Source organism: Podarcis liolepis (assembly GCF_965112155.1).
Source record: "Podarcis liolepis genome assembly, chromosome: 3".
Taxonomy (NCBI): domain Eukaryota; kingdom Metazoa; phylum Chordata; class Lepidosauria; order Squamata; family Lacertidae; genus Podarcis; species Podarcis liolepis.
The window spans coordinates 20,133,695-20,205,275 of record NC_139557.1 but is presented as its reverse complement, the minus strand read 5'-3'; the positions used below and the strand labels follow the sequence as shown (position 1 = coordinate 20,205,275).

Sequence of the window (71,581 nt, the reverse complement as noted above, 5' to 3'; positions counted from 1 at the left end):
GTGATTAGGTACTTAGTTCAGCCACCTCATCCAAATTAATCTCATTCAGTCTGATATCTCATTGGTATTTGACTCCATTTTCAGCTCTAAAATAATCCAGGACATTTTTGTTTTGTTTTTGCTGGACACGAACCATTTTCTCACTTGATTCATTATCGTCCTGCCGCTCTAATTAATGTTCCTCTCAGAGATATGAAGTTGTCCTTCTGAGGAATTTCTCTCAGTTTCTGAATTATCTTTATTACCTCACATTGGTGGGTGGGTGTCTTTCCCTTTCCCCGCCACCATTACAGCTCCCTGGAGAATCAGGGCTGTTACAAACATTTATAGCCTCTTCTTCTCAGAATCGAAAGAATTTGATTTAAGTAGACTTTGAATCAGAGACTCTCTGCGATCGCACTTCTTATAAACATAGTCCATACTGCAATATTTCCGTCACGAGATTACTCATGCTCAGACATTTCAGTCTTCATCCAGAAACTCCCAGACAGCTCCCACTTGTTCATGTTCCAAGCCAATGCTTTGAGTGTAAGTGTTGGCATTTAAAAACAAGACACATGATTTTAAGGAAGCACAAAGGCTACACACTATTAGTTTGTTAGCATAACTCGCTTGCCACGTCCCATTCCATGTCAGATATAATGCCTTTCAGATTTACAGCAATAAGTAGCCAATTGCTACTTGTTCAGCACCATTAATTGACAACTTTGATGATGATGACAATTAATAATAATAATAATAATAATAATAATAATAATAATAATAAATTTTTATTTACATCCCGCCCTCCCCAGCCAAAGCCGGGCTCAGAGCGGCTAACAACAGTAAAAATATCACAGTTTACATAAAATCACAGTCAATTAATTCTAGAATCAATTCAGAATCAAATTAATGGCAACCACTGGGCTAGAGTTCTATGAGGATTACAGAAGGAGAGAGGGGTCAGACTGTGCCTTGGCCAAAGGCCTGGTGGAACAGCTCTGTCTTGCAGGCCCTGCGGAAAGATGTCAAGTCCCGCAGGGCCCTAGTCTCTTGTGACAGAGCGTTCCACCAGATCGGATCTGCAGCCGAAAAAGCCCTGGCTCTGGTTGAGGCCAGCCTAACCTCCCTGTGGCCCGGGATCTCCAAGATGTTTTTATTCGAAGACCGTAAGGTCCCCCGTGGGACATACCAGGAGAGGCAATCCCATAGGTATGAGGGTTCTAGGGTTGTCAGACCTCTGGGACTAACCTGGAGTTTCTAGGTTTTCCTGGCCCCCTCCAGGTAGCAGGGAGAGGGCTTGCGAGGTGGGCTTGCAAGAAGACTATGTAGGCTTGCAAGCTTCAGTCTGGCAGGAAATGGCTGCAAATTACTGTATAGTTTATTGACATGGGGTGCCCTAGTCTGCTCCCACTTCCAGTTAACCTCCATTTCCTGGACTCAGTGGTGGGAGGGAGCTCAGAAGACTCACCAGGGTCTTCCATATCACCAGGGCATGACATCACCCCAACGTCTCATCACCCCAACGTCTAAATCTAAGGGTCTGGGATGTTTCTGACTTGGCAACCCTACTTTGATAAGGGCTACCTACAGAACACTTCTGATGTTATACATTTGAAAGTCTAGTGGGTGTTCTAATGTTACAACTTCAATTTGTAAAAAGCAACTACAGGCAGAGTCAATGCACAGGGTCCTTAGCACGGAAGCCACTCTGAGTGAGTTTATCCCTGCAGTTTTTGCATGATACACTTACCTTGTCTAAGGGCACCCTAAAATTAGTAGGAAGCCAGTGTTTCCCAGGGCAGGGTAGCTTGCGATCTTTCCACATGAGTATGGTCAAAGTAGTGATGCTTCAAGAATGTGATGCTTTCTGAATTTATGCGATCAGAAGCTGTTTGGCTAATGTGCAGGTGTGAATTCACCATCCATCTGATTCTACACTTCTCCAAATGTTGCAACACAGTTGTCAGCAGTTTAAACATACAGTGGAACCTTGGTTTTCGAACTTAATCCGTTCCGGAAGACCGTTTGGCTTCCAAAAAGTTCAAAAACCACAGGTCAATGGGCTGGCTGCAAAGTCCATGGGGGGGGGGGGAATGAAAAACGCACCTCATAAGCTATTCAGCTTCCAAAAATCATTCAAAAACAGAAGAATTCACTTCCAGGTTGTCAGCGTTTGGGTTCCAAATTGTTCGGCTTCCAAAGCGTTCAACAACCGAGGTTCCACTGTATCAAAATGCACATCTGAATGCTATTTGAGAGAAAGCACATATAAAATAGCCATTAAAGTCCACATTTACATATGTAACTTGTGGGAATTTTGAAAATTGCAGATTCATGCAGAAACAGATTTAAATGGAGTTTTGGGTACAAAACATGCAATTGTCGCATGGACCAATGATAGATTTGCTCATCTGGATGTAAAAGTCACCATGTGGGGAGCTGTTTCTTCTACTTTTGACTCATATCTCACAAGAAAGTGAATAAGGAGGTTACACCTTAAGGAAGGCGTATTCCAAATGTCAAGGAATCACTTCCATGGCAGCTTGAAGTATGCTCTGAAATGCAACAAATAGGATAGAGTTCAATCTATTGCAACCCATATCTGCACCACCAAGCCAAATGTAGCAATCAGAGGCAAGGATTATATCAGCCCATCAGGAGTGAGTGCTTGACAGTGCATGCACTCTCACAAACATTTTGCAGTCCCAGGCGGGTAGCAAAAATAGGGGGTGGTATCCAACATTTTTTCTCTGTTAACAGAAGGAGCCTCTATTTGTGTCATGAGAGCTGCATCCAAGAATGACTCCCTCCATAAGCTCAACTCTCCTTTCATGAATGGAAGCTCCCTCACGGAGCAAAAATGCGGGATACCACCCAGAGTTTTTATCAAGCCCTCCATCTACAGCTGATAAGTTGTGATAGGTTTGAGGAATTACAAGTCCTTCAGACTGTGTTTTGGGCATACAGAGGCCTACTGCCCATTGAAGCATTTGCAGGGGAGTACAATTTGCCGACGTTTATAAAATAAAATAATGGCTTTCATGGATAGGGAGAGACATTTGCTCAGAATGGGGGGGGGGGGGTTCAGAAAGTTTGTTAAAACGAAACCTTTGAATGGAATTCCTGAATAGCAATAGACAGCACTGACCTCTCCAGATTTCTTTCTGTGGGGTCTTCCCTGGCATATTTGTATCTTCCCAAGGGAGTCTCCCTTGAAAGCATTGCCCAGAAAGTATTTGGCTTTGAACTTTCCTTTTGATCTCTTGCAGATTACTTTTCTTATGCATTCAGCCAAAGGTAAAAACCAACACAAGTCCCTTATGACGGATATATGCAAAGAATGTGGACGGCTGAGAAAGCAGTGCTAATTACGGATGCATACTGACAGGATGGAGAGGGCTGGCTGCCACCCAACCCTCCCCAAAATGAAAGCTGGTTGAAAACCCGAGTCTTCTTTTGCATGGGCTACCTATGTGTTTTCAGTCTTTTATTCCCAGAAAACGCAGCACCATATTCTCACCTCGGACTCAGCACCAGCACTGCGCACTACTGGAATGCCAAGCAGAAATGTGATAACAGACAGGTGTCCTCTGTTGGATACTGGGAACGTTGCAAGTAGGAAATCTGGATGCTGTGATTTATGTGAGAAGCTTGGATTCTGGGATTTCGAAGTGTTCTCCATACTGCAAAGCTAAATAGCTTGGTATAATGCCAGTTTCTGGAAAACACGGCTGGGCAGGGGGCGGCAGAGGAAGTGCTGTTGTGCTCACATCATACTTGTGGGTTTCCCCACAGACATCTGGTTGGCCACTGTGAAAGTATGTTGCTGGCCTAGTTGGGCCATTGGCCTGATACAGCAGGCTCACAGCTGTCAACATTTCCCTTTTTTTTAAGGGAAATTCCCTTATTCTGAATAGGATTCCTCACAAGAAAAGGGAAAAGTTGACAGCTATGAGCAGGCTCTTCTTATTTTCTTATAATATTACACGCATGGTATAACTTAAGATTTTATTGGGGGGGGGAGGAATTGAAATCTGTCCAGCAGAATTTTCTGTTTTGCCGTTTCATTTTGCAATTTTGAATTTAAATGTTGCACTAAGCTAAACCATCAGAGGGTCAGAACTAGGCTTGCCATACGTCAGGAAAATTCCTGACATATCCTGTTTTCCGGGTGTAAAAATGATGCCACGAGGGAATTTTGCCACAGCAGGAAAACGTATGGGGAAACCCGGATATATGACAATGCGATAGAAAAAGCAGTGGAAACAGCTCCAAAAGCTCAACAATTTGGGTTTGTTCCCAAAAAAAGCTCAGCAATTTTGGTGGGCTTCTAAATAAGCTCAACAATTTTGTGGCTGTCAAGAACTAGTGGCTAGTTGCCATTATTCCAAAAAGTAAAATTATAACACCATCTCCTCATATAAAATATCAGGGTAGTATACAACAAAAGTGCAATAGAAAATATAATACCATCACCATATTTTTATGGATACTTTTGTTGCTTTTATTCCTACGTGTTATGTCCACTCTGCCATATCTCTATCAAACTGCAATTTTTAAATATACTTTTTTTTCATTTTTTCTTTGAATCACTTTATTTCATTATAATTGAAACCTTTTCAACAAAATATTAATACCAAAGAAGTTACCATGTTTGTAAAACAGTTTGTTAGAAAATCCAAAGATCAAAGGCCAGAATATTAAAAATTGAAATTGAAAAAGTGTGAATTATAAATTTGTAAATAAATAAAAACAGTGCAAAGATCACAACAGCAGAAGATCCCAGGTACAGTGGCTGGTTATATCTGTTTGTGTATGATACCGATATAGATGATACAGATATGTACCTTCCTTCCAAGGTGTTCTGTGTCATATGATATGAAATGGATGTGGGTCCTGAAATTACTTTTTTCTGGTAGGACCCATAGTTTGGTGGTAACATGCGCAATTCACGTGCAGAAGAGCCCAAGTTCCCTGATAGTTTTCAGATTCAGTGACACTGTCTGGCAGAAGAAAAGAGAGCACTGACTTTCTAGTTGTGGCATAGAGAAGACTTTACTATATCTATCCATCCAACCATCTATCCATCCATCCATCCAAATAGGTAGTTCCCAACATTCTCTTTGTTGGCCCGTTTCCTAACACTTTGTCCCAATGCTGCAATATGCCACGAAAGCTCTCCCCATTCTCTGCCATCACTCCTGTCCTAATTCCTCTACTGGCTTACCTGGCACTGCTGGAAAGTTCCTGGAAAGCCTATCCAAGTCAAAGTAGATTAAGGATGGGGAAACCTGTGACCCTCCAGGTATTGTTGCACACCAGGTTCCATCAGCCCCAGGTAGTGTGGCCCCTGGTCAGGAGTTGGCATCCAGCAACTTTTGGAGGACACCAGGCGCCCCATTCCTGGAGAAGAGAATACTAGAACAAAGACTGGACTCACTATAAGGCAGTTTAATGTGTACCTTTTTGGGCTGCACCCTTTATATCTCCATGCTTTGCACTGTGATGCAGCTTCTTGGCTTCAGTTCCCTGTCCAACCCCATGGAATGTGCACAACTATCCTTGAATCAATGTTCCCACAGCATCATGCAAGGCAGCTGTGTTTGTTGATACAAAAAAAGAAAAAGAAAAAAGATGAAGCGTTGCTACCAGTCATGTCTCTTCTACAACCTAAACACTTGAGCTTGGCAGGTCATAAAAATATGGAAACCAACACTCAATATTCCCCCCTCGCACTTGATTTGCTGCTCAGGGACAGGCCTTTCGGATCCAGCACAAACTTACAGATTGTGGCAAGTTATCAAAAAACCAGAATGAAATCTCATCTACGTGGTGTAATAAGAGAGGGCTATTTGTCAAGGACATGTACCGAAAAACTAGAGTCCCACTGTGGGAACAGGAGTCCTTGGCCTAACTAAAAATGCAATGAAATTGAATTCAGGCTCTGAAAAATATTTTTAAAAACTTTAATCAAGCTTCTTAATATGACAACCTAACCATTAATGCTGAAGAGAAAACTGTTTGCTCAAGAACAAGGATCTGCGGTGGCTGTAGAAATAAAATTCAAAGCTCTGTGTTGTTCCAATAGGCTTTGTTAAGCATGTCAGTGAAATTTTCAGATCACAGCAAGGTTTGTGTTTCTCCTGTCACTGATTTCAGACTGACTTTGCTCTTGCGAGATGGGGACCTTTGCTTTAAAAAGCATTGTGAGAAATTAAGTATATGCAGGCCACACAACAGTCAGGGAACACCCACCATAATTTAAGTTCTTCCTTCAGACAGGCTGTTCAGTAGAATTCAGTTCAGGGTTGGGTTGGGTTGAAGGGGAATTGATGACCAATGACCCTCTTACCTCTGTTGTTGTCATTTTAGATACAATGCACATATGCTGTCAAGGGCACTCCACAGCCAAAGGAATGCACACAGCAGATGGTTAACTCTTCATTGTCAAAGCTAACACTTACTGTCTTTTCTACAGCTCCCAAGGCACACCAGTCTAGCTTCTAGGCAGCTATTTCCAGGTCTGTGCTCTATGGAGCAGTTGCAGCAACAGAGGGCTATTCCCCCTCCACAAGTTTATATACGTTCTCCCAATGGGCTGCATTCATTCAACCAAAAACTACACCTGCATGGAAGTTTTATCTGCTCATCCCATTTCTTGTATAATTTTTATTAAGTTTTTCTATTTTACATTTTAGAATATTCACTTAAACAGCCTTAAAATATCAATGACTTCCCTTCTTCTCTTTCCATGGTTCAGTTTGCATGCCATAGATCCCTGCATATGTTACATAAACTAAACCATTCAGTATTCCATTTTTACATCCATTCCACGATTGAATTTATCTTAAAGCTGCCAATGTTTTCAAATGTACACAATTTTCATCCATATATTCAGTAAACATTTTTCAAACTTCTTTAAATGTACATTCTTCTTGTTCTCTTATTCTATAAGTTAAGTCTGCAAGCTGTGCATATTCCATCAGTTTAAGTTGCCATTCTTCTTTAGTTGGGACCTCGCTCATTTTTTATTTTGGGGCTAACAAAACACGGGCCGCAGTAGTGGCATACATAAATAGCGTTTTTTGGCACCTGGGAATTTCCATCTGAATTATCCCCAACAGAAAGGAAAAGTACAGTGGTACCTCGGGTTAAGTACTTAATTTGTTCCGGAGGTCCGTTCTTAACCTGAAATTGTTCTTAACCCGAAGCACCACTTTAGCTAATGGGGCACAATTTCTGTTCTCATCCTGAAGCAAAGTTCTTAACCTGAAGCACTATTTCTGGGTTAGCGGAGTCTGTAACCTAAAGCGTATGTAACCTGAAGTGTATGTAACCTGAGGTACCACTGTACTTTTAAACATTTTTTACAATTCATTATAAATTATTTCCCAATCCTCTTTTACCCTTTTACAAGTCTACCACATGTGATAGAACGTACCCTCAGCCTCTCTGTATCTCCAGCACTTAGCTGATTCAGTCTTACAATTTTTTGCAAATCTACTCAGAGCTACTCATCCCATTTCAATCCCCTCCTGGTCCTGGGAGACAGTGCTGCAGAAGAGGGTGAGGAAGCACCTGGCCCTTCGCTTGCCTGACCTACTTCTTCCTCTTCTTCCAATCCGCTCTGTGCTCCCCCCCCCCCCCAGCTCTGACGTTTCTCCTGCTTCTGATTCTTGTCTCCTGGCTGGTACTGTTGTTGTTGTTTAGTCGTGTCCGACTCTTTGTGACCCCATGGACCAGAGCATGCCAGGCACTCCTCTCTTCCACTGCCTCCCGCAGTTTGGGCAAATTCATGCTGGTCACTTCAAGAACACTATCCAACCATCTCGTCCTCTGTCGTCCCCTTCTCCTTGTGCCCTCCATCTTTCCCAACATCAGGGTCTTTTCCAGGGAGTCTTCTCTTCTCACGAGGTGACCAAAGTATTGGAGCCTCAGCTTCAGGATCTGTCCTTCCAGTGAGCACTCAGGGCTGATTTCCTTCAGAATGGATAGGTTTGATCTTCTTGCAGTCAATGGGACTCTCAAGAGTCTCCTCCAGCACCATAATTCAAAAGCATCAATTCTTCGGCGATCAGCCTTCTTTATGGTCCAACTCTCACTTCCATACATCACTACTGGGGAAACCGTAGCTTTAACTATTCGGACCTTTGTTGGCAAGGTGATGTCTCTGCTTTTTGAGATGCTGTCTAGGTTTGTCATTGACTGGCTGGTACAGTTCTCCACAAATCACTGGCTCCCTCTCCCGAGTCAGACTCCAGCTCCGCTTCCCCAATACACACTTGTCAGTGTCCTGCCAGGCCCTGACTTGTACATTACATATTGTTATGAGTTTGTTGGTGCCAGACCCCTCTAACTAATCCCTGGGTCCAGCAAGTGTTAAAATCTAATCTAGCTTCCCTAAATACCGCTGGCATGCAGACACACACGAGCTGACACAGTGACAACAGAGTGACACAGAGTGACAGCAGCTGCAGCTTCTTCTGAGCATTAATCATCAATATGTTTTATTGGCTTAATTTTATTTAAAAAATAGTTTGGCTACTTCATTGTTTGCTCTGTCCTGGGGTCCCAAGGCAAAAGCAAGAATGGTCTATTCTCTTCAATATTGAACATTACATGATTTATATATGTAGAACTTTCTTAGATATAAGTAATTCATTGCAATAGTTCATTGTTTCATATAAAAAAACCAGTCTCCCTCTTTGTTAAAGTTGTAATAAATTAATACTTTATACTGTTTATTTTAATTCTGCTATTTCCGTTATTTCCGTTTTGTTTTAATTCCATTAATTCCAGCCATGTGGCTCTCAAGACAACTTAAAATAAAACATTAAAAACTGCAATAAAACAAGAGCAAAGTTGAACAAAGCCACAAGGAAACATCCAAGCTATTAATAACAAAAACACAATCCAAAAAACTTAAACAGAAGATGATCAGCCGCACACAACAGCACATCATTTTCAAGTCTGTTCATCAGCTCTAAAGGCCTTATTCACTAGCAGAGGGTCTACTCAGAAGAAGGGAGAAGCCACAGAAGGATTGGGGAAGAATGTATGGAGAAGGTCCCAGTTAGAGCTGGGTGAGACTCCTGTCTCAAACCCTGGAGAATTACTGCCAACCAGTGTGGACAGTACTGTGCTAGATGGACCATTGGCGTTACTATTACTTGGTGTGCAGTTAAGGTAAAAGGTAAAGGACCTCTGGACAGTTAAGTCCAGTCAAAGGCGGACTATGGGGTTGCAGCACTCATCTCGCTTTCAGGCCAAGAAAGTCGGCGTTTGTCCACAGACAGCTTTCCGGGTCATGTGACCAGCATGACTAAACCGCTTCTGGTGCAACGGGACACCGTGACGGAAACCAGAGTGCACGGAAAAGCCATTTACCTTCCTGCTGCAGCTGTACCTATTTATCTACTTGCACTGGTGTGCTTTCGAACTGCTAGGTTGGCAGGAGCTAAGACAGAGCAATGGGAGATCACCCTGTTGTGGGGATTCAAACCACCGTCCTTCTGATCAGCAAGCCCAAGAAGCTCAGTTCTTTAGACCACAGCGCCAGGCAGGTGACCAGGCAGAGGGAGTTGCAGTTCCAGTGAGTCAAAGATTCCCCACACCTGACTTTCTTTTCCCCTTTTTTGTTCTCTCATTTCTTTTGAGAGCTCACAAAAAAAGCCAGACATTCTTGAAAGAATGAAACAGCCGTGCAGTCTCTGCAGGTATAGATCAACTTAGTGCTATCGTTATGTTTTTAATGAAATGCAGTTGTTTTGACACATGCAGCAACTATTTGGACGGTTGCCTCCTAACATCACATCTCTCAACTTGGACACCATGCTAATTCCCGTAAGTACCATTTTAGCAGCAGATTTATTTTCAAAATTGTTGTTAAAATGCTTTTCCACCAACATATTTAAAATAAAAAAATATTGGAGTAATGCTGCAACAAATAAGGAAGAAAGGAAAAGGCCTTTGAGTGCGTATTTAAACACTGATTTTTTTAAAAAAAAAATGTTGCTAAAATTGTATGATTAGGTGCACTGTTCCTCTGCACTCAGACAGAAGTGTTGTGTTCATTAATGCCAATAGGACACAGAAAGATGTGCATGCACAAAAAGCACAGAATCTACCAAAGTGTGTGGAATCTGTTGTAATTCTGCTTGCAGCTTGCAGCCTAAGAACAATAACCATGAAAAGCACACAGTCTGGAAGCACTCATAATCTGGTCCGAGCCCATTAGCGTGTTTCTATTTTGAACCATCGTATTGAATTGTGCTTAGAAACAGTTTGGGAACAAGTGGGAACCATAGGTGCTCCCGAGAGCTTGGCATCAGAAGCTGCTGCAGTTTGAATCAATCAGCATTTGACTCAATTGGACGGTCTTCAAAAGCAACCCAAAGAGGAGCAGTAATTTATCATCAAGAGCTATCTAATGCATGCATCCCAGACTGGGAAGAGGGAGGCACAATCCCCTAGGAGCGCGAAAACCAACCAACATTAAAAAACAACAACACAGTACTCGCATCCTTTTGCGCCCCCTTAAATGCTAGGAGAAACACTGGACTGGCTCCATTCTCCCTAGAGGGCAAAGAAGCTCAAAGCCTACCCATGGCTGCAGAGCCTCCAAGTGTCCCTATTTTCCAGGGACAGTCCTGGATTTACAGAAGCCGTCCTGGTTTCTGATTTGATCCTGCTTTCCCTTATGACATCCCTATTTGCGTCAGATAAATGTTGGAGGGTATGGAGTTATGTGACAGACACCCCCCGAGCCAAGGAGATAAGTACCGTATTTTTTGCACCATAACACTCACTTTTTTCCTCCTAAAAAGTAAGGGGAAATGTCTGTGCATGTTATGGAGGGAATGCCTACAGGTGGCATGCCTACGGATTTTCCTCCTCTAAAAACTACGTGCGTGTTATGGTCGGGTGCGTGTTATAGAGTGAAAAATACGGTAACTATACAATGTTTAGAAGACGTATGAAAGTAGCCCTGTGTAGGGAAGTTCTTTAATGTTTTATTATGTTTTTATACGTGTTGTAAGCTGCCCAGAATGGCTGGGGCAACCCAGTCAGATGGACAGAGTATAAATAATAACATCATCATCATCATCATCATTATTGAATAGGACATCCCTATTTTCATCAGACAAATGTTGGAGGGTATGAATACCTGATCTCAGAGTGACCCAGAGCAGCTGTGTTCTGAACGTCAATTTCCAAACAGTTTTCAAAGGCAGATTCACTTACAAGGCATTGCTAGTACAGTGGTACCTCAGGTTAAGAACTTAATTCGTTCTGGAGGCTCGTTCTTATCCTGAAACTGTTCTTAATCTGAGGCACCATTTTAGCTAATGGGGCCTCCCGCTGCCACTGCGCCGCCACCGCACAATTTCTGTTCTCATCCTGAAGCAAAGTTCTTAACCCGAGGTACTATTTCTGGGTTAGCGGAGTCTGTAACCTGAGCGTCTGTAACCTGAAGTGTCTGTAACCTGAAGTGTCTGTAACCCAAGGTACCACTGTAGTCTAATCTGGAGATTCCCTGGATATGGATAGCAGTGGCCAGTCTATCTTGGTCCAGTAGGGATCACAACTGGAGAGGCTATCTGAGGTGCAGGGGAGAACTGGATTTAGGAGCAAATCTCAAACAACAAGCTTATCTGAGCATAACCCCATTCAGAACAGGCTGGATCCACGTTCTCTGCATAAACTATGGGGTTTTTTTTAGAATTCTCCAGAATAAAATTTAATGGAGCCAACACTTCATCAAGACATCCAGGTTCTAACTACAGAGAATTTAATTGTCATGCAAGTTCCCGTGTGCCTCTTATCATCCGGTGCATCTTGACCCAAAAAGTACATTGATTTAAAAAAACGTATCGCAACCCAAAGTCACTCTGAAAAAGATACAAATTTCTCTCTGCAAATAATTGAATTATCTCCCCCATGAGTGTCGTGTTCTGCATAATATGACACATCAATCTGGAATTATTATTTCCTTTAATAATTCCCTCTCTTAGTGTTTCATTGATCTCTTTCTTGTGCCTGCATCACTCTCAAACATCTGTGTTTTCCTTCAACTCGCCATCAAGTCTTGTTTGAAAAGTCTGTAAATTTTGTGCTTCTCCAAAATATATAGATAATTGATTCCAGGAGTAAGAGCCCACAACAAATCATAGTGCTGTAGTTTCACTTGATTTAATGATGTACAGTGCTTTCTTAGGCAGAGATCAAAGACTATTGTATTATTAACATTTATATGCCAGATTCGACGGGGGAGGGATAGGTTGATTTGTACAGGGAGGGGATGTTTCTTTGGGAATGTAAAATAAAAAAGGGATGAAAATGAAAATCTTCAGGTGGATAAATATATACTGAAATGCTTCCTGATCAGTGAGCTCACTCAATGATATATTATTCAGAAACTTCCCCCATTCAAAACAGAAAAGGGAAAAAAATATATTTGCGAGATATGGGGTTGCAACTGAATGCTTCTTCATCTGATGATGATTCTGCCCATCTGATTGGGTTGCCACTCTGGGCAGCTCCCAACAAATTAAAAAAACCCACAGTAAAACATTGAACATTAAAAACTTCCCTATACAGGGCTGCCTTCAAATGTCTTCAAAAAGTCAGGTAGTTGTTTATTTCCTTGACATCCGATAGGAGGGCCTTCCACAGGGCGAGTGCCACTACCGAGACAGCCCTCTGCCTGGTTCCCTGTAACCTCATTTCTCACAGTGAGGGAACCGCCAGAAGGCCCTCGGAGCTGGACCTCAGTGTCCCGGCTGAACGATGGAGGTGGAGACGCTCCTTCAGGTATATAGGGCCAAAGCTGTTTCGGTAGTCTAAGCCAGGCTGTAGAAACTAGCAGACTGATTCCTATGTAAAAATAGTGAAGGCTAGAACATTCACCCTTGAAAAGTGGCAGAATAATTACAGTGGGACTGGAACAGCCATTGTAATCACATTAAAAACCTTTGCGTCTCTAGAAGGTTCTGTTGATTTTAATGGGGCTTACTCTCAGGTAAGCAGGTAGAGGACTGGAGCCCAACACACAAGTAATGGGGCTTCCAGGCTGCTGCTGCTGGTGGAATTCAGGGATATACAGTGGTACCTCGGTCTAAGAACAGTCCTGTTAATGAACGATTCGGGCAACACACTCTGCAAAACCGGAAGTAGGTGTTCCGGCTAGTGAACTTTGTCCCGGAAGATGAACGGAAGCTGAACGGTGGAAGGGCACCAGCAGCGGGAGGCCTCATTAGCGAAAGCACACTTCGGTTTAAGAACCCTTTCAGTGTAAGAATGAACTTCCAGAACGAATTAAGTTCGTAAATGGAGGTACCACTGTACCAGCAACAGTCTATTTGATGTTCTTGGGCATCATCATCTAAACTTTGTGCAAACAAATCAGATGGATACTCAATGAGCAGGTCATCTGGAAGAGATCTTAGATAGCTGCCTGATTTAATCCATGCAAGTTTCAGACCTAGCTCTAAAAAAGTCAAGTCATCATCTGACAACATTAATTTCCCACAGCATTTATGTTTGTTGATTAAATTAACTTAAATTATTTACAACTCACTCTCCTTTGTTCGCACAATTCCAGAGTGTGCGTCAGCAATAAAATATAATAACATTCTGCTTTCCCGACTGGAACAACCCATGTAAGTAACATCACAGGGCTAGAGTTCATTTTATTTTACATTTCCTGCATGTCTATCGTTTGGGCTAAACAGAAAAATAAGACACTTGATCACTCTGCAGACAACATGAAGTTTCAAAATTGTGAGTAAACATCACAAAAGGTATTTCTCCACCCCACTCTAAAAGCACTATCTATTATACATGGAAACATGTAATATTGTCCACAGAATGACTCTGGCAACAGGGTACTCTTGATTCTTGGAGTTATGCCTAGAATAAATATTTCTAACTCTACTTCACATAGGCATTTTTGGCTTAGATATAAAGGCTCTCAGAGAGCAATATATCCAGCTTCAATTTTGCTTATACATCCTGCAGACATCAATCTTTTATTTGAACTCTGTATCTGAAAGCGTCATGTAGCAATTTGATGTTTTGTGAATGTGCACTCCCCTCCACCATTTTCTTTTACTCTGTAGGTGTAAGAATTCTGTGTGTGTGAATCTATCATAAAATATGCTGTCCTATGAAGTAGTTGTTAAGTGTGTACATAATATAGAATGCGCATGAGAGCACAGAGCATTTAGCATCAGACATTTCAACATATTTACCATCCAAAGCCTTTCCATACCCTGTCAAAATCTCACAGATTGTCGCAACACCCTTACATAGAATTATTAGGCCCATAACATGAAATAAGAAAAATGAGGCGGATCTGCACTCATGAAGCAAGGGTTAAAAAATGCTTTTGATAACATAGATGGACACAAGATGTTCTACTTTTTACGTTCATAATGTGTTATTACCTTGTCTTTTTTAACGCTTAATTTCTAATCATTTTATGCAGCTATATTGGTGAAACACTGCTCATATATCCCATATATCCCTGTGAAGCATTTTACTTTTTTTACTACATTTAAATTCTGACACACACCCCTCCAATGGTACCCCGCCTTTTGCTTATTCCGTCCTAGAAGTTTGGGAGGAAGAAAGAATTAAAACGTGGCACCAGAAGGCAATCAAGAACCTAAAGCAGGGAAAGAAACAGCATTTTGGAAAATGGGGTGGCCGGGTATTACTTACATTTGACGGAGTAAAAAGCTTTTTAATTAACAAATATGCCCAGTGCTGTTTTAGACCGACATATCTAATATTGTTCTAATAGGGGGAAATAATGTTAAACAGGTCAGTGTAGATCCAGCTGTGGTCACCGGGCCTCCAAGCAGCTACAAACAAGCTGTGTTTCAAGACCTTTTCCACTCCGCTCTTACTCTCATGCTTCCAACAAAGAGAGAGCCACCACTGACCCACCTTCAATGCAGTATTGTGCCCACTGTTCTCTTGCAAGAAGGAACAAGGAAACTAGGTCAAGGATAATGCTTTGGCCACTATAGTAGGTGAGAAGTTGTTGCCCCCTCAGTGTGATGTCTTGTTAAGAGGTAAATATATTAAACAAGAGTCAAACTTGGAACAACCAGCTACCCTATAGCAATCCTTTCCAGAATGGAGCATGATGTATCAATGAAGAGAGCAGACCTGCTGAGCCTATTTCGATTTTCTTCCCAATCCTTTCTTTTCTGGAATTTGCCTATGGCTTCGTTGTTTGTTTGTTTTCCGCTCAGTTGCATCAGAAGCGTTCCAGATGGTTTACCTCGACCACATTTGGGATCCCTCCCAACCATTTTGACTAAATTAGGCTTCACAGGGTTTGGGGGAGGGGGCGGGTGTCCCAGGGCTCTTCCCACCCCAACACTTCCCCTCTTATCTTTTACAGACTATTGGAAGCGAGCCAGAGAATGGACAAGCAACTTGGCCAAAGCCATGTGGGAAGTCTGTGGTAGAGAATGAAATTGAACCCAGGTTTCTGGCAAACTCGCCGGCAAACTTGTGGTTTCCCTCCTTTCCTGATTTGCTGCAGTTAGACAGAAGTGACGGGTCTTGCTGCTGTGCCAAATAAACTGTTAAAACTATGGGTGCTCCCCCTACAAACAAAACAAAACAAAATCCCAAGTGAAGTGATAGAGTAGAATCTTTAGCAACCTGTGTCCTAAGCACACATTTACCTCAAAAGTCCTTGATGTGGCCAAAACAAGGAGGGATTTTCCACTCTCTGCACTTAGTTGGCAGTTCAATCACATGGCAAGGTGGTCAATACTTCCCTGTTGGTCTGTTCAGCTGTTCAGCACAGAAGTGGTGCATTGGCCATGTTCTTTCAGTTGAGAGAAAAGTACCCTTCTTTGGCTACCTGTACAAAGAGAAGTCTTTGAGATAGATCAATGTACTTTATAGACATGTGAGGACAGGGCCGAGCCCCTCCAATCTTGAGGGAGCCCACCAAACCTACCCTCTGTAGGGCAGACCGGCCTAAGTGGGGCTCCCCACAGAGGCAGCAGGCCTCCACCCGACGGGTGTGACATCACACATGTGTACGCAACTACTCTATTCTGAGGTGCCTTGCTGGCTACAGATATGAGGGGAAAAGGAGTTGCCTGTGTGTGTGATGTCACATGCCTGTGTTGCGGTGGCGGGTACCCACAATCCTGAGGACATGATAGCTCCTCGAATGTCCAATGCAACCATGTCCTGCTGTCATTTTCCTTACCTTAGCAGAGGCTCATAGACTAAGGCCGTGGTTCCCATTGTGGCACACACGCCCCACAGGGGGGCAATTTGATTTGGGGGGGCAATGCAAGAATGTGTTATTAACAGTGAATGTCCTTTTAGGCTTCCTCCACATGAATAGGAGTTTACTTTTTGAATAATAAGAATTATATGTCACGTGGGATGGAGCATCAGGATTTTAGAGATGCTTAGGTGGGGTGCGGCCAAAAAAAAAGGTTGGGAACCACTGCTCTAAAGATTTGGATACCTTGGGACGTAAAGCTGTTTATCTTAAACATTTAAGCTCATCACCTATCTTAACTAACTTCTTGGAATGGCTTACAACATTTATGGAACCAAAGAAAATAAACAGAGACCAACACATACACACACACACACACACACTCACACACTCACTCACACACACACACACACACACACTGTCTCAATCCAAGGGCTCTTGCAAACTCAACTTTTCTCTTCTTATCTTTTACTGGCTTTGAATGTGAGTCACAGAAAGAGTCAGTAACTTGGCTCAGAAGCAGTGTGGGGAATTGGTGGTAGAGAACAGAATTCAATCCAGGTTTCTGGCAAACTAACAACCAGATATGTGCTCTCCCTCCTGGTTGCTGCAATTAACCAGAAGCATGCATGCTTTACTAGTCCTTCCCCCCCCCCATTCCTTCAAAATCCCTTGAATGTTTTCCCAAGAAAGAATCCTCATATTCACTTCAGCTTTTCTGGAGATTTTGGTGGCAACCCTACTGGAAAACCAATTCATGTTGGCTTTTGCTAATCTCAACAGCTTTGCCTGAAAAACTAAAAGATTTTTTAAAAGAACTAACAGGAGGCTACTCCCCCTATAGACTTTACATATAAACTCATTTGAGATAAAATAAATATGTCCTACATAACTAATCCATCATAGTTCATTATTACTGCTTAATCATGTCACTTGAACTGTGGAGTTTATCATCATCATTAGCAATAGTATTGTTTAGTTTTGAATGTGGGGTTGGTAAGGTGAATTTATTCGTATCAAATTATGTAGAGATATGTTGAAATACAAAGAAAGATGCAAGTGAAATAAATAAATAACATTTATCTAGGCTAAATGAAATCCATTTAAAATACCAACAGCTAGGACACTAACAAAGGCTATTTGGGCTAAAGAGAGACTACAAAAATGCAGATATTACCACAGACCAAACTAGAGAAATGAGAGAGAAATGTTCCATAGCAGAAAATGTATCTAATGCAAAAACATGAAAGTTAGCAAAATGGAAGCTTATAACAAAGCAATCAATTCTGCCTTTTGTTCCATTTGTTAAAAAACTCTGGAGATCAGCTGCATGTACTACCCCACTGGTTGAACAATGCCAAAACAATGTTCCTTACATATCACACCTGCACATCACACACAGTCACAAACACAGACTCTCACGTATATTAATCTAAATACAGGAGGTGATTTTTTAAAATAATAATAAAAATCCCATACTAGTTTTTAGTGCTTACTTTTTTAAAGGAAGGAACATAGTCCATTTTGTCCACTTTTAATATCATCCCAATAAAACAACTGGGAAATTGCAATGCCAGAAGAAAAGACATTCAAAATCCACCATTTCCCCAATCATAATAACAGTCAGCTTGACACGCGTAAGATAGCCGAGTAGATTTGCATCGCTTGGGTTTTTAAAAAATATATATATTTAATATTGTTAAATTCTCCTTTGGAAAGCAATTAAAAAACAACGCTCTGTTCAAGATTGTAAAACTATCCACTTCTGATTTTGGCCTGACGTTTTTATTGGGAACCTGAGTTATAACATGTTCAGGTTCATTCCTCAGTGATTGGCTGCTGAGCCTTCTTGCCAGAGCTTTATGGCTTTATGGGAAAGTACAGTGTTTAAAACGCCTTTAAATCTACAGGCTACTCTGGCTTCTGAATTAAGAAAAAAAAGAGTTTCTCTTGACTTCTCAAAAATGCATAACAAGAGCCCATGTTTACTTAAAAACATCTGCTCCAACCTTTTTGGTCTGACATAAAAAAGAGGACTGATGTTTTCCATACTCTCCCTCTGCTCTTGTGTCAAACAATAAGAGAGTATAATTACTTTGGGCGAAACTCTGGCGCTCATCCAAGAACCACCAGTGCAGTCCCCACAGCTGGGAGGGAGGGGGGTGAGGTCTGGAGAGGGCCCAGTCTGCAAGGACCTGGGCCGACATGTCAAATTCTTTCTAAAGCTTCCAGCAACAAACTGTCTGTAGGAAGAAAAGGCGCACATTTGCAAGGCCTCTTGTTGTGCTCTTTTGCATACTTATTAGCGAAGTGGGAAAGGGAGTATGGAAATTATCTTAGCGGTCTGCGGTGGAAGAAAATGTCAGGGCTCACTTGGAAAAGTACTTATTAAAACACCCGAGCTCAACCCTAGCATATTACTATCCATATCTATAATTACAGCATATGCACACCCTTTGGCTTAATCCATCATGAGTATGTACATCCGGCGGGGCCGGCCCTACCATGAGACAGAGAGCAGAATCGTCCAGACACCCTGTTTACTGAGCATTCATCCTGATTTGCTTGCACAAAGGTTACATGGTGCCGCCCAACACCGTCGTTTTCCCACACTTTCAACTGAATTTTCCCAACACTTTCCTTAGCACAAAAATTCCACTTCTGAGGGGGAGCCAGTTTTTGGAACAACAGCACCAAACCCACTTTAATGGTGCGACTCAAATATGCTGGCAACTGAATCATGCTCACAAAATAGTGATAGAGTGTGAGTGGCCACCTCAGGCGGCTAGTTTTGGATGTCGTGAAAGGGCAGCAAATTGCTATTTAATAGATTATGGCTGTATTTTTATTGTCAGGGAGGAGAAGAAGCACTTTGGGGGTTTTCTTTCTCAGGAGCCAAAGGAACTCGCCTTTTTTTACTGGGTTTTGCCACGCACACATGCGCAGAAGCGGTCCTCAGGTTGTGGAAACCTTGGGATTCGACTGGACCTCCAGAAAGGATCCCGTCCACAACCGGAGGTACCACTGTACTTTGACATGGGAGGATGGGGTTGCCGTTTCCTACTCTGCCTCACTTCAATAATTCTCTGGGATGCAGGTGGCACTGTGGTCTAAACCACTGAGCCTCTTGGGCTTGCCGATCAGAAGGTCGGTGGTTCAAATCCCCGCGACAGGGTAAGCTCCCGTTGCTCAGTCCCTGCTTCTGCCAACCTAGCAATTTGAAAGCATGTCAAAGTGCAAGTAGATAAATAGGTACCACTCCGGCGGGAAGGTAAACGGTGTTTCTGTGAGCTGCTCTGGTTTCGCCAGAAGCGGCTTAGTCATGCTGCCTGCATGACCCGGAAAAACTGTCTGTGGACAAACGTTGGCACCCTCGGCCAGTAAAGCGAGATGAGCTCCACAACCCCAGAGTCATTTGCGACTGGACTTAACTGTCAGGGGTCTTTTACCTTTACCTTTTACTCTGCCTCACTTAAATAATTCTCTGGGAACTTCTGCCATATGAAGTGAAGTTATGAGAGGACAAGATTTGAAAGCTCCCTGAGTGATAATGGGCCAGTCATTGTCTCTCAGCCTAGCCTTCCAATCAGTTCAGGGGTCAGCAAAAATTTTTAGCAGGGTGCCGGTCCACTGTCCCTCAGACCTTGTGGGGGACCAGACTATATTTGGGAGGGGGGTGAACGAATTCCTATGCCCCACAAATAGCCCAGAGATGCGTTTTAAATAAAAGGACACATTCTACTCATGTAAAAACACGCTGGTTCCTGGACTGTGTGCGGGCTGGATTTAGAAGGCGATTGTGCTGGATCCGGCTCCCGGGCCTTGGATTGCCTACCCATGTATTAGTTGTTGAGAGGATAACTTAGGGTGGGAGGAGCTCATTGGAGGGAAGTTGGGATATGAATGCAGGAACAGCAGCAGGACCCCAACCTGGGGAAGTCCACAATGTCCACAAAGAGAGAAAATTGTCAATTGGGGGGAGGGTGTCAAGAGCAACACCCCAGCCATGCTGTGGTGTGTGACTCTTCTTGAGAAATGTCTGAACAGCAGCTATTTATACTGGCATTGCTAGAGATATTCAGCCCAAAAATATGTGAAGAGTTTCATCATGAAATCGACTCATCATGAGATCAACTGTCGGATTGCCCTTCTTGCTGGGTGCAGTTATAGCTTCTGTTAACTATGGCAGACAGAACTTTAGCAAGAGGATGGGATGGCGTTGGTCTCCTTTGCCACCACTGAAAAAGTGGAAAAACCTAATTTGCTGTGCCTAGGGAATGAGATACATCACTTGATGGCTGGCTAAGCTTTTTTAAAAAAATAAAAATCTTTATATGCAGTACTGAGTAATTTTTGCAGTACTCTGCTTAGATATAAATCCTTTAAGCAGCTTCTATATGAGACAAGCTTCTATTCATGCGCCCACATCAATATTAAACCTAACCTCTAAAGCCGTTCCTCTGCCACATAAATATGAGTTTGGTTTTATGGCACTTGCTAAGAAAGCAAAGAGTTTTTCACATTCAATCAACCTTTCCCAAACTTCACACTACACTTACTGCAGGATCAGTGCAAGCCTATATGAAAGTACAACAGTACAAAGCTGTTTATACCCTTTAATATTATAAGTCAGCTTTTGCCGTAAATCTTGCGTCTGGATTGCGCATAGCTCCGGCATGAGCTCATGCCCTTTCTGATTTCCCTCTTTCTTATTACCCTTCGCCAACTGAGTGATATGTGACTTCCTGTCATGGTGCTGACTCTATTACAAAGTGCAAAGGTAATTTACGTCCCTGCATTGGCTAAGCAGCTTATTTGGTACCAAGGTTGGGTAGAGGTGCAGCGCTCTGTTTAGCCGAAAGAAAAGAAAGACGAAAATCAAAACTGCAGATTTCATTAATACTGCCATTGGCACATTCTTAAGGGAGGCGTGAGAATTTGCCTCCCCTTTTGCCACTAGATTCATAGTAAGCCAGCGTCGCCTCCAGAACAAACAAACAAAATCGGGGTCAAAGAAAAAAGATTTCATCCCTGTTTGGTCTGACTCATATAACACCGGTCCTGAAAGATCTGTATTGACTCCCAGTATGTTTCCAAGCAGAATTCGAAGTGTTGGTGCTGACCTTTAAAGCCTTAAATGGCCTTGACCCAGTATACCTGAAGGAGCATCTCCACCCCCATAGTTCACTGAGGTCCAGCACTGAGGGCCTTCTGGCAGTTCCCTCACTATGGAAAGTGAGGTTACAGGGAACCAGGCAGAGGGCCTTCTCGGTAGTGGCGCCCCCACCCTATGGAACACCCTCCCATCAGATGTCAAGGAAATAAAAAACTATCTGACTTTGAGAAGACATCTGAAGGCACCCCTGTTTAGGGAAGTTTTTAATGTTTGGTGTTTTATTGTGTTATTAATATCCTGTTGGAAGCCGCCCAGAGTAGCTAGGGAGGCCTGGCCAGATGGGCAGGGTATAAGTAATAAATTATTATTATGGTTGTGGTTGTAAGCAAGGATCTAGGCCACTGATTTTCCCCCCACAATAGCAAGGAAGAACATGGCAAAAAAAACAACAACCCCAACCCTTGGCCCATTAATGGATATGGCAGATATCGTGACTCAGGGCATTTGAATACTTAATTACTTTTCCTTGGTTTCAAGTTTTGTAACCTTGCCTTGTTTAACCATTTTGCCTATATTAGAAATAGTTCTAGTTGCTATCTTCTACACGGTCTCCCTCGGGAATTTGTGGACTCTACTTCCTTGGAGATTGGACGTCCATCTATCATGGATGCTCTACATTTCAATCCAACTCTACAATTCTATGGTTCCATGATTCTGGAATTCATTCACATACCTGTGGTTTATTTATTTTGGTTTTATTTTCTGTCTGTATTTGTTCAATAGGGATCTATGGTTGTGTGTGGACTCTGAATATTGTCATCAGATCCTGTTTGATAACATTGTGTTTTGCAGGATCTCTTCTAACCATTTTTAAAAAATAAAATAAAAGAATGATAATGAAATTAAAAATCAGCATACAATATGCCTGACCTGTAGCATTCTCCTTTCACATACATATTTTTCAGACAATGAGAGCATCCGATTCTTGGGTATTTTGGTTGTCCTTGAACAGTAAAACATTGTCCCACTGCTCAATGTGGGCTCAGCCGTTGTCTCTTTGCACTGGCTTGAATTTTATATAAACCCCACAGCATGGCTTCTGGTGCCAATGGAGCTTCTTCAATCTCTCATACTACTCCCTATGGACATTTCTCCAAATTCTGTGATGCCGTTCTCTAACCAAATAATGTGCATATTAGTATTTATTAAATTTATATACCACCTTTCATCCAAGGATCAGAGGGCAGTTACAGTGTAAAAATACAAAAAAATGCCTAACATAATAACAAACAAAACAGTAAAACAAGCCCCCTCATACAGTCTAATTAGTCAAAAGCCTGGGAGAAGAGGAATGTTTTCACCTGGTGCTGAAAGGTATGTCATGAAGGTACCAGGCAAGCCTCCCCGGGACAGCATCATATAAGCGGGAAGCCACCACAGTCTTCATGTTTCCACCCTCTGGTCCTCTCACAGAAGAGGCACATGAAAACTATATTAGTAGGATATGCAACAACAGCAGCAAGAATACTTACTGCAAAGTATTGGAAGACACAAGATCTACCCACCCTGGAAGAATGGCAGATGAAGGTGATGGACTACATGGAATTGGCAGAAATGACTGGCAGAATCCGAGACCAGGGAGAAGAGTCGGTGAAAGAAGACTGGAAGAAATTCAAAGACTATTTACAGAAACATTGTAAAATTAATGAATGTTAGAAGGATGTTGGATAGAAACTAAGCAGTTTCCAGCTGTAATGCTTTAAGAGATATGGGGGGGGAAAAGGTTTCACAAATGGGTAAAAGTTTAATGGTAAGGATTTGCTGAACTAACAAATCGAACTGGAATACAAAGAAGGGAGGTATGAGGAGGTCCGAGGAAATAAGTGTATGGAAGTTATGTTATTGAAAATTAATGTGTGTTTTTAACTGTTTTTTATTTTGTATGTTTATTTTTCTTTTTTTGTTATATCTTAAAAACTTTCAATAAATATCTTTTATATAAAAAAAGAAAACTATATTAGTAGAAAGCATGCATTTAAATAGTTTTAAATAATGTGTGTATTAGTGAAAATGACATGTAAAAATGCAGGATATTATGGAAAAACTGCTTGCCGAAATGCATGCAATAGGAGAAATGTGTGCTGAAATACAGACAAATTTGCATTCTTCTTTTTTTCTTTTTAAAAATAATAATAATTGGCAATCAATGCAGAAATGTGGAAAAGTGAACTGAAGGCTGGGAAACTGAAATAGGCTGATTTCCCCCATCCCTACTTCAAAGGCTTATGCACCAGTCATTTCTGTCCACACAGCCTCCAACATGTTGAGTCTCAAAACCGGGATGAGTGCCTTCATTCGTACATCCACACGAGTCACATGACCCTCATAAGATCACAGAGCCCCAAAGACACGCTTTTTTCAGGGGCACCAGAAAACACATGTTTTGAGACAAGGCTTAAGATTGTGGCCCTCCCCCCCCCCAAAAAAAAACACACACGCTTTTTCGGGATAAAATCCTGGCGTACTGTCATGTGATATCATGGCACCCAAAATGGCTGCCATGCTCAGGGGAAAATGAGATGTCCTGGTTTCTTCTGTGACACCTGCGGGGTATGCTATCGTGGAATCTGCCTAGGGTGGTATAGCAATGGGTACAGTCGTCTGTCTGCTTTTGATGGAAGTAACAGTTTTGTAATCCTAATATGCAATGGTGGGGGGAAAGATTATTAAGTTATGGTTACCAGATTTTTTTTCAGTGAATCAGGGGACACTTTTTTTTCTTTTTCTTTTTGGAAGCTGAGTAGCAACAGGGAGTCAGTAGGGACCCTGAGCCCAAGCACACATGCATATTGTATAAAGGTGCAAAGCCCTTCTTTCGCACCCTGCGAAACATAAATGCGCAGAGATGGGGGAGTTTTTTAAAAAACTGGGCAACGGCACACCGCCTGCCCATGACTCCCGAGCCTTCCCCCATCTCCTTCCCCCTTCCCCCTTTGTTTTGACAGATCAGAGGAGGCTCTGGAGTTACGGGCGGGCTGCTGTAGCCCAAGAGGGGCCAGCCTGGTAGTGCAGTTGGCTCAGGCTGGCTTCAGGATCTGCTCGCTGCCTGCTGCCGTGGTCAGGGAAAATGGCGGGTGCCATGGCAGCGAGCAGCTCCTAAAGCCAGCCAGAGCCAACTGCACTAATAGGCCGGCTCCGGACCGCTGAGGCTGCCACAGCCATGTTTCCCGGGGACAGATTTGCAAATCTGGGGACATTCTGGGGACAGAATTTGTCCAGGGAGAGATTGCAGATGACACAACGATGGCAGAAAGTGAGGAGGAATTAAAGAAACTTTTAATGAGGGTGAAAGAGGAAAGCGCAAAATGTGGTTTGAAGCTCAACATCAAAAAAACAAAGATCATGGCCACTGGTCCCATCACCTCCTGGCAAATAGAAGGGGAAGAAATGGAGGTAGTGAGAGATTTTACTTTCTTGGGCTCCATGATGACTGCAGATGGTGACATGGTGACAGCAGCCACGAAATTAAAAGACGCCTGCTTCTTGGGAGAAAAGCAATGACCAACCTAGATAGCATCTTAAAAAGCAGAGACATCACCTTGCCAACAAAGGTCCGTATAGTTAAAGCTATGGTTTTCCCAGTAGTGATGTATGGAAGTGAAAGCTGGACCATAAAGAAGGCTGATCGCCGAAGAATTGATGCTTTTGAATTCTGGTGCTGGAGGAGACTCTTGAGAGTCCCATGGACTGCAAGAAGATCAAACCTATCCATTCTAAGGGAAATCAGGCCGGAGTGCTCACTGGAAGGACAGATCCTGAAGCTGAGGCTCCAATATTTTGGCCACCTCATGAGAAGAGAAGACTCCCTGGGAAAGACCCTGATGTTGGGAAAGATGGAGGGCACAAGGAGAAGGGGACGACAGAGGACGAGATGGTTGGACTATGTTCTCAAAGCTACCAGCATGAGTTTGACCAAACTGCGGGAGGCAGTGGAAGACAGGAGTGCCTGGCGTGCTCTGGTCCATGGGGTCACGAAGAATCGGACACGACTAAATGACTAAACAACAACAACACGATTTGCAAATCCAGGGACTGTCCCCGGGAACCAGGGATGTCTGGTAACCCTATATTAAGTACTCCGAAGTTGCTGCCTGTTTCAGTTTAGCAGAGAAAGCAGGCAGGATCAGTCAGGCCAAATGACAGTCTGGATGAGCAGAAGTTGTATAATCATTTCTCTCCTTTTTCTGCACACCAGAGCAGCTCCCAGCAGCAAGCTGTTGTAGTGCAGTGGCTGTAAGCTTTTCTAACACCTACTGTATAAAAGAAGAAGAGGACCTTTCTACCCTGTTCATATGCATACGCATACATGTGTTCCTATAAACTAGATAGTCGAGTGATTTATTTATTCTGGTTGTGTGCCAGACAGAAATATTTAAATCCTACTTTTGGAAGCAAGAATTATCTAATCACTCACTAGCTTTTATAATAAAGCATTTATCATGGACCATTAATCCATTAGTGCTTATTTTCCATCCCTTCCTTTCACTAGCACCTTGCTTTGAACACAGTTGAGCTTGGCTGCAATTTCTCCCTTTTTATCATGTATCATAGCTACATGATAGGTCACACCGGCACCGAATCCAAAAGGGGAGAAATAATAATAATAACAATAACAATAGCGCTGCACTTTGCTTGAACTTGGCACCCAGATATATCGCTTGTGCTGCCACTGTTAGCAAAAAAAATAAAGGGGGTGAGTTCTGAAATTAGTTCTGAAAAGGGTGCGAGTTCTGAAATTTGTATTTCACCATTAACCTGGTGGTCGCAGAGCTGCATGTGGAAACAGCTCAAAATAATTATCCATGAAAAGGGGAGGGGTTGGAGAATGGGTGGGAAAACCCTCTTGTGTTAAAGTTCGCTCTTCCTGGGAGCTTAATATGTGTAGCACATCAAAACGGCCAGCTCTATTTTTAATTCACGTAGCGCATCACCCAGCTGCCAGTGGTGAGCCTTTCTTGGCAATCAAAGCACAATAAAGAACATAAGAGAGGAAAGGAAGGGAGGTTTGCTTGTGTTTTGCCAAGCTGCAGATTCAAAAGGTGCCACTGACTAAGAGTTATGCTGCAATCCTCACTCGGTGTGAGGTTCAGAAATCCAAAGCTCCCCTCACCATTTGCTTCCTTTCTCTTGTTTTCAGTGGTTTCCCACCTTTCCCACCATGTCAGGGATCTTGCTGAGGAGGGCTGCACTGAGGAGGAATGGTGGGAGCCTCCCCCTCCCCCTGCTCCTGATCAGGATCCTGAATCTTCCCAGGAGCAGGAGGACAGTATAGATTTGGAAAAGTGGTTTGCAGAGGGGCATAGTTCAGAAGGCAGAAGCTGGGAAATACTGAGTGGTGAACAGCTAGGAGAAGAAGAACTGGGAGAGAGTTAACAGACTCTCTTTCACTGGAAAGTGTCCATCCACTCTGCCCAAGGTCAAGGAGAGCAGATAAGGTGGGGGCACAGAAAGCAAAGTGGTTGTGAGATCAGGTTGCAAGAAGCAGAAGTAATGTGGATGACGAGGGGGGGGAGTGGAATCCTTAATTGGAAGCACCGTCATTCCTAGGAATGGATTCTTTGTTCTCTCGCTATGATCATTAAAATTTCTAACTGGTAAGAGACTCCTTTTGCTTTGTTCTGATTATCTACTGCCGGGGGGGGGGGCAAGTCCCTGAAGCCTGACATACCAGCTGTATAAAGGTGAGTCAAGGAGCAGCAAAATTTTAGGGATGCCCTTCCACTGACAGAAGGCTCTTTGGTCCTTCCATAATCACAAACAGTAAGTCTGACACACACAGAAAGCCATAGAATCATAGAGTTGGAATAGACCACAAGGGCCATCGAGTCCAACCCCCTGCCAAGCATGTGGGCCATTAATGTAAGAAGAACTGTGCGTGGCACAAAGTATTTTGAAAATTACAAAGTTTGCCTATTCTACCTGAAGAGAACGTTGTGCAATCATTCATTTGTTCAGTTTGTTAGTCACCTTATACAAGGTAGTCTCTAGGCAACTCAAGGCAGAGTTAAAACCCTGGCAATCCTCTGTCAGTCAGTGTAGACAATACAGTGGTACCTCAGGTTACATACGCTTCAGGTTACATACGCTTCAGGTTACAGACTCTGCCAACCCAGAAATAGTACCTCGGGTTAAGAACTTTGCTTCAGGATGAGAACAGAAATCGTGCTCCGGCGGTGCGGCAGCAGTGGGAGGCCCCATTAGCTAAAATGGTGCTTCAGGTTAAGAACAGTTTCAGGTTAAGAACGGACCTCCAGAATGAATTAAGTACTTAACCCGAGGTACCACTGTACTCTCATAGAAAGGCCATGGTCTGACTTGGTAAAAGGCAGTTAGCTATGTTTGATATGGGCAGCTTCTAGATCTAAGGTTCTTAGATTTTCCTTTGTCCCCAGTTTTCTACAATATTATCCATCTACTATTTTTTCTTCATGATTTTCCACTCAAGTTTCACGACAATTGGTTGACAAGTTTGAAGTTTATCCAGATTTTCTAAACCAACTCATCTTTTACTCATCATGTTCTCAACTTAGACTGATCTCTCATGTGTATTTTCACTTTCGGCATCAAAATAAACTTTACTTGTGACTGACAAAAGCACATCGTATTTGAGCCATATGCAAGATGATAGATTTGTCACTCAACCCAAAAGGAAAATTTCGCCTTTGGATGTTAAAAAATAAAGTAATTTAAACCCAATTACCACCAAATAAGTTGTTGAAAATGGTACAGTGCCGTCTTTGTTCAACAGGGATTAAAAGTTCGGCTTAAAAAATACTAATTCTATTTTGTTATACAAGTAATTCCATTCATCTTATTTACGTGGACTTTTTTATCTGAACAAGATAGATCATACATGCATCTATTTTAAGTAAATCAACACTCTCCTTTTGAAGCCCTAATTTTGCAGTAGGCTTATCAATGTTTATATTTAATGACACATCTGCATATTTCTTTCATTTTCTTGAGTAAAAGACATCTGTGCAAAGTTATGAAGTGTGCATTGATAAATGGAATTCACAATCAATTTTTTTTATAAAAAAATAAAATAAATCTACTTCAGATATGAAAGACAATGCAATTAATGGGAAAACCTTCTTTTTCCAGGGCAGGCAGGGATTTAAAGAATGCACATTCTCAAATCCAAAAGGTAAGTGAAGGTAGATGACAAGATCCAGAAATTCTCTCACTGAATCAAAACACCCCTAATCAATGGTATGTTTGAGCACGAACTTGGAAAAGAGAAACGCAGAACAAAAAGGACTAAAATAAGAGCCCCAGGGATATCTATATAGGAATGGGAGAGTTACACTGATCAAAGAGGAGACATTTAAATATTGTTACAAAAGCCGAGTGCCTGCCCCTCTCTCTGCCAAGCAGTGGCAAGAGCACATTGGGTCACAGGCACACATACAGTGTCTGTGTCCCTTTGGAGAACAGAAGACACAGTGGAGACTGTCGTGCTTTAAGAAATATGGGACTCCGCTCTACAGATGCAAATAAAATGTTTTAAGTGTGCTTTAAGTGCAATATACAATGTGACGCTAGATGGCGATGCTGAAATTCAATGTATTTTTTTTTAAGCATTTTCAGAACGTTTTTAAAATGTGTGTAGATTCCACCATGGTTTATTCATCTGTTTACACCTTCAGTCTGCATGGAGGGAGTGCAGATCTTACGGCATGGCCCAACCTTTCCTTCTCCTCCACCAAGATGCATCTCAGCCTTACTTCCTCCTCCTCCTGCCCAGAAGCCCCTGCTTCAAAACTCCCTTTTCCCATCCCATCAAACACACAGTTACCCCAGCAACCTTTGTGACATCTGGCTCCCCAGGCCAAAGGATCCTTCTATGGCCCATCAACAGCTCATTGTATTGCTAACAGGTCTGCTCTTCCCCCAGCCAACCAGACTGGTTTGCGCAATCATCAAAATTCGTTGAGGGTATTTTGGGAGGGCAAATGGCAGTGGTGGATGTGGGATGGTGAGCAACAAGGAGGAGGCAACAAGGAACAGCACTTCTACCAGGGAAAAGACAAAATCCCAGACATTTACTTTCAAAATTACCCCCATCGTTCAGCCCAGACACTAAGGTCCAGCTTCGAGGGCCTTCTGCTGGTTCCCTCCCTGCAAGAAGTGAGGTTACAGGGAACCAGGCAGAAGGCCTTCTCAGTAGTGGCGCCCGCCCTGTGGAACGCTCTCCCATTAGATGTCAAGGAGACAAACAACTATCTGACTTTTAGAAGCCATCTGAAGGCGGCCCTGTTTAGGGAAGTTTTTAATGTTTGATGTTTTGTCGCGTTTTTAATATTCTGTTGGGAGCCAGATGGGTGGGGTATAAATAATAAATTATTATGATTATTATTTTAAAAATACTTTTAATAATTCTCCCCAGGCACCAATTTAGCCCCCACCCCCTGGACATTACTGGAATTTTGAAGTTCAGATGGCGACCCTCAACTTGCAGATGCGAAGCAAATATACGAGGCTACTTTACGATGTCAAGTAGGCTGTCAATGTTAAGACAATAGCGAATGTTTCAGTTTCTGATGATGAGAAAATTGCTTGTTGTTTAGCCATTTAGTCATGTCTGATTCTTCGTGACCCCATGGACCAGAGCACGCCAGGCACTCCTGTCTTATACTGCCTCCTGTAGTATAGTCAAACTCATGCTGGTAGCTTCGAGAACACTATCCAACCATCTCGGCCTCTGTCGTCCCCTTCTCCTTGTGCCCTCCATCTTTCCCAGCATCAGGGTCTTTTCCAGGGAGTCTTTTCCAGGGATCGGTTTGATCTTCTTGCAGTCCATGGGACTCTTCAAGAGTCTCCTCCAGCACCATAATTCAAAAGCATCAATTCTTCGGCGATCAGCCTTCTTTATGGTCCAGCTCTCACTTCCATACATCACTACTGGGAAAACCATAGCTTTAACTATACAGACCTTTGTCGGCAAGGTGATGTCTCTGCTTTTTAAGATGCTGTCTAGGTTTGTCATTGCTTTTCTCCCAAAAAGCAGGCGTCTTTTAATTGCTAGCCCCATGTAATTTGAGCATTCACACCAGCCAACCTTTCCTCCTCACGCTTCCACGAAAACATGCAGATTCGAATGCAAATCCTCGCGCTGACGTGGACGTTGCATTTTCCGCTCGCGCCATTGCTAAGCATTCCAAGCGTGTTTTCCAAGCCTGCCCTCTGAAATGCAAAATGAAGAAATAAGATCATAGGGACTTCTTGGAAAGGAAACCCTTCATAGCATGGTGAGATGTTTTGTGTTGCTTTGGGGGTGGGGGGGGGGTTGAAAGTGGTGGAACTTGGCATCCTCAGCAAATATATTCACCACCCGCTATATATATGGGGGGCAGGGACCCAAAGTCCTTCGAATCAAAAGGGAAGAAACAGAGCGGTCTTGTACGAAGCAATTTCATCTAATGTTTCACCTCGCTTTTAACTGCAGTCAGAAAAAGCAACAACTTTACAACACCACCTGCTGCTCTGCTGGCTTTGACCTGACCCCTTTCTGCTTCTCTTGTTATTATAAACAGCCAGCCCTTTAAGTGAGAGCTGTTTAAAGGATAGGAGTCCCTAAGTGTTCCTTCCTGGATCCCAGATGCAGGGGGGAGACTGATAGGCTTTTTGATCTTTCTTTTTATGAGCGTCTGATGAATTGCCTCTGGCACCTGGCAACTGAAATTTCACTATCTGGAAACGTCCCCTTATGTCAAACAATGTGGCAAATCTCAGAGTATGAGTTACAAACCCCGAGCCAATTTTTTTTTTTTTAAAGCACAAAACAAAAGTAAGTGCAAGGTACTTTCCAACATTACGCAAGAATTTTTTTAAAAAGGGGGGGGGGGAGCAGCGTACTGCAAATTCAGCAAATTAGCAGAGGTCCTGATTCTGAGATTTGGGCTGGATCCAGAAACGTCAAAGAAGTGATTTGGTTAAAGGCGTTGCAAACTCATACAGGGAAATCCGGTAGGGAAAGGTGGGACTCCACAGCGCCGCCTGGTGTCACAGTGTTATATCTTTACGCATCTAGGTGAGTCCCTAGTTCTCTTCCTCCATTTGTCATGCCCTTACTGACGTACATGAGGAACTCAATGGTGATGTTTGCTTATAACGAATCTATGCTACAATCCTATGCCCATTTACCTGGCAATAAACCCCACTGAGCTCAGTGGACTTTAACATCCATTATATAGGCTGGATAAATAGGCTCAGTGCTCATTTAAGCCGGAGCTCACTGGAACTCAGTTCCAGCACCTCTCAGATGGGCGCCATGATAAGAGAACAAGTTCATAGCGAGTTCCAGCACCTCTTTTTCTAGAAAAACAGCACTGGAAACCCACATTCATACTAATCACATGTACAATTTGCATTCCGCTCTTACAACACGAATATTCGCATGCAATCTAAATTCAGTTCTGCTGCTACTCCCTTCTCTTCAGAATCATCTCAACCCAACAGCATAGAGTCCCGTCCTTGCCTTATGTGCTGACACTTTTTAAAATACGTGAGAAATTGGAATATTTGTGAGCATTCCATAACGTCCCCACAGCTGAGCCAATGGGCATTTTAATCAACTGATCTCTCACAGCCATTTGCTACAGAAGAGGTATCAAAGCTTGCCTTTAGATCAGTTTCTCCCCAGCCTTTTTGGTTGGCTTTATCCGGTGGGAGGGGGGAGAAAGAGAGAGAGAGAGTTGGCAAATTCACTGCTTTTCTGCTAGCGTCTTTGTTCATTCATTGTTTTAATTTGATGCCTCATTTATCACTCTGCAATGCTAGCAAGGATTCTAAGATGCTTTTCAAGGCCAACTTTGACTCTGCAAATAGATATATTTATTTATTACATTTTAATCCTGCCCCTTAGACATCAGCGACATCTGCCTATTGACATAACGATAGCAGAAAGCAATATTTTTAAGGCTGCTGAAATCCGTGTGATAATAGGCTTTGCCTTTGAATCGTAGTGAACAATAAGGGGTAAACATTGTCTCATTCATATATATATATATATATAATGTAGTGATGATACAATGTTATCCTTTTACTGTCACATCATTTGTTTTGCGAACACTGAATAGCAACGATAATGTTCTGCAATTTTGTTTTGTTTTTTCTCTCACTTGAACTATAGCCAAGAGCTATAACCATTATTTACAACAAAGTCAGCGCTTGTCAGCAGTTCCCACACTATGGTGTGGCCCGTGTAAAGGAATTAACTGCGGTTATCTTTGAAACCGTAATGGTTGGCCAGAGTTTGCTTTTTAATGGTGACCACAGTATTTTTATGAGATGCACATGTCTGGGTGGGTGTTTCATAAACACTTTAAATGGGCCGTCGATCTCTGTCTGACCCAGATACTCTGTTTTCACCTTCCAGCGTGACCTGGGCTATCCTAGCGACATTAACCACCCGTTTCCCTGATGCTTGGGAAAAGTCTGCAATACAGTGGTACCTCGGGTTACATACGCTTCAGGTTACAGACTCCGCTAACCCAGAAATATTACCTCAAGTTAAGAACTTTGCTTCAGGATGAGAACAGAAATTGTGCTCCAGCGGCGCGGCAGCAGCAGGAGGCCTCATTAGCTAAAGTGGTGCTTCAGGTTAAGAACAGTTTCAGGTTAAGAACGGACCTCAGGAACGAATTAAGTACTTAACCCAAGGTACCCCTGTGCTGCACGCAGCAGGCATCGAGTACCACTGTGCCGATGGTTTAGAAACACTGCCGTATTTTTGCATTACAACTTTTGACCCCATTGAGTTCTGTCTCGGTTGCATTTCCAGCAGTCATTTCTCAGGCTTAAGGCCCTATCCCTGCAAACCTTTTTCGAGCGTAATGAAGTGCTGTTATTTAAACTCCATTGACTTCCACAGGCCTGTTGCCTGATGAGAACAGGGCTGTGTTTTCTTTAAGAGCAAGGCCAGATTGCAATCAAGCGGGTTCCCTCCTGAGGATCCTTACACATTTATCACCCTCTTCCTTGGCCCGAGATAATGCTAAGATCTGGCACAAAACAAAAACAAAAAACTCTGTCTTCTTCCAAGTTTTAGGAAAGGCATATTTATTATTTTCACACAGCGTTGGCAATGGAGAGGACCACTGGGTTCCCTTGCGCTCCTCATTTTCGAGACATATTAAAAATTGCTGGGCTGAGGTGTACTTGGATTGCATTGCTTCAATGTTTAACTAAAGCACATAGATAACGCTCCGTGTCATAGCAGTGCTAGGCAGATGAGAAGGAGGCCCATCGGCCCAAGACCACACAACGGAGGACTCTGGATAGCCATCTCTGTAGGGAGAAGTACTGGGATCACAACTGAGAACCCCACCTGCCCACTGACCCCAAACAAAACAAAACCTTTCCCAGACACAACAGCGGCAGTATTTTCCCACCCTTCCCTAATCTTCCAAGAAAAGGAAGGCTATGCTGAGGCACTAGAGAAATAGTTGGACATGATAGTAAGACATGAGAAGGCAACATGTTGTTGTTGTTTAGTCATTTAGTCGTGTCCGACTCATCGTGACCCCATGGACCAGAGCACGCCAGGCACTCCTGTCTTCTACAGCCTGCCGCAGTTTGGACAAACTCATGCTGGTAGCTTCGAGAACACTGTCCAACCATCTCGTCTTCTGTCATCCCCTTCTCCTTGTGCCCTCGATCTTTCCCAACATCAGGGTCTTTTCCAGGGAGTCTTCTCTTCTCATGAGGTGGCCAAAGTATTGGAGCCTCAGCTTCAGGATCTGTCCTTCCAGTGAGCTCTCAGGGCTGATTTCCTTCAGAATGGAGAGGTTTGATGTTCTTGCAAATGTTCAAGAGTCTCCTCCAGACCATAATTCAAAAGCATCAATTCTTTGGTGATCAGCCTTCTTTATGGTCCAGCTCTCACTTCCATACATCACTACTGGCAAAACCATAGCTTTAACTATATGGACCTTTGTTGGCAAGGTGATATCTCTGCTTTTTAAGATGCTGTCTAGGTTTGTCATTGCTTTTCACCCAAAAAGCAGTCGTCTTTTAATTTCATGACTGCTGTCACCATCTGCAGTGATCATGGAGCCCAAGAAAGTAAAATCTCTCACTGCCTCCATTTCTTCCCCTTCTATTTACCAGGAGGTGATGGGCCCAGTAGCCATGATCTTCGTTTTTTTTTATGTTGAGCTTCAGACCATATTTTGCACTCTCCTCTTTCACCTTCATTAAAAGGTTCTTTAATTCCTCCTCAGAAGGCAACATGGGATGAAGCAAATGGGATAAAGTATCAGGTTGCTGTGGCGAAGAAGCCCAACATGTAAGAACATAAGGAGAGTTCTCTGGATCATGCCAAAGGTCCATCTAGTCCAGTATCTTGTTTTCTCAGTGGCCAACCAGTTGCCTATGGGAAGTTGGGACCAGAAGGCAACAGCAATCTCCCATTTTCTGATTCTCAGCAACTCCATACCCTCCAACATTTCTCTGAAGAAAATAGTGACGCCCTACCATACTCTCCAACATTTCTCTGAAGAAAATAGTGACGTCCTATCATACTCTCCAACATTTCTCTGAAGAAAATAGTGACGTCCTATCATACCCTCCAACATTTCTCTGAGGAAAATAGGGACGTCCTAAAGAAAAGCGGTACATTCAGGGATGAAAATAAAAATCGGGACGGCTTCTGTAAATCTGGGACTGTCCCTGGAAAATAGGAACATTTGGAGGCTCTGCAAACAGTGTACACACAATATGTTTAAAGCACACACCCCACACAAAGAATCCTGGGAAATGTAGTTTTCCTTAACAAACTACAGCTCCCAAGATTCTTGAGGGCAGGGAAAACATGCTTTTTCTGTGCTTCAACTGTGTGTGTATTCAGCCTTGTGTTTCACACTATACTGCCTCTGACAGTGGCGATATAGAACATGTAGCCCCTGTCTTCTGTCTTCTCCTCCAGGAATTTGTCTAATCCTCTTTTAAAGCCATCCAAGATGGTGTCTGTCAGTTCCATAGCTTATGTGCTGTGTGACAAAATGCTACTTTTTATTTTATTTTTATTTTTTGGTCCTGAATCTTCTAACATCCAGCTATGTTGGAGGGCCGCCCTGAGTTATCCTAAACTGTATTAACAGAAGCATCACATCCAAGATTTGGGCGTGGGTCAGCCTGGTATTTGCATTGTAACCAGGGGCAGCCTGTCCCATTTCACTGCCTAAGGCGAAAGCGGAAGCTGCCGGCCCCAGTGCCCCCACTACCGTCGAAGCCTCACTCTCTGGGGGTCACACAAGGTCAGTGTCTCCTGGTGAGGTCTCAGAAGTCAGAAACTTATCCTTACTTGTCTGGCAACAGAAGGGCCGTCCCATGGAATTATGCCACCCAAGGCGGCTGCCTCAGTCCACCTCATAGGTGGGCCGGCCCTGAGTTGTACATGATACGAGAAAGATGTTTTCTGACGTATACTCTTGCCATTCGGCTTATTTTGAAAAACATCTAAAGAACAGGAAAGGAGATGGGGGCAGAGCTTTACTTTTGATTTGAAGGAAAACTAAAGGAGTTACACTAAGCATATACAAATTAGGGAGTGAGTTTCAGATCCCTTAGAGAAGTAATCTTCGACCTATTCAGACCCGGGCTCTGATGTTGCTCCATTTGTGGATTCAGCACTTACTGTTTTTAACTATATATTTGCACAGTGACACTACTGTTGCCACAGCACATTTTTGGTCAAGCTACAATCCATCAGTAACATATACCGTATGTTTTGCTCTATAAGACTCACTTTTTCCCTCCTAAAAGGTAAGGGAAAATGTGTGTGCGTCTTATGGAGTGAATGCAGGCTACACAGCTATCCCAGAAGCCAGAACAGCAAGAGGGATTGCTTTCACTGCGTAGCAATCCCTCTTGCTGTTCTGGCTTCTGGGATTCAGAATATTTTTTTCTTCTTGTTTTCCTCCTCCAAAAACTAGGTGCGTCTTGTGATCTGGTGCGTCTTATAGAGCGAAAAATACGGTACTTTTTAAAAGCATAGTGTGTGGGGAGGCCATGTGAACTGAGAAGGAAGTCCCATTGGGTTGTATTCAACCCTGTCAATTCTGCTTGCATAATGAAAGTTCCTCCATCTCTTTTCTCCTCTTCAGACCCCTCTGCACACCATTGGAGTAGATTTTTCTGGGAGGAGACGGAGAAGAAGTCCCATTCAGTAGAGTTTACTCCCAGGTAAGTGGGTATAGATTGTACCCTAAATGTACTATAATTCTGAAGAGAAAGGGCACACATATGTTGAAATAGGTTGGGTTGAAAAGGCGAGTAAGATTTCAGGTTTTTGCAGAGAGTCTTTATTCTCATACAATATAGAGAAGCTTCAGCCCATGTTATTCCTCTCTCTTCTGCTGTTCAGTACAAAAGCAGTGCACAGAAATGAACGCATTCAGATCAGAGTGCCAATAATGAATTCTTTGTGCACTAGTCTCTTTCAGGGTATTTTAAACATTAATAAATCCATCTGTAGAATTGCGGTTTAGGTCTTATCTACCATAAGCGATGCCCCAAATATATTGAACTCCTGAGAAAATATTTTCAGACTGAATCTCACATAGCACATCCTCTGGAACTGTTAAGTCCCTCCTGGGATATCCTAATTATGGTCTTTAGGAGTTCCCAAAATGAACATTGCCTGGAACAATACTTTTCGTTGAACTGGAATTCATCCAGAACATTTTTGGCACATGTATTTCTGTATCTTATGTTGTTTAACAAGTATTTTTCAGAAACTGGACATCAACAAAACACCAAATATTTAAGACGGTTATGCTACTGGTGGTAATTATTTCTGTTTTGTTTATATGTTAGGATACAAGTTGAATGCACAACACCTGGTTTTTGTGGATATTCACCATTATCTCCCAGTCATGTCTCATATCACACAGTCTGTCCATGGACTCAGCTACTGTCAGGGTCTGGACTGAGGAGGAATGGTGGGGACCACCCTGCCTCCCTTCTCCTGAACCTTCCTGAGAACAGGAGGACAGTATAGATTTAGAAGAGTGGTTTGCAGAAGGACATAGTTCAGAGGCTGCAGAGGGGAGAAGTTGGGAAATATTGGGAGAGCAGCAGGAAGAAGCACCAGGGGAGAAACAGCTAACAGACTCAATGTCCCTGGAAGGCATTCCTGACCTACCCCTCTCTCCCAGGATCTGGCACGCATTGAGAGTAGTAGAACAGAAAGCTCAGAGGCAGAAGGCTCAGATCAGCCAACACAAGGATGAAGTAGAACAGGAGAGACGGAGGGGGTGGGACTTTACTTGGAGCAATGCCATTATTTAGAGAAGGCTGCATACCTTCGTCTCTCTGTGTGAATATTGAATAAATGACTTGGTAAAAACTCTTCTTGTTTATCTGCTCCTTGGCTGCCACTGTGAGACAGATCAGATTTCCTGAAGCCTGACAGCTACAATATTCAAAATATAGTGTTATAAATGCGCTCTAACACCAGGTGACGCTGCAGAGCTGAAATAGCAACTCAATAATATTTTCAATTGTGAGCGTTACAACATTTTTTTGCAGAGTGTGTTTTTTTAAACTGTGTAGATCTAGCCCATAAAGAGATACTGGGTGGTATTCAAATAAATCATGGCACTAGTTCAAGGATTAGGACCACCACAATCGGATTTCCCCCTTCCACTTCCACTGTGTGCACCCAGCACCACCCACAAATCTGTTCTGGAGGGTTGGGCAAAACCCAGAGCAGATTTGGGTGGGGGGGACAGACGCTGGGGAAGGTGTGGGGCAGAACATCCTGTTGCCCAAGGAGAAATCCTTGTGCTGACAGAACATTCGTTTTAGTACTACAGTGACTACAACACAAGGTGTGTACATTTCCCAGTCAATATCCGAGATGTGTTTGGGAATGTGCACGTCTTGGCAGCATTCTGTAAATTCTCCAGGCAATTTGGCTATGGAGAACTATTAGCAGAAGGCAACACAAGGACTCCTGTTAGTGCAATGGTTTTTTTTTAATACATTCCCCCTCCCAAATCTACTCTAGTTGGTTAGGGAAACATCAGAAGTGTGTGCAGAGAGAGGAAAAGGGACATCATTCAATTGGGCAAGAAGAAATCCTTGATCTCCTTAGCTCAACACTGAATTCCACCCAATATGTGGAATATGCAAGAGGTCTTAGGGAAAGAGCATCTCTCTATGGGGATTTTTATGTTTTGGGGGAAAATATATGCATAATCTCAAACAGGCCTTGGGGGACGTGCAGCCATTGGCAGAGCGCGTAGCACTTAGGACTTAGGTCCAGCCAGTACTGAAATTTCTTCAAATCCAGAACTGATTACAGTGGTACCTCGGTTTACATACGCTTCAGGTTACATACGCTTCAGGTTACATACGCTTCAGGTTACAGACTCCGCTAATCCAGAAATAGTTCCTTGGGTTAATAACTTTGCTTCAGGATGAGAACAGAAATCATGCAGCAGCGGCGCGGCGGCAGCATGAGGCACCATTAGCTAAAGTGGTGCCTCAGGTTAAGAACAGTTTCAGGTTAAGAACGGACCTCCAGAATGAAATAAGTACGTAATCAGAGGTACCACTGTAGTTTGTATCAATAATAATAATAATAATAATAATAATAATAATAATAATTTATTATTTATACCCACTCTGGGCGGCTTCCAACAGAATATTAAAAGGTAAAGGACCCCTGACAGTTAAGTCCAGTCACAAACGACTCTGGGGTTGCAGCGCTCATCTTGCTTTACTGGCGGAGGGAGCCGGCGTTTGTCCACGGACAGTTTTCCTGGGTCATGTGGCCAGCATGACTAAGCCGCTTCTGACAAAACCAGAGCATCATACAGAAATGCCGTTTACCTTCCCGCCGGAGCGGTACCTATTTATCTACTTGCACTTTGATGTGCTTTCGAACTGCTAGGTTGGCAGGAGCTGGGACTCAGCAACGGGAGCTCACCCCATCAGGGGATTCGAACCGCTGACCTTCTGATCAGCAAGCCCTAGGCTCAGTGGTTATATTAAAAACACGATACAACATCAGGCATTAAAAACTTCCCTAAACAGGGTTGCCTTCAGATGCCTTCTAAAAGTCAGATAGTTGTTCATTTCCTTAACATCCGATGGGAGGGTGTTCCACAGGGAGGGTGCCACTACTGAGCAGGCCCTCTGCCTAGTTCCCTGTAACCTCACTTCTTGCAGGGAGGGAACTGCCAGAAGGCCCTTGGACCTGGACCTCAGTGTCCGGGCTGAATGATGGGAGTGGAGACGTTCCTTCAGGTATACTGGGCCAAGGCCGTTTAGGGCTTTAAGATCAGCACCAACACTTTGAATTGTGCTTGGAAACATACTGGGAGCCAATGTAGGTCTTTCAGGACCGTGTTATATGGTCTCGGCGGCCACATTCTGATGGTTTACTGACACATCCACCCAAACTGATGTTTAATGGTTTAATGACACAATGTGAAATCATAAGAAGTGTGCTGTATATTGATATAATATAAGTACCATCCATCGTTTCCCCTCCAATGCAAGCATGTATGGGATTGCCATATGTCAGGAATTTCCTGGACATAGCCAGTATTCAGCTGTCAGAAACAGTGTCCATGCAAAAATCGCTGAAATGTCCGGGAAAATTTGGAGGTATGGCAATCCCTGTCGGAAGTGTAGATTTTGCTGAAATTCCTTAAAAACTGCTCAACAACTTTTGTGTCTAGATTTTCACTTTTTGAAATACGGCAACCCTAATTATATATTGATTATCTAGTGTTCCGGGCAGCTTTTGCTAGCATTTAAAAAGCCTTTAAAAACCTCTAACAAGTGGTTAAAAAACAAAGCAGGAGTAAAAACCAATAGAGCAGCAGAGACCATTGGGACAAAATACCCCCCAGAACAACATACAGTGATGAATTTAAATATATCAAATTAAAGTAACTACTGCCCTTTTAGCTTCAAAAATACATTTTCCCCAGGCCGAGGAGTAATAGGCAACAAAGTAAATCCTCATCATGTTTAGAGAGTAGGGGGCCAAATAAAAAAGGAATGCTCTTCACTGATGTATCATTCTTAAGCTGTAATCCTATTGCACACTTATTTGAGAGTGATTCTCCTTGAAATTAGGGACCCGGGTGGCGCTGTGGGTTAAACCACAGAGCCTAGGACTTGCCGATCAGAAGGTCGGCGGTTCAAATCCCCACAACAGGGTGAGCTCCCGTTGCTCGGTCCCTGCTCCTGCCAACCTAGCAGTTCGAAAGCACGTCAAAGTGCAAGTAGATAAATAGGTACTGCTCCGGCGGGAAGGTAAACGGCGTTTCTGTATGATGCTCTGGTTTCGTCAGAAGCGGCTCAGTCATGCTGGCCACATGACCTGGAAGCTGTACGCCGGCTCCCTCAGCCAATAAAGCGAGATGAGTGCCGCAACTCCAGAGTCAGCCACGACTGGACCTCATGGTCAGGGGTCCCTTTACCTTTACTCCTTGAACTCAGCTGGACAACCTTGATTCCATATGTCAGCATTTCTCAACCTTATGTCTCCAGCTATTGTGGTACCACAATTCCCTTCATCCCTGACTGCTGGTCCCGCTAGTTAGGGATGATGGGAATTGTGGTCCAACAGCAGCTAGAGACCCACAGTTGAGGCATGCTGCCATATATGAATTTTAATGCCTTACACATACAAATGAGAGATTTGGGAGGCTCGCAGCCCATCCATGCAGTTCTTGCCTTATGGCCCTAATTGTGAGGGGGGTCTTTCCCTCCTCTTCAGCATTCTCTTCTCACAAAACCATACATATTTTTTTTCGGCTCATATGATCTTTTCTTACTTGAAGCTGCTCTGCTATGAAGGGCCTAGATACACAACAGGCACAAAAATGTACCTCGAGATATTTACCGCTTCTGTATTCTCAGATACTGCAGCATTCTTTCTGTCTTCTCTCTCGCTCCTCCTGCTTCAAGACAGATGTTGCACACCTGTGGCACAGTGGAACTCAGTGCAAGGCTTGTGTTCCCCTCTTTTTAAGGCAGGCTAGTCGGTCTAAAACACTGAGCCCCTTGGGCTTGCCGATCAGAAGGTTGGCGGTTCGAATCCCCACGACGGGGTGAGCTCCCGTTGCTCGGTCCCAGTTCCTGCCAACCTAGCAGTTCAAAAGCAGGTCAAAGTGCAAGTAGATAAATAGGTACCGCTCTGGCAGGAAGGTAAATGGCATTTCCATGCGCTGCACTGGTTTCGCCAGATTCTTGAACCTGGCTGTCAAAGAGTGAGCCAGCAGTAAATCACAGTGTTCAAAGTTAGCGTCAACTCTTTGTTAGCTGTGCCTGGTACATGACTAAAAGAACTACAGTGGTACCTCGGGTTAAGTACTTAATTTGTTCCAGAGGTCTGTTCTTAACCTGAAACTGTTCTTAACCTGAAGCACCACTTTAGCTAATGGGACTTCCTGCTGCCGCCGCACCACCGGAGCATGATTTCTTTTCTCATCCTGAAGCAAAGTTCTTAACCTGAAGCACTATTTATGGGTTAGCAGAGTCTGTAACCTGAAGCATATGTAACCTGAAACGTATGTAACCCGAGGTACCACTGTAAATGGACAAAAGGCCGCCATTGGAGTAGCAATGGAACTAACCATTCACTGTGCTAGAAAAGAAGCTTAATTTCTTTTTTCTTCTCTCGTTAGATTCACAAAATGTTTAGGGGCATGCGTACCCCCAGAAAAAAGCACTGACTATAATAGTTGTATTTCACAATGCAAAGGATGAAAAAAGATGGCAGCCTTCTACACTGAGTTCCAAACTAGTATTCAACATGAGCAAAGGGCTCCATTGCTCCATTTCCATGGCATACAGGTTTCTAACACCCCTGAGGCAAATAAGGACTGCAGGATAATAAATCTCACTGTGGCTTTCTTTAAAGTGACCTGAGGACTATTGGTGACTTGTCAAGGTTGAAAGAAGGCACATAGGTCATGTCCAGTATCAAAGAACAATAAGCATGCAGGGAAAAGTGGCATTTTACAGGGAAAAGAAAAATAACATTAATGAATAAGCAGGCATTCTGAGGCCTTTTTTTGTCCAGTGATATTTAACAGGCTGACCATGTCTTCTGCGTGATTAATTAGCTGGCTACACATGATGACCCTCATTACGTTTCTGACAAGTGAGATGATTAAATCCTATTTTCTTTTTTTGAGGGGTGTTAACAACTTTGTGCGTGCATGCACACACACACACACAAAATCAAATTGCTGGTGTCAAATTATAAATGTATATTTTAGTTGGCTATTAACATATCTGGGGCCAGATCTCTGGGAAGAAATCAGGCGGGCGGTTGACTGAGCTTTTGCTGGTCTCACCTCCAGGCTGAACTTCTATTGAAAAGTTGCCACACACACACACACACATATTGTGGATTTCTCTTCACATTTGTTTCAAGCCTTTGGCATGCATAAGTCGGTGGGAGCAAGGAAGGTTTCCTTGCATAGATGTTCCATTTCAGATCCTTCACATGATCATGGGGAAGTGGCAAAATCAGTTCTCAACCCGAGGTACTACTTCCGGGTTAGCGGAGTTTGTAACCCGAAGTGTTTGTAACCCGAGGTACCACTGTATAGTAAATAAGTTAGGACAGTTGTTTTGAACAATTATGTGTGTTTTTCAAACTAGGCTGTAAGTTGCCTAGAGTCTGACCTGTGCTAGGCTAACAAATTCAGCAAACAAACAAACAAGAAAAGCATTTTGGCATCTTTCTTCTCTGAGTGGCCAAGTTTAAGCTATCACCAAAGTAAGCAGTAGCAAGATGAATAGAACAAAGTTAGAATTCGTTTTAAAACAAATTCTCTCTTTTGCTCCACTCCTTCTGCAATTGCTTCCTCTGGGCAATACTTTACACTCAGTTACCGAGAGAGGAAATTTTCTTGTAAAGTTCCAAAAAAGCTCCCCATTTTGTCTGTGCAAAGCACTTGATAATTTGCAATGCATTTAGCCATTAATCATTTTAAAGAGCTTTTAAATGAGCAGGGAGTCCTTTGAGCCCTTTTGCATGTACAGGCATTGGATCAGGGACCTTATTACAAATTGCTTTTGTCTGGCCTCATAATGCAAAATCAACTCGCGAATGGGAGAAATATATCACTGCTGAGTTTTATTACAAGGCAGAACTATTACAAACACATCATGGGAAATATTTTTGAGCCATTCTATTAATAACAGCGGGGCCTGATTTCTTGGTTTAAACTTACCCCCTTTTCACATTTTCTGTGATATTTTCCAGATATAAACTGTTATGATGAAGAGTCACTCAAAAGAGGGAGAAAGCTGCAATTATGCTCTTTTCCCCCACCCCAGAAGAAGGGAGAACAGAGAGATTGTTTTACATACATCAGTGAAGGACGTACTAATAAAGATTGGTCTGGAACATTTCTTTTTATGACGATTGACTTATCAGCAATAGCCATTGTAGCAAATCTGGAAATTACATAATTGCCAGAAACTGTAGATATTTTACTTGGCAAAGCCTCTAGGTGTCTCTGATTTATTATTGTAAGAATTTGGCTTTCCGGAGATGAAGACATGTTTAATGAAAGAACAGTAGAATGCACATGATAGAAGCAGAGAGTCCGGCTTTCAAAGGTGCTCTTCCATGACACTGTCACTATCCTGATAATGCAAATAAACTAACATGAAGTTGTTCAAGATGGCAAAGTACGCAGGGCTCGCTTCCAAAGGAAAATAGTGACATCAACCACTGTCCTAGCACTAATCAGTTTTTGATCATTGGAGAATCTGGCCAGGGGATATTTACTAAAGTATGTTGTGTACTAGTTTGGCACATTAAATTCCGTTTCCTGACATTTAAAACGGATTAAACCTCTTCCTTTTAACATTGCATACTAAAATGAATTTATAAATTGCCAAAACCTCAACATGGATGCCTTTTTGACATATTGAAATGGAGTTGGGTGATTTATGCTTTTCTAAACAAATACTAGAAGCCATTATTAGAAAGGAAAGTTGTTTTTAATATTTTCTTTTTCATCCCCTGCTACAGTAACACACCAGAAGCAAAGCATGCTTAAAGAAATAAATGTGCAACTATAAATTGCAGCCCCAGCAATTAAAAACTTGCATTCACAAATTAAAATGGCCTTCCTCCCATTAAACAATGAATTAATTTGTTAAACCCATTAGGGCTTTCTTGTCAGTAACTGTGCCACTCAGAAATAAGTCCCATTGTGTTGTGTGGGACTTACCATATTTTTTGCACCATAACACTCATTTTTTCCTCCTAAAAAGTAATGGGAAATGTCTGTGCATGTTATGGAGGGAATGCCTACGGGTGGCATGCCTACAGATTTTCCTCCTCTAAAAACTACGTGCGTGTTATGGTCGGGTGCATGTTATATAGTGAAAAATACGGTACTTTCTGGTAGTGAGGGTTGGTGGGAAGCTGCTTCAGCCCAAAGGTTGAATTTCTTCATGGACCATAGCCAAAAGTGGGTGTGGCCAAAGCCAATGGATGTGTCTCTCACCTTTCTAACGTAGGATACATTCCAGTCGCACAAAAGCCAGTGATTTAAAAAAACAAAATAAACCGGTTATTCAAAAGTTACAGTACAGCATTTTCAATTAATAGACCCCCTCCACAGACACCTCTGTGATGATGATGATGGCATTAAAATATCCTGTACTTCTTTAATAAAAGAGAAAAAGGGAGGCCAGATTGTATCAAAGGTATCTTTTTGGAAGATGCCCTTGATAAGTTGGTGGTGGTATGTGAGGCGTTCCGACCGAGCAATACTCCAGATGTTATTATCCTAAGTCTCTATTCATATATTAGAGGTTTGGTTCTATCGCTGGGCAATAACTAGTCTAGGTGCTGTGAAAAGGAAGGAAATTAATTCTTTAGATTTAAGGGTGGCGTTTACGGTCAAATTGGGACCCCCTTCCATCTGGAGAAGCTCCTGCCCATTCTAGACTGGTCTACTCAGAGGAAGGTCCTATTGGTTGAGGTGATGCTTATTTTCCGATCAATGAGTATAGGATTGCAACCTTAGCCCCATCAAATTCAGTGAGAATTTTCCTAAGTAAAAATGCATATCATTGGACTGTAACTCTTACAGTCCTAGGTAAAGGGACCCCTGACCATTAGGTCCAGTCGTAACCGACTCTGGAGTTGCGGCGCTCATCTCGCTTTATTGGCCAAGGGAGCCAGCGTACAGCTTCTGGGTCATGTGGCCAGCATGACTGAGCCGCTTCTGGTGAACCAGAGCAGTGCGCGGAAATGCTGTTTACCTTCCCGCCAGAGTGGTACCTATTTATCTACTTGCACTTTGACGTGCTTTCAAACTGCTAGGTTGGCAGGAGCAGGGACCGAGCAATGGGAGCTCACCCCGTCATGGGGATTCAAACCACCGACCTTCTGATCGGCAAGTCCTGGGCTCTGTGGTTTAACCCACAGCGCCACCCGGGTCCCTTCCTAGTTGCCATACATACTATAAAAATAATAAAAGGAGAGATCAGGATAGGATGTTATTAATGGCAGAGCAACTGGGACTAGAATTCCTTTCTTAGAAGACAAGGGATTTGCTGGTAGATTCCATGTGTCCCGTCTGAGGAAAACCATCCTCCTGAAAGCTTCAAAACGAAAGCAAAGGGTGTTAAAAGGTTAAAAATCAGAACTATTTACATGACTTAAAACGTGAGTGTGACAGCATCTGCAGACTGGGAATATTGTATAGACTCATGTTTGACATGGACCATATGAAACCCATGGAATCGAATAAAGATGCCTGGAATATTACATGAGCTGAACTGTGGGTTTTGACATATTTGAAGTACCAGGTTGTCGAGGAATTAAATGGAAAGGAATGCGTTTTGCAGTTCGTTTTCATCAAAGGAGATTTGCTTTGGCAAATTGTTCACGAGAAGGTTCCCCTTTCTGATAAAGAGTTTTCCTCTTGGCTCAAGGCTGGAGAGAGTTTCCTGAAAATATAAGTACTATCTTCTCTTTAATACCTCCTTACATTTCCCATGCTTATCAGTTTCGAAGGTCAACTGAACTCAGCTGTTAGAATCCATGCAGCTGCTGCCTCCCACTTCAGCCGCCTTGGAGCAGTTAGAAAAGAAAGGAAGATATACACATTGGCCAACTAAGTGGGACCAGAGACTGGAGATTTGTTGGCACGCACCATCAGAATCAGGCCAAACACTGGCAGTTTGGCAGTTCTTGAACATCTTTACAGAGACATCATTATCCTGTTGGAACACACATACCACCAGATTAAAATGTGATGCAAGATGCAGTTTCCACAGTACAATAGGGTTTTCTCTCTAGTGAGTTCAAGATTGCAGTCTAACAGGGTTTCAATAGGTACCACAGTCGTGCATCCCCCCAGATGGTGGTGTTTTAAAGGCTGATTAGACAAATGAATGGAGGAAGATGGTTATCGTCATGGCTAACACCAGTTGATAGACTCTCTTTGCTGCCAGGAATAGTGAGAGAGGGCTGTTGCCTTCAAGACTTGCTTGTGATCTTTCCACAGGCATCTTCTTGGCAATTGTAAAAAAAAACCAGGATGGTACCTAGATGAGGAATGGACCCTTCAGATGTTGTTGAGCTCCAGCTCTCATCAGCCCCCTGGCAGAATGGCCAGTGGTCAACGATGATGGGAGTTGTAGTCCAATACCATCTGGAGGGCCGCAGATCCCTCATCCCTGATCTAGATGGATTGATTGATGGTTCCGTCCAGTAGGACCCAGCTTCTGCTCTTGTAATTATGCAGGAGTAAATCCCAGGGAACGCAACAAGGCTTGCTTCCAAGTCACTATGCCTAGGGTTGTACTTGCACAGCAGCCTTTTGCAAATTAGGACTCAACATTTACCAGAGTGCTAGGCTACACACCTGCGTAGACCTAAGAAATTTAAGTTGGAGAGAGAGACAGCGCTGCCAAACTCCACACTTGGAAGGAATTGTGTATTCCCAAAGAGAGTCGGCAAATGGTTATCTAAAAGACTTGTTCAAAGTGCGACATGAGGAAACTAATCTATATTAAGTGGTCTGTGAGTAGTAACTGACCTTCAGAATATTAATGTCCCACACATTAGGAAAGAATTTCAGCATGGATTAAATGCATTTAGAACTGTAATAAATTCACATTTTTTTGTACAGAGCAAAAAGTGTCCCCTGGTTTTATACACTGTGTAAAGCACTGAAATATGCACACATGTTTTTATATTTATTAACATAACTTCCTCCCCCTCTTTTTTATAAAGTGCAGATATAATCCTGGCCTCCCCCAGTAATGGTTTTATTCTGTCATCTATTTACTCTTCAAAACAAATAATCACCCGCACTCAATCATAACCATTTTATTTGGCTGATGTCACTTACTTAAAATTATATATGTTTATGTTGGATAGTGAATGTCACATCTGTGTGCGCTAATTTCTTAAAGGATGTTTAGGTATGTGGATAATTCAGCGTCAATGAAAAGTTGGACCACGCAGTTCACACTGTAAGTGCTTGAAACCACTGAAGTGAGAGTTATTAAATGTTGAGAGGATATACTAGGAATAAAAACAGTAATGGTTAAACTAAAGTGACAACTATCTATTTCTCTCTTCCTCGTCTCATCTGGCAGGAACAAAACTGGAAGCCTATATATATAGGCTTTGTATATTGTAAATTGGAAGAGAGGAAGAACTCAAATGCCACCACAACCTACAGAATCTACCATGGAGTCATCATGGCAGCTACAGGCAAATGTGATAACAGAGGAATTGAGCTACCTGGCCACACCTCAGACTCAGCCGTATTGCTCAAATAGGAGAAAGGGTGACATAGCAGTAGTGAAGTTCAAGTTTCAAACCACTGGGCAAAGATAATTTGCACGCACTCCTTCCCTGATCAGATGCTACTGTAAGTAGGGTTGTTACAGGACATGGGAGGCATTGTGGTCTAAACTACTGAGCCTCTTGGGCTTGCCGATCGGAAGGTCAGTGGTTCGAATCCCCATGACGGAGTCAGCTTCCGTTGCTCTGTCCCAGCTTCTGCCAATCTAGCAGTTCGAAAGCACGCCAGTGCAAGTAGATAAATAGGTATCGCTGTGGCAGGAAGGTAAACGGCGTTTCCGTGTGCTCTCATTTCCATCAGTGTTCCGTTGCACCAGAAGTGGTTTACTCATGCTGGCCACAGGACCCGGAAAGCTGTCTGTTGGCAAACGCCAGCTCCCTCAGCCTGAAGCGAGATGAGCGCCACGACCCCATAGTCAGCTTTGACTGGACTTAACCATCCAGGGGTCTTTACAGGGCAAAAGGGATAGTCAAATTCCTTCTTTCCCTCCTTCCTTCCCATAGGATAATGTTGGCATCCAGCTCCGCTCCCCACTGGTCTCCCAGAACCAGAAGAGCTATGAAGAGGGTGGAACCAGACAGACGCTCTGCTGAAGTCTCAGATTGCTTGGGATGGACCCAGGGTAAGAGGCAGCTGAGGGAACTGCAAGAAGGCAGGGACCTTCAGTTCTCGCAGATGCCTCATTGGGGCAAGATCTAGCAGGATGAGTTGTTGTGCTCACTAGTCCTCAGCTGTTTTGTTTCTTTGAATTGTAGGCTCCAGTGTGGGAATGTTCAGGGATGCAGGAGAGGATACAGTGGTACCTCGGGTTACATACGCTTCAGGTTACAGACTCCGCTAACCCAGAAATAGTACCTAGGGTTAAGAACTTTGCTTCGTGATGAGAACAGAAATCATGCAGCGGCAGCACAGCGGGAGCAGGAGGCCCCATTAGCTAAAGTGGTGCTTCAGGTTAAGAACAGTTTCAGGTTAAGAACAGACCTCCAGAACGAATTAAGTTCTTAACCCAAGGTACCACTGTATATTGTTTGATTATATCCTTTCCAACTTGTGTTAACGAGTTCTACAATTTAGCAGAGTAACATTCCCCCTTTTAAACTTGCACAGCGGATGTGTTTGCTCAGGCTTGCTAAAGCCTCTATAATAAGTTTCATTGATAATTTCCCCTTTAGTCCCTCATAAAAAGATAGACATGACACAGTCTTCTATAAAAGTATCAAAAGAGTTTACTCACTCACATTCTGTTCACAAATGGATCCCAGAAGGCAGACTTAAGTTAGAAAAGTAATATACCTGAAAACTATCCCATAAGGAGATAGTCCCTTTGTCCTCTCTTGGCTGGAAGCATCTTAGGCTAAGCAGATGTTGCTTCTTCAACAAATGTGGTCAGAGAGAGACGGCTGACCAGTCCTGCTCTATTGTTACCTGGGCAGGTGAGGTCACACCCACCTCTAGTCACATGCAGAGGAAGTCTGTCCCAGCCTATGAGAAACAGGAAGTTCCAACTAGCTGGTCCAGACATCCCCCCTTATATCCACTCTAGGGATGTTGTACTTGACTGTTCTTGTGTTTCACATCCCACATCCGGCTTCCGCCCAACTTTGGGGGGACCCATTGCACGTGTGACAACATGCACACGGCACACATGTGTGACGTCACAAGCTGGGAGGAGGCCGTGAGGCCCATTACAGCCACAGGGACGCCCAATGGGGCCCGCCGCAGCCATGGGGGTGCCACGTCACACCTACATGGATACTAAAGTTTGCAAGTGACAAAACACCGTGGTTTAAATGTTCAGGAACATTATATCCCTGCAACAAATATGTAGGGAGGACGTGTAGACTGCAATAAATCAACAGCAACTGTGGCCTCATTGCACTAATTATCTGGAAAGGCCTGTGCAGTGAATAAAAGGCTGCATACAACTAAAACGGTGGGTTGATTTATCAAATCAGTTATTGTGGCCAGCCTGAAATCACTAACTGCATTAAGACTGAGAATAATGAGGGGAAATGAACCACTCTTGTAATCAGAGAAGGTAGCTGGATTGGAGAGAATACATCACGTTAAAAACACTCAGGAAATGCCCCTCTCCTGCTCATGAATTAGTCTGAAAAGGTTTGAAAGGCCAACATAAAAAATAAATCTTAATTTTCCACCACAGATGGTGGTACTAATCTTGCAGAAATCCTGCCCCAGTTTGAAAAAGACTGTGTGCTAAGACTATCAACAGAGAATAAAACGAATAGAAAGTATAAAAGCATTAAAGTGAGTGCAACACACTTTTCAAAAACCTACAGCACAATCCCTAAGCACATTTGCTTGGAGGTAAGTCCCACTGAATTCAATGGGACCTACCATATAGTAAGTCTGCACACGATTACAGCATATCTCATGACATTTCTCTGGCTATGCTCAGAATGGATGTGTCAGCACTGAAACTAAAACATGGGTATGATTTTTTGGAAGCTCAAAATGCAAATTCATAATTTACGAGGGAAGAGATTTTGCCACTTACACACTGGTGCTCACCAGAGTTAATTTCTTAGAAGTGTAGGGAGTCTCCACTTCCATCGTCCAGCTTGCACACTGAGGTCCAGCTCCGAGGACCTTCTGGCGGTTCTCTCGCTGTGAGAAGCCAAGTTACAGGGAACCAGGCAGAAGGCCTTCTTGGTAGTGGTGCCATCCCCGTGGAATGCCCTCTCATCAGATGTCAAACAGATAAACAACTATTTGACTTTTAGAAGACATCTGGAGGCAGCCCTGTTCAGGAAAGTTTTTAATGGCAGCATATAAATAACAAAACGATGGTGACATACCGTTGTAAACATACTGTAGGCTTGTGCAAAGGAGCTGCAGCCATTCAGGGCTTACTGACAAATGCAGTTTCTACAAAGATTTGTCACGACTTCACATTTTATGACGTGTGCACAGCATACATGTAAAAGTATGGATCAATTCTTAGGTCCAGTCAAAGGTTTCTTCTTTGAGTAAAGGTAAAGGGACCCCTGGCCATTAGGTCCAGTCACGGATGACTCTGGGGATGCAGCGCTCATCTCACTTTACTGGCCGAGGGAGCCTGCCAGGTCATGTGGCCAGCATGACTTAGCCACTTCTGGAGAACCAGAGCAGCGCATGGAAACACCGTGTTCCTCTTCTTCTTTGAGTACTAACAGTCAAATTCACAACTCAGATAAGCCAAACTCTTTATTGATCATTAGCAAAAATCCCATAATTATGCATGGCAGGAGGACTTGCATTCTGCAAGGTTTTGCTGTGGGGATGGTTAGTATGGAATGTGGATGGGTGTAGGCAGGGGATGAGTGAATGAAAGAATGAATATGAGTATTAATGGACTATGCAGAATTGTACAAAATGACAGGAAGGATTCAAAACCTGCGGGACCAGAGATTTACAGAAGATTGGATGAAGTATATGAATTATTTGAAGAGCAACTGTAATCAACAAATTACGCTAGTAGGACTACAAGAAGTTTTGTAAGGAGAAATATACGAAGTGTTACAAAGTAGAAAAAGATAGAGATATTGGTTATGAGTTTGAAATGTAATAGGGAAGATAGGAAATGCATACTGAGAGATTAGATTGGAAAATTTTCAGACAGGATTGATGGAAGTCAAAAATTTGAATAAGATGTAAAAGTATGTTTAATTACTGTTGAAAATTATATGTTAAAAAAAATTAATAAAAAATATATTTAAAAAGAATGAATATGAGTGACAAGAGATTCCAATGAAAAGTCAGGAAGAACTTTCTGACAGTAAGAGCTGTTCGGCAGTGGAACCGTCTCCCTCGGGAAGTGGTGGGGTCTCCTTCCTTGGAGGTTTTTAAGCAGAGGTTGGGTGGCCATCTGTCATGGATGCTTTGGATGAGTTTTTTGCACTTCATGGGGTTGGACTAGATGGCCCTTGGGGACCCCTTCCAACCCAACAATTCTACAATTCTAATATTGTCCCTCCCTCCCAGCAGATGTCACTTTGTCATTTTTAAAAGACACCCAAAGGCAGCCCTGTGTACAGGGAAGTTTTTAGTAGTGTGATGTTGCATTGTGTTTTTACTATTTATTTATTTTTTTGTTGGGAGAAGCCCAGAGTGGCTGGGGCAAGCCGGTCAGATGGGTGGCATATAAGCAATAAATTATTATTATATCATTATTGTTACTGTGCGTGATCTCCAGCCGGATCCTCTTCGTGGGATGCGAGTCCCCCTTAACACAACCCTGCGGAGTTAAGCGCGCCTAAACGTCCACTGCAACCCAGGAAAGGCGCGCGTGTTTGCGCGCACGATCGCCGCCCAACCGGTTCGACGGCGCTTCCTCCTCTCGCCTGAGCGAAAAGGCACCGGCGCTCCGAGGCGCAGCCCGGCTTCCTCCTCCCGTCTTCCCCGCCCTGTGCCTGGGGACAAAGGGTGTGGCGGAGAGAGGCGCGGACGGGCGTGCCGAGAAGACGGAAAACGACGGGGCCCGAGGCAGGGCTGGGCATGCCCTTTCTTCCCCCCTCGAGCCTGAGCAGTTGCCGGGGCGTCCGAGGGGTGCCTGGCGCTCTGCGAAGCTTCCCTCCCCTTGCGGGTGCCCTTTCGGCCGGCTGCGCGCCGTCGAGCCCCAGCCGGCGACTCCAGGCCGGAGGATGAGCGGCTGCAACCCGGACAAAGAGGAAGAGCAGCGCGGCTGCAAAATGGAGCTGCTCTCCGAGGAGGAAGTGGCCGTCGCCGAGCAAGACTGGGAAGCGGCCAAGGCTGCCTACGAAAGCCTCGCCTCCACTAAGAGACCCCGGCCCGTGAGTTGAAAGGAAAAAAAAGTGCAGTGCAAGGCCACGGGGTTCGTTGTTGGGTTTTTTTTACTCGGGAGTAAGAGATCCCGCCCTCTGGGGTCCAAGGAAGCGCGCAAAGGGCAACAGCTTCCTAGGAGAGGCTGCGCAATGGCGCAAGCGAGTCCTTCCTTCCCCCAACCACTAAATGGCTGTCCCTTTCTTCCTTGTACCGCTGCTCCTCGCCCCAAGTGGTTACACGCCCCTGGCTGGTTTTCTCTGTAAAACAATTCAGACTGGCCTCCATCTCTCTTTCTCATGCGCCCCCCCTCCCCGCGCACTCGTACCCTTCCTGATCTCCCCATCTCTCTCACACATACCCACACACACCATGGGCGTAGCCGGGGGCGGGCAGGGAAGAGCTGCCCCCCTAAATCAAGTAAATATATAAAAATAACTAACGGAGGTTCTGCCTCCCCACTTAAAGCCTGCCCGCCCCCGGCTACGCCCATAAATCCTAGCTGCATCCATGGCACACACACTCTCTTCCCCCATAAGGCTGACTCCTCAATAATGTTATCATAATTCTTTCCCCTCCCGCACCCCTGCAGCCCAAACCCCAAAACGCCATCACCATCGCTGTTTCCTCAAGGGCTCTCTTTGATATGGTGGAAGAGAGGAAAATCTACGAAGAGCAAGGCGTGGAAAAATATGTGGAGTATCAGCAGGCGAACGAGAACGTCACCCTGAAGCCCGGCCCAGCTTTTGCCTTGGTGAAGGTAAACCAGATTCCTCCCAAGCAGTCCAGTTCCGTAGGGGCTATATATATATATATACATATACACACATTATCATTCTCTGCATCCCAGAGCTGCAATTCTCCCTCCCCGCCACCTGGTTTTCCTCTCCTTTCCCTGCCTCTGCCCAAAAGCAATAATCTGGCTGCATGTTACATAATCCTGCTGCCAGATAAACACACAGACTTTCAGAGTTAGAGGAAATATTAAAGATGGCCTCCTGCTTTCCCTGGTGGTGGTTCCTTGAAAACACACACACACAAAAATGATGCTTCGGGGTTCCAGGCCACTTTTTACTGAGGGGCTGGGAGTGCTAAATGAGCGCACCAAAAACCGAGAGTGAAACTTGAGGGAGACAATTGATTCCCATTGTGCCTCGTAATCCTAAGAGAGACCAAGTGAAAAGTAGAGACGATCCAGTTTACAATAGTTCATTCTGTTGAGACTGGGATAAAGATCTGTGTTTTCAAAGTATCTTAGCGGACAATGGGCAAAAGCAACATGGAAGATTTGGAGCTCTGCTAGAGCATCGGCTCTGCATGTATCCAACGTCTGTCTCCAGCCTCTCAGCAGAGCTGGAAATGTCTCCCATCTGAAACACCTAAGAGCTGCTGCATGGCCCGTGTAGACACTATGCAGCTAGAGGGATAGATGGTATCACACCATTATCAGGCAACTTCCTATATTCTGAGACCCTACCTGCCCACAGACTGTCCTGCCAGAGTGGTGCATGCTCTGGTTATCTCCCACTTGGTCTACCGCAATGCGCTCTATGTGGGGCTACCTTTGAAGGTGACCCGGAAACTACAACTAATCCAGAATGCGGCAGATAGACTGGTGACTGGGAGCGGCCGTTAAGACCATATAACACCGGTCCTGAAAGACCTACATTGACTCCCAGTACGTTTCCAAGCACCGTTCAAAGTGTTGGTGCTGACCTTGAAAGCCCTAAACAACCTCGGCACAGTATACCTGAAGGAGCATCTCCACCCCCATCGTTCAGTCCGGACACTGAGGTCCAACTCCAAGGGCCTTCTGGTGGTTCCCTCACTGAAAGGAGTGAGGTTACAGGGAACCTTCTTGGTAGTGGCGCCCACCCTGTGGAATGCCCTCCCAGCAGATGTCAAGGAGATGGGTAACTATGTAACCTTTAGAAGACATCTGAAGGCAGCCCTGTATAGGGAAACTTTTTAAGGTTTAATGTTTTATCGCTTTATTATTATTATTCTATTGGAAGCCACCCAGAATGGCTGGAAAAACCCAGCCAGATGCGCGGGGGTATAAGTAATAAATTATCATCATCATCATTATCATTCCTAACTCTTTTGAAAGCAAGACCGGCAGCATTTTCTGCAGTGTGTAAACACTTCCATTTTCTTTGTTTTCATATGCAGTGGTGTCTACTACATTCTGCTCAGTAATTGGAAAGGATTTCCTTTCTCTTCCCCCCACCCACCCCTGAAAAAATGGGTGCCAAGCTGAACAGCCTTGGGTAACCTTACAATACAGCTAACCTTACAATCAATCGATAATTGTAGGTGCCCAAATTGAAAACTGCAAAACGCACTTTCTCCATAACTGTTAGAAGGTGGGGTTTGGGTTTGTTCCTTTTGCACCAAAATTTAGCAGGCCTGCTTATTAATAGAGCACATTATGGAAGTTCAGCTGGCAAGTGCATTCGTTTTCTAGATGGCTTCCCACATGTCCTGGTCAGAAGATCTGATGAAAACAGCTAAAATTAAGCTAACGCATGAACTCCTCTATGTTTGCCCATTCACAGGCAGTTGAGCTGGTGAACGCCCGACTCCGTGAGCTGTATCCAGATGATGAAGAGCTGTTTGATATTGTGCTTATGACTAATAACCATGCTCAAGTTGGGGTGAGACTTATCAACAGCATTAACCATTACGGTGAGTCTGGAGGTCTGAGTTCCTGCCCATCTGGCTGTGCTGCTACTCTTGTCATGTGTCTCACTGTTGTGCCTCCTCAGCACAACTCAAGAGAAGGCTGGGTTTCCTCCTGCACCTCTGTGCAGAATCCTGTGGGATTTCTGGAACCCAACAGAGGCTAGGGTAGCCCTAGATTCAAGATATATTTGAAAGAATTACTTGAGTTATGCCTGGCAAGATTTACTTGCCAGATATAAGAAGCTGTCATAACTGGCTCCAAATGTCCCACAGATTAATGTTGTTGGACATCTGGCAACCTGGCTGAAAAGCAACATGGTTTCCACATCTTCTCCCTCCTCTCCAAGATGATTTGGTCCTTTCCCATCTTGTCGCATCTGCTGTGTCCCTACCCCTGGCCCTGAAAAATGGGCTGGATTTGGGGAGCGATGCAACTGAAAGCTGCAAAGGAAGGACTGCGAAGCTAGGGGAGGAGCACAGAGGACATGGATGGAATTGAAAATGGCAAGGAGGAATTGAGCGACATAAAAATCACAATGGTGGGGCTGCAGAGTTGGGACGAACTAGCTAGGGCTGGGTTGGGGGACCTGTGGCCCCTTCCAGATGTTGGTGGAACACAAGTCCCACCAACCCTGGCTATGATTGCTGGGGCCAGTCCCTGCACTGGGGTGGCCGGGTAATTGGATTTTGACTGGCCTTTCTGAGGGTTTTGTGTGCAGCATCTGATTTTCACTTACATGTGACTTTCACTAATCCAAAGTTTAGGGGATGGTGGAATAGATCAGGCTAAGGAACATGGTAGGGTACCACAATCCCTGCCTGACCACCATAATGATGTAGCCGTCTGTTCCCAAATTTATTGTTTGGGGTAGAAGCTAAATGTATTCAAATGCCCTCCGTGGCCGAGACCAAATCAAATACTTGTCCCGTGTAATTATTAAATTGTAAATAACTGTATGTAGCAGGTTGCAACCAAATTCCAGGAGGCCAAGTCCATAACTGTGATGCTGCTCTCCCTTATGATGGTGTGGCAGATCTCTTTCAGATTCTCATGTAGAGACCATGAGAAATTAACATCGGATTGGAAGCATCTCTCACCTCTCCCATTTAAACCAGCTCCCTACATGCCTCCCAAAGGAGAACACAGCTGCCATGTGATTGTATTGCAAGAAAACCTGTGTGTCTTGTGCATCAAATGATTCTTAAAAATAAAATAAAAATTCTTATCCATTCCAGGCCTGCTAATTGAAAGGTTCTGCATGACTGGAGGGAAGTCTCCCATCGGGTACCTAAAAGCGTACCTTACAAATCTGTACCTTTCTGCTGACTCTGAAAAAGTTCAAGAAGCCATAGAAGAAGGTGTGGACAAGTTATTTGCTTGCTTCAATCATACACTAGCCCAAGGGTCACCAGCCTTTTTGGACCAGCGGGAACATCCTGAATTTTGAGCCCCAGGACATGCAGCGTGGTAGAACCCAGTTGCCTTACACTTAGTACAGATTTCAAGTATATCAGTACAAGAATGTGCTTCTGGGCTGTCATCCAAAGTATTCTACAGACGTCTGTAGAAATGAAGAAACATAATAGTAAGATGGTCCATTTCATCGGGCCAATGCCATTGGGTTTAAGAAAATGGAAGTTTTTCAGTTACATATGAGTCCTAATTATGAATGATGAAAGTATGGCCTCCTAGTGAGCAAACTCAGTTGACATAAAAATGAATGCAGTCTGAATTTGTGTCCAGCCTGGGACTTGCTCCTAAGCAATTGTGCAAATGGTGATTGCAGCCTTGCAGCACAATTGGATGCATTTTTGCATTCAGTGGGGGTTATTTCCTGGTGTGTTTAGGACTGCAGCCTTAGTTACTCTAGAAAGGCAGTGGTTTAGCCAGAAAATGTTTACTGCATCAAGCACACAAACCCCTATGCTTACCACCAAGGTGTGATCCTTTATTATGCTCTTATAACAATGGACTTTAACTTATACGAGATACAGATACAGACCTAACGACTTCTGAAATATTTCCGCAGGAATTGCTGCAGCCACATTGTTCACTGGGAATAAAAACGTCCCTTACGATGACAAGCAACTCCGAGTAGCCTTTGATGGAGACGCCGTTCTGTTTTCTGACGAGTCTGAAATAATTGTGAAAGAACATGGCCTGGATAGGTTTTTTGAGCATGAGCAACTAAATGAGAACAAGCCTCTGGCACAGGTATGGTGGTCAACGTTTGCTATAATTTTACCCCTTAAGTTATTGGAAGCCTTAACAAGCGTTGGAAAGGTCTGTGGAAGAATCTTAGATCAGAAACAGATTCTGTTTTAAAGGCATAACAATAAATCTTTAACGTCCTGTCCTGATAAGGTTGGTTACCCTGGTAAGGTAAAGGTAAAGGGACCCCTGACTATTAGGTCCAGTTGTGGCCGCCTCTGGGGTTGCAGCGCTCATCTCGCTTTATTGGCCGAGGGAGCCGGCATACAGCTTCCAGGTCATGTGGCCAGCATGACTAAGCAGCGCACAGAAACGCTGTTTACCTTCCCGCCGGAGTTGTACCTATTTATCTACCTGCACTTTGACATGCTTTCGAACTGCTAGGTTGGCAGGAGCAGGGACCGAGCAACGGGAGCTCACCCCGTCGCGGGGATTCGAACCGCCGACCTTCTGATCAGCAAGTCCTGGGCTCAGTGGTTTAACCCACAGCGCCACCTGCATCCCGGGTACCCTGGTAGAACCATCCAAATGTTTAGTCTCCAAAAGAAAGACAAGGATGGAAGCCAACATTCTCTTATGTTTAATGGAAACTGCAGCTGGTAGTTTAAACCTACTGCTTCTTGCCCCCAGGTCTAGGGTTTCCCAAACTTCAGTCTCCAGCTGTTTTTGGACTACAGTTTCCATCATCCCTCACCAGTGGTCCTGCTAGCTAGGGATGGTGCGAGTTTTAGTCCACAAACAGCAGGAGACCCAAGTTTGGGTTTAGTCAATGCTGAACTAGATGACTGACATTGAGTGCCCTTTTAAAAAGTTGGGGGGTGTATTGGTTTGTTTTTGTTTTCATTTTGATTATGTATTTTTTGTTTTATATTGCGATTTTATGTTGTACGCCTGGAGACCTGCGGGTATAGGGCGGTATACAAATACTAATAAGAATAAGAATAATAAATGGTACAGTGATCAAACTTAGCCTAAAGCAATGTCCTGCGCACCTTTTCTCTAGCTAAAACTTTTATTCGTCCTTTACACTTTTTACAACCCTCATAGTTCTCTTCTGAATCACCGGCCTCCATATGGTAAATGTGTTTCTGATATTTTGTGCCTTTAGGGTCCTTTGAAAGGTTTCCTGGAAGACCTTGGACGACTCCAGAAGAAGTTCTACGCGAAGAACGAACGGCTAGATTCGCCAATCAGAACGTATCTGGTGACTGCCAGAAGCGCCGCCAGTTCTGGGGCCCGAGTGCTGAAGACTCTGCGCAGCTGGGGAGTGCAGATTGATGAAGCCCTCTTCCTCGCAGGGGCACCTAAGGGACCAGTCCTGGCAAAAATCAGACCTCATATTTTCTTTGATGATCAGATGTTTCACATAGAGGGAGCACGACAGCTGGGTACGATTGCTGCGCACGTGCCATATGGCATTGGGCAGAAGTACCACAAGTCCAAGCTGAAAGACAGCCCTGCCAAAAATTAACTTGCTTTTTCAGCCTAGCCTTGAATGTGCTGTTGAGTCTGAAATTTCCATTCTTGGACTTTTATCAAGGTTTAGATTTAAGTGCGACCTCCAGTTTCCTGATCTATTTTTAGAGGAGATATATATTTTTACTATAAATATATATTTTGGGAGAAGTTGAAATACTTGCATATACACTCCTAAACAGATTGGGTTTTAGTCGACCTTTCTAACTTGGGCTCTTTGGCTATTGGGAAATATTAGCACTGTAATACTTAAATCATTCCCTCTGCTCTACAGAACCATGAATGTAGCAGAAGACCATGCGTTCGTTGCTGTGTCTTGACGAATAACCAGTGCCTAGTGCACACTTTGCACAAAAGCTATGGAAATATGGGATTTTGTATGTGTTACTGCTTTATTAGACAGTCTGTTGCCCTGTGTGCACACCAGCTAGACTGCAGGATCCAAGTCAGTGGAATGCAATCAAAATGCAATCAATAGTTTCCATTGATTGGAATGTGATGCAAATAGCACTCCTTTCATTTAGTGATTCTGAATACAGGCCCAGTGCATTATCTAGAACTTGAGCTGTGCTGCATTATTATGCACACAGACACCTGCTACCACAAACGCCAAAGTGGCGGTATATGTAACTGTTAATGGCAGTCAGTAGACCGGACCCTGCCTTCTATCTAGTGCGTCCCATGGTTTATGCTGTGTGAAAGTGGTATAAACCAATTAGTAAATGTCTTGTGATTTATAGGGATACACATGTACCCTCTTCTTTTTTAAAGCTACTTGTCTGGTTTAATAAAAGCGGCTTTTAGAGACTTAATCAGCATTTTTCTATTTATTCAAGAGTCTTTTAAAGGCATATTCATGAACAGTTGTCCCATAGAAGTAAACTATATATTCTTGCTTTAAGTTGCACTATTGAAATGAATGCAGCAACCATTCATTCCCTGCATAGATACGGTATTAATAGGCTAATATTTCTAAACACTTTTAAATGTATCTTGCATAACCACTGCAATTAGATTGCCATGTTTCATTCAACTGGGACTGTATGGCAAAATTATTCTTCAGATTGCTCCATGGAATGAGAATAACCATTACTTTTGCCCTTGGTTTAATCATTTCCCTATCTGTGCCCTCTTTTAAGGACATAAGGCAGACGTCTGTGCTCAAAGTGTATTCAGGCATTTGTATTAAGGGCCCAGTGCACCTTCCAGCTCCCAAAACAGAAAGCACTACAATTTTATTCTCTGATATCATCCAGCTTGGTCAGAAACAAAGTTCTATGGGACTCAATTCCAAGTACAGATTATGACAGTGATAGAAGCCTATGAAACATGATACTGATACACAAGGAAGAGGAGTGCACCTTTCAACATTATGTACCTATTTTCCCATTATGCGTCTACCCATGGATGTACTGAATCATTATTTAACACTAGTGGAGTTAGACCTGTTTGACTGGCATGCTATTTACTATATGCCTTGTTGAGAACAGAATTCCTCAAGGGCAAATTATGAGCGTACCAAGAGATAATATTTGGGGAGTACCACCCAGGTTGGCAATTATGATAAACGGAGCGCCCAGATGACATCTTTCTCATAAAAAAAGAAACCAAATCTTGGATTGGATATGCCAGGACCATAGCTAGGGGGTGGTGAGGAAGGCCCCCGCCAGGGGTGCAGGCGAGGGGTGGGGCGCAAAACTGGCTATAATATATATATAAATAAATTAAATAGTGGATTTTCTGTGAAAGTATTCATTACAAGGTAAAGTGCGTGAGGAATTGAATGGATGGAGGAGGTTGGGGTTGAGGAGAGGTGGAAAGAAGAGCTAATTTGTCCATGGCTAGGGGGCGCAATCTGGACGGTTCTGCCAGGGGCGCAAGTTCACCTAGATATGGCTCTGGGACATGCCATAATAACTCCATACTACATTATGGTTGGTTAAACCACAGAGCCTAGGGCTTGCCGATCAGAAGGTCACCAGTTCAAACGCCTGCAAAGGGGTGAGCTCCCGTTGCTTGGTCCCTGCTCCTGCCAACCTAGCAGTTCGAAAGCACCTCAAAGTGCAAGTAGATAAATAGGTACCGCTCTGGCGGGAAGGCAAACAGCGTTTCCGTGCGCTGCTCTGGTTCACCAGAAGTGGCTTAGTCATGCTGGCCACGTGACCCAGAAGCTGTACGCCAGCTCCCTCGGCCAATAAAGCGAGATGAGTGCCGCAACCCCAGAGTCGGTCACAACTGGACCTAATGGTCAGGGGTCCCTTTACCTTTACATTATGGTTGGCTTTTATCAGCCTCTAACCAGAAGCTGCAACATGACCAATGGATCCTTCTCTACCTTGCAGTGTGGGGATAACTCTCTCAGCCACGACACCACATGCAATATAGGGATAATAACACTGAACTGCATTTTCATTTGCAAAATAGACACACACAAAATGCCCTTAGAAAGAGCATGAAGCTCTCATCTTTTCTCATTATTTCCTGTGGGAGCAGACATTCCTATCTTGCATCTAGAGAAAGGCCTTGTAAATCTAACCCTTTTAAAGTCTATTGCAGCAGGTGGAGAACCTTTGGCTCTCGCAAGAGTTGGTCTGCAACTCCCATCACTAATAATATCATTGGACATGCTGGGTCAAAGTCCAATAGCAATCAGTTGTCCCGCCTTGTTCAACGTTGGTTTCATTTGCAAGTTGAAAATATTTTCGCCTTTGGAGCGCAGTCAACATTCTTGCTGGCACTGCTGCTTTGTATATATTTGTTTTTAATGTAAAATATTTATTCTCTGCTTAACACAAACCTAAGCAGCTCACATAACAAATATAAAATACAGTGTTGCTAATGCTACTTTTTAGTGCAGTGTTGTAAGAGGAAAATAAATATCTGGAAAACCCTATTCTATTGCATAAAAGTAGGTAGATATTGAAAGACAGAGCAGGGATGAATGTGACTTGTGACCCTCAACAACACAGATTCCTATTTTCATATCACTCTTGGTTTAAAATGGATTCATTAGGTTTGTAACCACACCCTTCTTCCACAAGGAGCCCAGGGCAGCTAACAATTTTGTTGGCGTCCATCTGTCTCTGGAAACAATGGAAGAGTGTGCTTTTTGAGGTGAAGTAAAACTTTTGGAAGGTCATAGCACCTGCTGTGGCTATAGAGACCAATACAGGAGAGACATGTTTTGTTGCAACTGGGACAGCTGAAGGCGTCCAGTTGTGCTGTACAACATAAAGCTGTGTAAAACACAAAGCAAAACCAAATTGTTAAAACTACACAATTATTGTATATTATACATAAACGAAGTGTCCATCAGCAGCACAGTTCTAAAAATATGTCTTTCAAAACCAAAATTGCCCGAAGAAACAAGAAAATCCTTAATTTGCTCTTCAAGACTTTTGATCCCCTGGAAGAGAGTTCCGTAAGTGGAGTGCTGCCATTTATTTTACCATGCACTTAAATTTTCTCCTATGGCAATAAATGGGTATTTTTGAAACACTTAAGTCTGCTTATTTTTTACAGTTTAAAAGAAAGAAAGCAGCTGATGAACAGTAATGTAAAGCTTTGCTAAAATGCTCATTTCTCCCACCATCTTACAGATCAGTATTGAGGTTTACACTTGGGTTTTTTTAAGAAAGGAATTTCTCACTTTTTGGTAGGGATGGCAATAACTAGATTCGGTTATTTACCTCACAGGACAGGTGTAGCCATCTGTAAGCAGCTGCACCTTTTTTTTTAGTTGTTTGTTGGCTTATGGAAATCTAAGCTGTGGCTTCCCCACATGGTGCAGAAATGCATGGCGGACTTCTTTCCATCTCTGGGCTAATAACATCCGCTTAGCTGCGGTAAATAAGATAAAGTCCCTACCAGAGAAGAATGGCAAATCAAGTTGATGAATTATGCCGAAATGGCCAAAATGACCAAACTTTTAATAAGGAATGGGGGAAATTTATAATTTATCTTAAAAACCATTGTAAACAGCTAAAATCGTTAGTGGGATTGGAATAACACTTGTGCTGTTGATGGTGAATTTTGGACATAATGGAGATGTAAAAGATTTGGATTGTTATAAAAGATGCAGGAGGAAATGACTAACCTTGTTTTTATGTTGCGTGTTGGATATGAGATTGTAAAACTTTAATCTGAATAACCAAATAAATAACTTTTACCCAAAAAGAAAGAAACGCGTCGTTGCTATCGCTGTTCCTTACAGTGGTTCTCACCAGATGTTTTTGGCCTACAACTCCCATGATCCCTAGCTCACAGGACCAGCGGTCAGGGATGATGGGAGTTGTAGGCCAAAAAACACCTGGGGACCCAAGGTTGAGAAAGGCTGCAAGTTCCAGAGAGCTCGAGAACTACACCTCCCAGGATGCCTCGCGAAGGGCCAACCGCAACGCGGCGCTGAGGAGCCTCCGCGAGCGGCGCGCATTGGGCCGCGCCGCTCCGGGGTTGCGCGTCGCTCGGCCCTTCCGCCCTCACGGTCTGGGGCGGGGCTCCGAGGGCGATGGCCGCCACTGCCGCCGCGGTGGTTGTGGCCGCTGCTCTGGGCGGAGGGCTGCTGCTCCTCGTCCGGCGCCTCTGGCCGGCGGCGGCCGCGGGGAAGGGCAGCGCTACGGCCGCCGCCGCCGCCGCTGCCTTGTGCCGGATGGAGGGCAAGACGGTGATCATCACGGGCGCCAACAGCGGCCTGGGCCGGGCGGCGGCGGCCGAGCTGCTGAGGCGCCGCGCGAGGGTCATCATGGCCTGCCGGGACCCGGCGCGCGCCGAGGAGGCGGCCCGGGAGCTGCGCGCCGAGATGGGCCTGAGCTCGCGGGAAAGAGGCGGAGGCCGAGGGGAGCTGGTGGTGCGCCAGCTGGACTTGGCCTCGCTGGGCTCCGTGCGCCGCTTCTGCCAGCAGGTGCTGCAGGTAAAGAGACAAGCCCGCCTGGCTGGGCTGCAGCTAAAGAGCTAATAATAATAATAATAATAATAATAATAATAATAATAATATCATTTATACATACCCGGCCCATCTGGCTGGGCTGCAGCTAAAGAGCTATTATTATTATTAATAATAATATCATTTATACATACCCGGCCCATCTGGCTGGGCTGCAGCTAAAGAGCTATTATTATTAATAATAATAATATCATTTATACATACCCGGCCCATCTGGCTGGGCTGCAGCTAAAGAGCTATTATTATTAATAATAATAATATCATTTATACATACCCGGCCCATCTGGCTGGGCTGCAGTAAAGAGCAATCATCTCATCATTATTAATATTATTATTAATAATACCCTGCCCATCTGGCTGGGCTGCAGCTAAAGAGCTGCTGCTGCTGCTAATAATAATAATAATAATAATAATAATATCATTTATTTATACATACATACCCGGATCATCTGGCTGGGCTGTAGCTAAAGAGCTGCCATTATTATTATTATTATTACTATTACTGTTACTATTATTATATATCCTGCCCACCTGACTGGGATACACTTAAAGAGCTACCACTATTATTAATAATAATAATACCCTGCCCATCTGGCTGGGTTCCAGGTAAAGAGCTATGATTATGATTTATACCCTGTCCATCTGGCTGGGCTGCATCTAAAGAGCCGCCATTATTATTATGGGCCGCAGCTAAAGAGCTGCCTTTATTATTATTATTATTATTATTATTATTATTATTATTATTATTTCCCACCCATCTGGCTGGGCTGCTGCTAAAGACCCTTCATCTTTGATCCCTACTGACTGACTGAGGTATAGAATTTCAGAATAAATAAGTGGGGCTTTCATCTAAGTATGCATGTCTTGGGGTCCAGAGTTCAAGGGACCACAGAGTCAAAAAAATTGTCGAGTCGGAAGGGACCGCAAGGGTCATCTAGCCCAACCCCCTGCAATGCAGGGATCTTTTGCCTAACTTGGGGCTCGAATCCACAACCCTGAGATTAAGAGCCTCGTGCTCTACCAATTGAGCCGCCCAATGTATGCCTAAGAATTTATTGGTAGCTCCCTTCATCTGTAGTTGTTGCTGTTTAATGTAGCAGTCTACCCAAATGGCACAGCACAAAATGGTTTTCTCTTTGCGCCATAAGCATTAGCAGTGAGAATATATCTTTGCTGAATCTGAAATGCAGACTAGCCAGTATGAGGGCGGTTACAGCCTGATCTTATTGATTTAAAGACAGACAACCACAGGGTGGATAGAGAAGAGGAGCTGGTTGATCTGGTTTTGGCCTGGCTTGTATCAGATGCAAACTTGTTTTGTGAAGTACACACAGTATCCTTTTCCCAAGAAGAATGACATGTCAGTAATAAATCTTAGAATTATTATCACAAAAGCTACATATATAGGAAAATAGAATCCAGTACATCTGAAGGGGACAGATACAGCAATATCATTCATAAAAGAGCATTTGACCTTCCAATGTCAAATCTTGCCATGCAACTATTAATAGCATCAAAAGAGAGTAAAACAGTGACAATTTAGCAGAAACAACAAAGTCATAAGCTGTATTTGTTTTGCATTCCTTGGAATGTCACTGGAAGTCTCCTTTCACCCAGTAATCAACAAGTGATCAATTAAATATGAGAAGAGTGTCTGGTCACACCAAATGAGCCAAATGAGCTTTCACTCTTATATGTTTTTGGAGATATGATATTTTGAAATAATTGACCTGACAATCCTGGCACAGTGCTTCTGTATAGCTAAATATTATTAGTGAACGAGACTGCAGTCCTGTCCCTGCTTACCTGGGAGTAATCCCCACTGAATTCATTAGGACTTAGTTCTGTGGAGACATGAATAGCGTTGCACTGTAAATGGCTTGTGTTTCAGCAGCTGGAGTGTTCTCCAATAACATTTAATTGCTATTAAAAATGAGATGAGTTCCAGAACTTGTATGTGTTAGGCCATGCTGCTTGTGAAAAGTGTTTTTAATTGCATTTTTTCTTCCCCCCTCACTTTCCCCAAAGATATCAGAGAGGGGCAAAATGCCCTTCTTTTGAATCACAAACCTGTGACATCGGCTAAGCTGAGAGATTGATTGACACATAGAAAGTCACCTAGGGAGAGTTTAATGACAGAGGAGATTTGAACCCAGTACTTGTCCAACTCTACATTGGGGGTGGGCAACTAGTAGCCTTAGGCTCACATGCTGCCCTCAGCCTAATTTCAAGCAGTCTACTTTTTATGTGGCAAAAAGAAGAGAAAAAGGAGGTGGCAGAGAGAGGGGGAAGAGAGAAAGGAGTGGCAGAAAATGGGAGAAAAGAGCATGGGCCTACCCACCACTAATATGTCCCATCCCAACAAAACCCTAAGAGGAAAAACATTGACAGGAAAAGAAAGATCAATAGATTCAGGTTGGAGTGAGCGGAAAATCAAAATGGTGTGTGGCCAAATCAATAAAGGTATTGCTAACATTAGAAGTGGTCAACTGTAAAGGGTTTCAGGCTCGCTGTCACTTTTAAGGGATCAGACTTTTTAAACTTTATTTTTTAAAAAAATGAATAATTTTAATATTATTACATTAGTATGTCTGACTACTTTCCCCCTCTGTTGTATAAAGGAAGAGTCTAGGCTGGATGTCCTGATCAACAACGCAGGGATATTCCAGTGTCCCTATATGAAGACCGAGGACGGCTTTGAGATGCAGTTTGGCGTCAACCACTTGGGGCACTTCTTGCTCACAAACCTCCTCCTTGGACTTCTGAAAAGCTCTGCGCCCAGCAGGATTGTGGTGGTTTCCTCCAAGCTTTACAAATACGGCGAGATCAACTTTGATGACTTGAACAGTGAGCTAAATTACAATAAAAGCTTTGCTTATAGTCGGAGTAAACTGGCCAACATACTGTTCACTAGGGAATTAGCCCGTCGCTTAGAGAACACAGGGGTCACGGTCAATGTGCTGCATCCCGGTATTGTCAGAACAAATCTAGGCAGACATATACATATCCCTTTGCTAGCCAAACCCCTCTTCAATTTGGTATCTTGGGCTTTCTTCAAAACCCCTCTGGAAGGAGCCCAGACTTCAATTTATCTGGCCTCCTCCCCCGAAGTAGAGGGTGTATCTGGGAAATATTTTGGAAACTGCAAGGAGGAACAACTGTTGCCCAATGCCATGGATGATTTGGTTGCAAGGAAACTATGGGATATCAGCGAAGTGATGGTGGGGCTATTAAAATAAAGGTCAAGGAGAAGCACTGTATCAAAATAGTGTCAATAGATAGTCTTTCAGAATTTACAGTTTCTTGCTTCTGTTATCTTGCCTCATTGCAACAGATGGAGCCCAAGTTATTTTGCATCTCTGGCTGGGATTTATCACAATCAATGCAGACTGTGTTTGTTTTTTTAAGAGAAAATATCAGAATAAATTAATATTTAAAGAAAATAATTAGAGGTGGAGGTTTTTGTATATTTTGGGCTGAAGGGAGATTTTTGCTGTTCTGCAAACAAAACGGAAAGATGTCTGCTTTCGTAGGTGTTTTCTGATAGTTCAGTGCTTCATATCCGAATTAGCTGTGCATGGTACTGTATTTGAAATATGTGGCAGCTTCATTTTTGTGCTCCAAAAAGGAATTCCAAGAATATAAGACAGAGAAATCACCTGTGAATCGCTCGAGTCAATGAGTATTTTTCTGCTTTGGTAAGGAAACCCAGCTGAAAACAGCTCGGCATGATGTAATAGCACCATTGTACACTGACTGGTTCTCTAGACATCTCTAGGAACAGTATTCCGGATGCAGCTGATAGCATATTTCAGTCAAAATTGATGTATGCCTAACAATGGATTGCATCTTTGATGTTTTCTGACTTTGCAAAGCAGTTATTGCATTATTGCCCTCCTCCACCACCTCAACTAAAACCTCTTACTTCAGGTATTCTTCTTTGGCTTGCAGCACCTCACAGATCACATTTAGTCAAACCTTTTAGGTTTAGTGTATGGCACAGGGGAAAGTTACTGCTTTGCATATGCTTACCAAGTCCCGATCCACAACTGGCTTTCTGTTTGTTACCTTTGCACACCTGAAGTGAGTACGTGGTTCTTCCAGAATCAGTAAGCCATGACATGGCATTCCTATACTTCTTAGCTGAGACTGTTCTCCTTTAGCGCAGGTATGTGTTAAGAAAGTTTCACTTATATCCATGGAACATTATAATATAATACAGTGTTTTGCACGGATTCACATACATCAATTTTATGTCCTTGGAGTTATTTTGAGTGATTTATACTAACAAAATATGATCGGGGCATTGCATAGAATCACAAACAAGAATCTCAGAGCAAATCACAAGAGGTGGGAGTGACACACAAATCATTATTCAAAAAGTACAATTCATAAACAACCAGATTCCCACCTGTAATTGATTAATGCTAGTGTACTCGCATTAATGGCGAATTGTGACCTAAGCTGCTATAGCCCACTTGGCAGTTTAATGCTTTTACAAGCTACAGGCCAAACACAGTGATTCTGAGCTTGTTTCTTAGAAGTAAACGTATCTCAGATTGAAGTGTCAATTGGCTGGAGTGGGTTCTGAGTCATTGGACTAATAAGCTGCCATCTAAGTTTGCACTACTATACAAGAACACTGACCCAAATTTTGTATACATATGCACAGATACAGAACACCCACCCTCACCATCAGTTTAAACTTGTCTTGAATTAACACCCACTATAAATTTTCATATAGATTCTCTGCCATGCAGAGTCATTTTTCACAGTATTTAGGATTGAGTTTAGTTACCTAAATGTGCCTCCTTTTGTTGTACATAAATAAAGGTATATCTTAAACAAACACATAGCAAAGTTATCTGTGTGCATCATTGTTGTGTTTCCTTATTTAAATTAAAAGCTTTGAAATGCTTAATCTACGTTTGTGAGGATAGCAGGTAAGAGGGAGAGAGCACAAAGTGCCAGAATAAAAGAGGAGCAGTACAGTGGTACCTCGGGTTAAGTACTTAATTCGTTCCGGAGGTCCGTTCTTAACCTGAAACTGTTCTTAACCTGAAGCACCACTTTAGCTAATGGGGCCTCCTGCTGCCGCCGTGCCACCGGAGCACGATTTCTGTTCTTAACCTGAAGCAAAGTTCTTAACCCTAGGTACTATTTCTGGGTTAGCGGCGTCTGTAACCTGAAGCATATGTAACCTGAGATACCACTGTATTTAGGAAACAAACCAAAGGTTAGAAACAAGAGCCTGCAAGCCTCTTTCCAACGAAGGAATGCTTGGGATTCTACTTCTGAGCATGTTTGTAATGCCCATAAAGGCTAAATTGAAAAGACGGCATTTGCCCTGTCTGAAACCCTAGACCACCTTCTATGAGAGCCCTAGACCAGCCTCAAAGAGCTTAGGTGGGACTTCTGTTTGAGGAGGTGTGTACAGGATTGTATTGTCTTTAGCACACTTAACAAGGGAGGTGGCTGCAATCCTAGGCATGCTTTCTTGGAGTAAGTCCCATGTAACACAATGGGGTTTACTGCTAAGCACAATATTGGTATTACTAACAGCACAGTAGCTTTCAAAAATAAACCCCACAGTTCAGGGACCTTTGCTATGCAATGCTATGGCACGTCTACTCAGGAGTATGCAGTGGATTCTGCTACAAAGGCCACTGAACTCGATGGAATTTGTTTTTGAAGAAGGATGTTTAGTATTGTGCAGCAAGTATCCATATAGGCTGGATTCTAAATAGAATTATGCCTGCTACTTGCATCCTAGGATTGCACAAAGATGTTTGAAGGGAATGTCTTGTGCTTGGGTATACAGTGGTACCTCAGGTTAAGTACTTCATTCGTTCCAGAGGTCTGTTCTTAACCTGAAACCTGAAGCACCACTTTAGCTAATGGGACCTCCTGCTGCCACCTCGCCGCCAGTGCACAATTTCTGTTCTCATCCTGAAGCAAAGTTCTTAACCTGAAGCACTATTTCTGGGTTAGCGGAGTCTGTAACCTGAAGCGTATGTAACCCAAGGTACCACTGTACACATTAAATCCAGTGTTATGCTTCTTGATGGAGTATCTCTACTCCTTTGAGTGACAGTTGTAACAGGTCACTGGTTACGCACAAATGTAAAAAAAGGAAAAAGAATCACGCTCCAAAGCTTTTTTTCAGGGAACTCTACAAGTCATTTGAAGAAGCAGTTACCAATAGACCATACAGTTGCTTCTGCAACGTAAGTCCCCAGTTTGGGCAGTTACTGCTGCAGCGTGGCTGGAGGGTGGCGTGACAAGATGCCACTATCTTCAAACATTGAGGCTGGCCCTAGTACCATGACAGAAGGAGGGCTGTGATTGTGTGGTGGGGCCTAGACAATTCAGAAATTTGCAATGGAGAGCTAAGAACAATTGGAAAATTTGCCGTTGAAATGGTGTATTACATGAGGCTTATAGTGTGCTCATATGAGTGCATATGATATACGGTTAAGTCCAGTCGCGAACAACTCGGGTTGCGGCGCTCATCTCACTTTACAGGCAGAGGGAGCCGGCATTTGTCTGCTCTGCAGACAGTTTTTCTGGGTAATGTGGCCAGCATGACTAAGCCGCTTCTGGTGCAACAGAACACCAACAACAGAGCAGCGCATAGAAACACAGTTTACCTTCCCGCCGGAGCGGAACCTATTTATCTACTTGCACTTTTTGGCGTGCTTTCAAACTGCTAGTTTGGCAGGAGCTGGGACCGAGCAATGGGAGCTCACCCCGTCGCGGGGATTTGAACTGCCAACCTTTGATCGGCAAGCCCAAGGCTCAGTGGTTTAGACCACAGTGCCACCCGGAAGGTATTTTTAGCCTACTTTTTATTGCAACAGATTCTGGGGTGGGGTTTGGTGCAGTACCATGAATCAAAACCACAATACAGTATTGTAAAAAAGGCAGAAAAAAGCACCAGCGATAATAGGAAAACCTGACCAGGGCATTAATACCCTGCAATGGCCTGCTCCAAAAAATAGGCCTCCCATTGGTACCAGAAACTTGCATGTCTCAGATGGGAGGGTATGGCATATTTGGGGCATTGCTGCTGGCATGCAGTCCCCAACCATACCCTCAGAGATTATGTCTGCATTTTAGGAAGGAAGATTACCAACCCCTACAATATACCTTTTTTTTTAGTCATTTAAGATGCCATTGACTTCTGAATAACTAATTTGGAGAAGTTTTAGTTCTAGGGGCAGATAGACTT

General features: G+C 43.5%; 3 protein-coding genes across 6 annotated transcripts; all 3 read left to right on the top strand.

Annotated features, from left to right (window-relative positions):
* The first annotated feature begins 23,889 nt into the window (after positions 1-23,889).
* On the top strand, positions 23,890-52,507 carry LOC310703420 (uncharacterized protein). 4 transcript variants are annotated; one of them, XM_083495795.1, is made up of 5 exons: positions 23,890-23,972; positions 28,527-28,569; positions 36,533-36,611; positions 48,757-48,875; positions 52,449-52,507. In XM_083495795.1, exons 1-5 carry the CDS (start codon positions 23,937-23,939, stop codon positions 52,481-52,483), a joined length of 312 nt encoding a protein of 103 aa, XP_083351921.1. In that variant the 5' UTR covers positions 23,890-23,936; the 3' UTR covers positions 52,484-52,507. The 4 variants fall into 4 exon arrangements, 3 of the variants coding, with proteins under 3 accessions (XP_083351921.1, XP_083351919.1, XP_083351920.1); XM_083495793.1 differs by lacking the exon at positions 52,449-52,507 and having other exon boundaries at positions 48,757-48,965; XM_083495794.1 differs by lacking the exons at positions 48,757-48,875; positions 52,449-52,507 and adding an exon at positions 37,245-37,653.
* LOC310703363 (cytosolic 5'-nucleotidase 1B-like) lies at positions 52,487-60,220 on the top strand. The gene is made up of 6 exons (XM_083495691.1): positions 52,487-53,046; positions 53,628-53,795; positions 55,594-55,723; positions 56,957-57,079; positions 57,751-57,935; positions 59,041-60,220. The coding sequence occupies exons 1-6, from the start codon at positions 52,897-52,899 to the stop codon at positions 59,401-59,403; spliced, it is 1,119 nt and encodes a 372-aa protein (XP_083351817.1). The 5' UTR covers positions 52,487-52,896; the 3' UTR covers positions 59,404-60,220.
* A 3,667-nt stretch (positions 60,221-63,887) lies between these two features.
* LOC310703372 (retinol dehydrogenase 14-like) lies at positions 63,888-69,199 on the top strand. The gene is made up of 2 exons (XM_083495709.1): positions 63,888-64,317; positions 66,972-69,199. The coding sequence occupies exons 1-2, from the start codon at positions 63,916-63,918 to the stop codon at positions 67,587-67,589; spliced, it is 1,020 nt and encodes a 339-aa protein (XP_083351835.1). The 5' UTR covers positions 63,888-63,915; the 3' UTR covers positions 67,590-69,199.
* Positions 69,200-71,581: the final 2,382 nt, after the last annotated feature.

Excerpts from the sequence above, each read along its gene's own strand:
- LOC310703420 (XM_083495793.1), top strand. The coding sequence starts at position 23,937 with ATGAGATGTCCTGGTTTCTTCTGTGACACCTGCGGG. Across the intron at positions 23,973-28,526 it reads TCTTCTGTGACACCTGCGGG|GGCAGGCAGGGATTTAAAGA; the intron begins GTATGCTATCGT and ends TTCTTTTTCCAG. Across the intron at positions 28,570-36,532 it reads CACATTCTCAAATCCAAAAG|ACCCCTCTGCACACCATTGG; the intron begins GTAAGTGAAGGT and ends TCTCCTCTTCAG.
- LOC310703363 (XM_083495691.1), top strand. The coding sequence starts at position 52,897 with ATGAGCGGCTGCAACCCGGACAAAGAGGAAGAGCAGCGCGGCTGCAAA. Across the intron at positions 53,047-53,627 it reads CCACTAAGAGACCCCGGCCC|CCCAAACCCCAAAACGCCAT; the intron begins GTGAGTTGAAAG and ends GCACCCCTGCAG. Across the intron at positions 55,724-56,956 it reads CAACAGCATTAACCATTACG|GCCTGCTAATTGAAAGGTTC; the intron begins GTGAGTCTGGAG and ends TATCCATTCCAG.
- LOC310703372 (XM_083495709.1), top strand. The coding sequence starts at position 63,916 with ATGGCCGCCACTGCCGCCGCGGTGGTTGTGGCCGCTGCTCTGGGCGGA. Across the intron at positions 64,318-66,971 it reads TCTGCCAGCAGGTGCTGCAG|GAAGAGTCTAGGCTGGATGT; the intron begins GTAAAGAGACAA and ends TGTTGTATAAAG.